The following is a 72,089-nucleotide window of genomic DNA, read 5'->3' as shown; positions in this document are numbered from 1 at the left end:
CTCTGTGAATCTATTTTTAGGTACAGATACTCTAATTTGCTTGAGAGGATGAAATATAAAATCTATGGCAGGCTTCAGAAATTAAGAAAAATAGTGGGAATATTCATGAAGTACCAATAGAAAGAAATAAATATCACTTTTACTATTTAATTCTGTAAAACATGTCAGAAACAAAGGAATTCTGAAGGAAGAATAAAAAAGAAGTGATAAAGACAGGCAGTGGAGAGGGTTGTGATAATATAGATAATATTGAGAGTGGTAGTTGGTAAGGATAGTGTAGTGTTTTGTTGGGAATTAATATAGCAATTGTAGAATAAAGTGCTAACAGAGTCATTTATGGGATGGTAGTAAAAAGAATTTAGTAGGAGGTGACTCAACCCTAGAATCTCTATTGGTACATATGAGCTTAGAACCCATCATGTTTCAAAATTAAAGCCTTATAAATATTATATTCAATCACTTCTGTAAACTAATTGCTATTGCCTTTGGACTATATCTTAGAATCTTGTTATAGGGGTTGGTGCAAATGAAGGTGTCAAATTGCTGTATACAGTATGATATAAATTAATGATATAGAAGATGATCTGTACAATGTCTAGTTGAAGATTTGTTGTTTTATGGAAAGACTTAGCATTGCTCCACGTTTGAAATTGAGTTCCTCCCAGAAATTCTTGTTTCTCCAATAAGTAATGTGAAAAAGTATCAGTGCCACTTTGATAATGTATGAAGTGCCTGTTTCCATTCTTCAAATGGCACATAAAAATAAAAGTAAACAATGAATTATTTCTGACATGTTTGACTTAATTTTTGACACTTGGATTCAAATTACCAAAGGAAAAATATTTTAAACAAGTACTTAGCCTCCTTGTAGGGGAAATGGAAATATATTTGACTGCCATTGATGCTCTATTTCTTTGTACTATGTTCAACATAAACAAAAATCCAAAGTCACTCTGTTGTAAATACATATGGACATAAACCTCTAAAGCCCTTTATCTTCCCAATGTGTTTTTTTAAAGGACAATAGTTAACATTTACTCTTGCGTATATGAGTTGTAACTGGGCTCTTTTTTTTCACTTAACTTTTAGAAAGAGTTTGTAATATAGATATTAAAATAATGCTAACATTACTTTTGAGGAGGCAGATTTAAAATAGCTTATCAAGATCATAGACTCAGGATTTGCTTTCTGTTCTATCTAAAAGTAAGATCCATATTCCTCCTTTGCACTCTTAATTAGTTTAAAAATAATGATGCACAGATGTAAAACTGGGAAAATTTTATAGTGTATACCTCAAACTCATTTGAACTATATCTCTATCTCATTTTTGTTTGTTAATGAGTTAATTAAGCATTTACTATGATCCTGCTTACCTTTTTATATAGTTAGGTTAATTTTGGATTCTTATGATTTATTCTGAGGTCATAGTCAACATATTTAACAATCATATAGGTGTACAAACAAATCTTTCAGAATGGAAGCCAGCTTCACACAGTCATTAAGGGTCTGTCATTATTTACAGGGTGAATGTGAGCCATGAATTTATGTTCTATTCATGGCTGTTAGACAATGGAGAGGCCAACGCATGGTGACTTATATTTCAAGAATGTCTGCATCCAGGTAAACCTTTTTTTCCCCCTCAATGTTAGTGAGTGTCTACTTTTTTTCACAAAAAGTATGAAGTGCTTGTAAGAAAAATTAATTAAATGAGATCAGTGAATGTGGCCCTTGATGGCAAGACTTTTCCACTTGAGGTCAGTGTTCCCATACATAATCTTGTTTTTCCTATCTCTCCTGAAATGATCTTACTTTTTAATTATAGTGTGTACTTTTCACAATGTAGAAGGCAGGTAGACGTAACTCTAGATTATATTGTGAAAGGAGGAAGAGAGTCTTAACATTTATGTAAATTTTGTGTATGCTTGCATCTTTGAATTGACTTTAAACATCACATTCCCTGTTTTCTTTATACCAGCAGGCATCATGAAGCTGATTTATTTTCTTAAGATTCTGCAAACCAGCCTTGTCTCCATCCTCACATGTTACTCCGATTACACTAAGACTCCAAGGAGGTTGCACATATTTGGTGATTGACAATAAGATGAAGTGGTATTACCAGTTAGAGAAACATGTGACAAAGAAGGAATAAGGAGATTGGAGATGCCAGAGAAATAAGCAAAGGGGAAATTGCAGAAGAGGGAACAGGTTAATAGAGGACAACACATATAACAAAATAGGCAATTGTGTTGTAGCAAAAAAAAGGCACTACATTTGTTGCATGGGGTCCAAGTGTGGTTCTTTGTTTCTTTTTAGTCATGTGTCTTTGAGTAAGTAACTTACCACTGATTCTCCATTCCATCATCAGTAGAATGGAGATGACACTGAACTCACAAGGTTTTTATAAGGGTTGGATGAAATAACATGTAGGAAATATCAAACAGAGTTCTTAGTGCATAGTAACAACAAATTCTAGTTGAATGATATGGTCTCAGACACCCTCACTGGATTATTTCTTCCTAGTGTTAGATTTTATATGATTTCCAAGTGCAAACTTAATCACAAAACATAACCAGTGCTTTTGACTTTTGGGTTTTTTTTTTTGGTCCCTGGTAAATGAAAACACTTAAGTTTTCTCTTCTACATGTTGTCAAAATAATTGACTAAATGCTTGAATACATTGTAGACATTCCCAATTTCTTTTCTTTTCAGGTTTCTTTTTATTTTGTTTTCTTTTTTTGTGTAAGTAAATGTCCTACTCCTTTATGAATAACAAGTTGTCTCTCTCTTTTGATGGAACTTATCATCTGGTTTTGTTACTCTGCTAAAAGCAGATGTTAAGGAGTATCCCAAATTCTAATGCCTTTTAAAAAAGATAAAATAAAATTCACTGGGCCTGAAATGCTCTTATGATATGTGTTTCCAAAGAGGTTAACATCAGTTTAAATTTATTAATTATATTCATGTTAAGAGAATCTGGAGACAAACTACTGCTTTTGACCTTCAAGTTAAACTGCTATGCCTTATTGATTGTGCAAAAATTGAATTAATTTGAAAGGCTCTTAGGTTGGTCTTTGAATTTTCTGATGGTTTCTGATTCTATAATTTAGGGCACAGCGGTTCTCAAAACTGGCTAGCTATCAGAATCACCTTAGTAGTTTCTTAAACTATTTTGCTAAAGATATGTTCCTGGTGATTTTTATCCATTGGGCTTAGGGGGAAACTCAGGCATATATATTTTTAATAAGTGATTTTTATACAGTTAGACTGGGATTAGCAATCAATAATGGATTTAAAAATCAAAGGGAGGGCCAAGGGAATAAAAATCAGGATAACAAGCCATTTTTTTTTCACTTATAAATAACAGAAATTTATTTCTCATAGTTCTGGAGGCAGGAAGTCCAAGACTAGGGTACCAACATGAGGCCTTCTTCCATGTGAGGACACTCTTCCACATTTCCATCTTCTGGTTTTATTTTCACATGGCTGAAGGGAAAACCAATGAATTTTATTACCACAAATTTTTGTGTGCACTGGACCCTCGGGTACATTTATTGGACAGGAAAAAATAGTAGGTTTAAGATGACAAAATAAACCTGACAAGGCTACAGATATATTCACAGCAATCCAAATCTCTTCCTATTTTATGAGAGTCATGTTCTACCAACTCTAAAGCAAAAATAAATAGATCTAGAACACTTTTCTAATCCTAACTACTCATACAATAAATTTACTTTTATTCCTTGATGTGCTTATGAGGCAAATACTTTACACTCTTGAAAGTTAAGAAAACTTGGGTTAATAAGATTGAAGAGTAAAGTGGTGATGGTCCCTTGTCCTCTCAGAAATATTGGATAATATTCTCAATAAAACTAGGAGACACAGGGCTTCCCTGATGGCACAGTGGTTGAGAGTCCGCCTGCCGATGCAGGGGACGCGGGTTCGTGCCCCGGTCCGGGAGGATCCCATATGCCGTGGAGCAGCTGGGCCCGTGAGCCATGGCAGCTAAGCCTGCGCGTCCGGAGCCTGTGCTCCGTAACGGGAGAGACCACAACAGTGAGAGGCCCACATACCGCAAAAAAAAAAAAAAAAAAAAAAAAACGAAAAACCAAAAAATAAAAAAACTAGGAGACACCAGAAGAAATGCCTACAGTTGTGGCTTTCAACAAGCCTTGCACAGTTCTCTGTTATAAATGACTTATCCTGTGAGCTAAAATTAACAGCCCCTTCTTTGGAACAAAAGATACAAGCAGTGTAAGCTGGCCCTGGAACATTTTTCTGAATACCATTGGCTAACAGAATAGCAGGGGAGGAAGTGCTGAATGAGGACATGCAGACATGCCATATCTGTGTGGGAAGTGGTCTGTAGTTGAGGCAAGGTGAAGGAGAAAAATTGTCTTCCATTGGCTGGGAAGAAGTAGAGGCTAAAATAGATCACACACATAATATACAACCCTGTGCCTCAAGGAGCTTCACTCAGAACTAGGGAAAATTATTCAGAACTTGGTATCTTTTTCCTTCCCCAACATAATATTCCTGAAAATATCTTGATGGCAAGTATCTCACCTCAGTCATAGATTAGAAAACGTTGGGAAGGATATCATCCCAGGATCTATAAGGATACTATATAAGTTAAAAATGAAAAACATTCCACTGAGGGATCACTGAGACTGTACTTATTTTCTGCAGAGATATATTGGACCTGGAAGAAGTATTGGCCAAAAGAGGACTCTGTTTCTTGCCTTTAAAGCATATGACTGATTTCTGGGAACTTTTCTAAGACTGCCATAGAAAATTTCAATGTCTCCATAACCATACTTGACAGCAGTAAAAGCAGAAGCAGAAATAGAAGAAATATGACCTCTATCTAATTTCTGTCTTCAAGCAATGATATCCAAGTGCATTTGGCTGGCTGAATCTAAATTTCACCCAAGACCCAAGGTGAAACTGAAGCTAGAAAATGTAATTTTGAAAACACTAATTATAAATAAATAATTAAAGCATAATGTTCAGCTAAATGAATTACCATATAAAGTAAACTTTATTTATCACCCAGAAACTTTATTTTTCGAATATATGAAAATATGCTTGTTCTTACATTGAGAGAAATACAAGTTATGACTATAACGCTATGGCATTTTTGCATAACATTGCCAAAAAAGTCTTAATAACCTTCTATTATTGGCAAAAATATGGCTAAACAGGTGATCAAAATTACAGGCAGGAGTGTAAAATAGTACAAGTCATAAGGGAAATGTTGCAATATCTATTAAAACTAAATATGCACATATTCATTGACACAGAATTTCACTTCTAGGAATTTATACTACATATATACAAATATCTATAATTATATTCATTTTGGTACTGTCTCAATAACAAAAAATTGAAACAAAATATTAAATAATCTCAAAAGTCTGGATAAAGATGTTTTTATAGCACATTGTTAAAATGGAATAGCCATTAAAAAGAATGAGTCAGACCTATGTGTAATGATATGGAGTCATCTCCAAAATATATTAAGTACAAAAATCAAGGTGCAAACTGTGCTCCAATTAAGGTGCATATGCAACACACATACAAGTGTACATGCATGGAACATATATACAGTTCTATATATAAGGAATACTTTCTCTAAAAGAACATTCATGAAACTAGAAGGGCAATTGTCTTCAGGATAGAAATATGGTGGGTGGAGAAGAAAGTTGGGACAGAGATTTTATCATATACTTTTTCACACTATTTGAATTTTGATTCATGAACATCTATAACCTATTCAAAATTGATTTTTTAAATGTTACTTAAAAATTAAAATTTTTGTTTACTATATACTTATTTAAAGTTCTGAACATTTTTTAAAAAGTCTAGTTTATTGAGGTAAAATATACATACAGTATAAAATCTACATTTTCTGGATTTTCAATGATTTTTGACAAATAGAGATGTATAAGTATCATCATAATCAAAATTCAAAAACTATTTCTAATACCCATATACTTCTTTCAAGAAAAAATAAATTTCTATGTATATTCACAAGATGGTGAGAGAAGGGCAATCACTAATTATAAGTCATTAAGCATTCAATCATTGTGAATACTCTATTAGTTTCATTTTTGTGGGTGCAAAGATGATTATTAGTGTGTTTTAAACTTTCTGAGTTATTCTCTATACTAGCCTGGTATGAAGGCAAGTAACAAATTGGGAGATGGTTAAAAGATATTAATGCATAGGAAGTCCCAAATGTTATGCTTTAATATACTAATACTTCTACAAATATTAACCTTATTCCAAAAAGAAGTAAGTTTCAGATAATGAAAGAAACCTGGTCATGGGAAGTGAAATGACTGTTAATTGCATTTCAAGTAGTTTAGCTAAATTTTCAGTAATATTATACATCTTTTCGGAGTTGTCTCTGTTTTACCCCATTAGCTCAAGTATACATAATTAGTTTTTGCATTAGTGTACATTAGTCACTTCTTCCCCTCCCCCACCCCCACCTCCCAGAGTCTCACTCTATTTCTCTTTCCTGCACATGCTTTATTCCAGTCCCTGGTTATGGCCTGAAATGTAAACTATTTTTTTCAGGGCTAGAGTACTAGTCATGGAATCTGTGTTCCTAACTCAGAAGTATGACTACGGATTTAAGGATAACACAGGAATTCTATGAGAAATCTTCCTTGCTCCTCCAATTCTCTTCTCCTCAGCTCAATTGGCTGCAAGACTATGGAAAAATTAGTTAAATTTTGTCCTGGTAAGAAATCCCTTGTAAGTTATGGGCTAGTTGTAATATACAGACATTATCCCCTCCTTTTAATTGTTGCAACAGACAAATGTACTTTTCCCTCCTTCCCTTAAAACTTAAAGTAAAATGGAAACTGATCAAGAAGGACCCTGAAGTATCTAATATTTTAAAGGAATTTTTCTGTGGCATCCCTAATGTTTGATAGATTTAAATCTTTTCGTTCCTCAAAATTATTTCTTCTAGTGGACCTCCTGGGTTTTCTTCTGTGTTGACCTTCTTAATTATTTTGGCTTCTGCCATCAACTTGAAAGAATTTATTAAACATTAAACAATGACATTTTGTGAGGCATTTAGGAGGGGTGGGGAAGGAGAAGGTTGATTTCTCTTCCTATCATTTCATATAAGATGCATATGGAAATCCTTCCTTAGGAAGAACTAAATGAATTTTAGTCTTTGGATCATTACTTTCATTTCTTTTTCAGTTTTGTGGGTAATATAAAAACACAGGTGTATTTTATTTTTTAAATTATTTTTTTAAATTAATTTTTATTGTAGTATAGTTGCTTTGCAATGTTGTGTTAGTTTCTACTGTAAGCAAAGTGAATCAGCTATACACATGGTTATTTTAAATTAAATAGCATTGCTATCATCGGAGTGTTTTCATAATTCTCTATGCAGGCTTTGAATACCCTTGAAGGTAAGTTTTGACATCTCTTCAGATATCAAAATGATGATCAATGATTTAAAAGCACACTAAGGATCATGGATATGAGAAAACTTTGATGAGTCTTACTGCATATCAGTATCTTAAATTTTAAAAGTGCTGTTTGAGGTCATATAGTACAATTTTCTCACTTTATAGATGAGTCAATTGGACCCAGAAATATGCAACAAACTAGAGAGTGGAGCCAATAATAAAACTAAGTTTCCATATTCCCAGTCTAAGTAAGTTTCTTTCCACAGTATCATATTCCTAAATCCAACTAATAGTCATGAAAATGAGATATTTAGAATGTGTTGAAAATATTTTTATTTTTTCAAAGTACATTATGTAGCTCTTTATAGTTTTCACTCAAAATGTTGCTGAAAGTTAGGAAAGGTCAGTTGTATTTTTGATTTCTGCTGAAATAGCAATCAGACATAAACAAGCTCCTGAAGATCACTACAGAATTTTCCTATGTATGTCTAGGTATGTCCTTTCATTTATATAATCACTTTCTCATCTACAGTCCCAGTCATTCTACATTGATAATGAGAAATAACCTTTCCTAAAGTTGTTTTTTTCCCTCCAAAAAGATCTTCATGAAGATTTATTCAAGACAACTTGTACTACACATCAAGGTAAGTAAAACATGTCTTTCAGTGTACTAATGCTTTTGAGGAAGTTGAGAGGTTGTTGGTAAAATGTAACAGGGGCACTGTTTTACTCTGAATTGCAGTGCTTATTCAAATATTCTGGAAATGGAGAGAGAACCAAGGCTTTTCATAATTCTTTACTAATAACAGGTGATAATGGTGATGCTCTGACTACTAAAATATTAAATGAACAATATAGAATTCATCATTATTTCAATTTTTAAACACCTGTCTCTTCTTCAGACCAGTGTGAAATAACAATCAGTAAAGTAACAGAAAATAGAATCAGTCCTTAGGACAAAAGTTGATGAAAATAATTGATTAGAAATGTGATTAAAAATGTTGTTTCTATTTTCTAAGTTTTGCTTTCACAAATGAGCTGGAATACCTCTAAATAAAACAACACCTACAACTTTACTTAAATGCAGGTATAAATATCTCCAGGGGAAAATAGGGAAGAGAACTATATGCTAGGTATTCTACAAGGCAATTTATGTGTGTGACTTTATTTAAGCTCCAAAGCAAGAAAAAAGTCTCAGAGGAGTCACTTAACCTACCCAAAGTCACATGGAAAAGCAAAAACAAAGAGAGAAATAGAATCTGATACCCAATTAGCCTGACTTCAATGTTTCAATTGATGAGGAATATATACACACACATATATATGTATGAAACATATATATTATTACACTATCATATATATTACAATATTACATATATATACACCTTGTTGTTTGCCTGTAAATATATATATATGCCTTGTTTTTTTTAAGTAGTTGTTAAAGGAACTCTCAGACACAACTTTTTTAGCATAGATAATAGGGAGATTGCACCAATTATAATCCTTTCCTCCTTCCCCTTTTTCCATTTCTTCCTTTTTCTCCTTTTATTCCTCGTTATCTTTATTTATTTGAGTGGCATGCAACAAGTGTTATATTTTCAAAACAGTTTTTTAAATGTTTTCCTAAGAAATCTTTTATTCTTCCAATTATCATTATCACTATTGACATCACATCATCAACTTTTATAAATGTTCTATTATTAATTTTCTCTCTTAGGTGTTATGATTTATACATGATCTTATGCTTATTTCACAGTAACTCAGTTATTAAAGTCAAGTTTTCAAAATTCTTATTTGTGTTGACTTTAATTTCACAATTAAATAAATCAATGAAATACGTAATTAAAAAGAAACTAACTGAGCTCTGAACACCCCTGGCTTTTTGAGGTGTTGAGACTACACTGGTAAATAAACATATTCTCTTTCTTCTAGGAACTTATATTCCAGTTAACAGTAATGATACCTTACATTAATACAGTCCTTTACAGCTAATGAAAATACTTTAACATGTATTATCTCCTAATGAGATAATTTACAAAGATATACTAAATTTGCTGGGATATGTTTTATGCAGGAGGAATTTAGAAGCAAGATTTTATTAGTTAGAGTCAGTTTCATATTTGAAAAATAAGCCTACTGATGAGGTTGGATTTTATAGTAGAGAGTAGAAAATAAATTTTTTCCAGACCTTTTATGACTATGCCTTTACAGGTTTTTTTTTTTTTTTAATTTGGCTGGAGAAATTGGGTTATAATTTGTGAGTTATTGGAGGAAGATTGCAAGAGAAGGATAAAACAAGTATCAGGAAGAATGAGGTTTGGGGAAGATGATTGAGGAAAGCAGAATCAGGAGAGCAATTGACAATACAGTGGTGAATATAGATAAGTTCACACACACACACACACACACACACACAGAATTTGGGATTAGAATGGGTGTTTTGCTGCTTTGGCAGAAAATAAGAATTTTCTTGAAGCTTGTAAAAATATCAGTGCTGAAGATCCACTCATAGATAGTTTGAATTTATTGTTGTTGGGTGAACCCCAGGTATTGGTATGTTTTAAAAAATCCTTAGGTAGTTCTAATGGGTAACTAGGGTTGAACACCACTCCCTTAGCATTGGCTCTCACATTTTTGTGTGCATCAGAATTACTGGAGGGCTTATTAAACCCGGTGTTTCTGGCTTGTTACATTTGGGTTGGTGCCTGTTATGAACTGAATGTTTGTGTCCCCTTGAAATTCATCTGTTGAAGCCCTCACTCCCAATGTGACTGCATTTGGTGGTAGGCTCTGTGAGGAGGTGATAAAACCCTAATCCAGCAAGCCTGCTGACATTAAAATAAGGGGAAGAGACACCAGAGATTACTCTCTGGACTGTGTGAGAACACAGCAAGAAGATGGCAGTCTGGAAGTCAGGAAGAGAAACTTCCAGAGACTGAATTTGCTGGCACCTTTATCTTGGACTTTCTAGCCCCCAGAACTGTGAGGAAATAAATTACTGTAGTTTAAACCAACAAGTTTATGGGAGTTTTGTTATGGCATCCCTAGAAACTAATACAAGGTCCAAGAATTGGCATGCCTAAGAAATTCCAAGGTGTTGATGATGCTGCTGGCTTTGGGATCACATTTTTAAAATGCCTATTAAAGAAATAAAATCTGTCTTAGTAGCCATGAGTCATTATTAATTGATTGTCTTAATGCAAAAACAACATTGTCCACAGTAGTGTTCCACAGTTCCACAGTACTGTTCTTATCCTCATGGTTTTGGAGTGAATTTCTATATCTCCCTGAAGACATAGGTTTAAGCAAATCATCTTGATGATAGTTATTCTGTTTTATCTTTAACAGACTTTATCTGTTAAAGATATGAGTTAACAGACTTTATCATAACTAAAAACCCCACAGAGAAATGTGCTCATTTATAGTACCTGGTCTACATGTAACTTAGTCCTTTTGTTTTATCCCTAAATAGTGTTGTATTTGTTCATTTATTTATTTATTCAATCCTGCAATGATGTGGGATCAGTATATCGTAGATTTCTGGGGTCCGCTTGTTTAGTTTGTTTTAGATAAATATAAAAAATACTACCCAACTATGGTAAGCGTTTCTTATTTATAAAAGATACTTAGCTACAATTTTAAATAATAAAATTAGTAAATTCATACATTGAATAAAAAACAGCATATTTTCAAATCATATGACACTTCAAGGAGATTAGTGGAAAACAAACAAACAAACAAAAAACTTATTGTATACTTCTGAGGGTATTCACTATCATAAAATGGCAACATTGAACACCCTGAAATAGCAATCCAAACTTCCAAAAATTCTATACAGTTTTCAAAAGCAGGTACTCATAAAGGGGTACACAATGTAGTTACATAAGAAAGGAAAATAAATTCTATCCTGAGAAGATAAAATCTTGAGAATGTTTACATACGCAAAGTGGATGAAAAATTTAATCAAACATTTTGGTGTCTTATCCCACAGCATTGGTATTAATGAAAAATGTGGGGTCTTCTGAGAACTGAGTTAGCTGATTCTGTGGCTTTATCAGTCTGATAAATGATTGGTAATTTATTTCACAGTTCTCCTTGAACTTAATTCATGGTGGCAGGTAAAATTCTCCTTTGTAAAATGGTCACCTAGGGAATTCACTTTAGAAGGAGAGAGAACAGAAAACTCCTTAGAGAAGCAAAGAAAAATGAATCTGGGGATGGTATTGAAGACTTTGAAAAATGGATAAATTTTTGGTTCAAGAACATTGAAAATGTTATTCATGGACTCTGAAAAATTTGGGTTTGTACATGGAGATTACTGGCTGCCAACACATTGTTTCCACCTACCACAAAATAGCTTTATCTGTTTAAGAGTAAACACTAGAGTGTCCTCATTTTACAGACAGACTGCCCAAGAGGAGATTAACTACTTTATACACATGGTAATTACAGTTATTTTCTCTTTCCTAACAAATAAGCAAGTGTTTGCTTTGTTATTTATTTCTTATCAGAAAGTCACCTGGAAAAATTCAGAAACAATTCTGGAAGGAAATAAGAGAACTAATGTGTAGAATAACCCAATCTCTGGAATTTGTGGACTGAAGAAAATAATAAATATGATTCTTAGCTTTAAATGAATTGTGGAAAGTGGTAAGTACATGTATTTCAGATTTATAATCAAGAAAATGTGCCCAGAACTTTATTGGTACCCAAGCTTCTTTTTGATTTGATATGAGTAATAATACCACAATTGATTATAAATCTCAACTTTAAAAAATTGTTCAGTGAAGATTTTTTTGTCACGCAGATGGATCAGTATGATACTGGCACAAAAAAAGGTTTAAACACTGCCAATTATCTTAATTGATAAAGCAGGTAAGAGACTACAATTTTAAAAAGGAACATCTTTCTTATTTCTCCTATATTATGGATTTAGCAGTTATTTGGACATATCTTCTAAATTGTATTATGGTTTCCTTTTCAAAAAAAATTACTAATCTATGTTTCTCAGGACAGTACACTACTAAAAAGGAAGGAGAATTTAAGCACATAGACCAATATTGACTATACCACATGGAGAAATCTGTTAGGAACAAAATGAGATTGTTTCCAGTTTGAATTTGTGTTTCTGCTAGAATTTTTTTGACTCTGGACAGCAAACAATGATTAAACAAGCAGTATAACCTCAAAATAAGCTATTGGGCAATGATTCTTATGCAGAATATAAACTTTACTAAAACTATGAGGGCCAGAATCGTTGCTGATAGACAATTTGAAAACTGAGGTTGTTATAAGGCACTGGTTTTTAAAGGTTTTATTTTTATCCCATCTTCACTTTTTTTTTTTTCATCTTCACTTTTTAAAAAATCATTTATTCTAGTGACATGAAATCATACTTGGTGGATCAAGATTGAAGACCTACTGATATATTGACAGAAAAATAAGTGTTATCCTCCAAAGTGATGATTATTTTACTACTTTAAACTATAAATAGCCACTATAGATAACTTATCATCCTATCTATTAAAATTAAGAAACAGTGGCTCAGACCAACTCTTCTAAAACAAACCAACTTTTGGGGAAGCTGAATTCTAATATATATATATATATATATATCTCCTATCAACTAAGTTAGTTACTAAGATCAATGTTTCCTGTAAAATTTGCCAGGAGTGCAACATCTGTCAAAATACCAATGGCATTTCTTCACTGTGCTAGAACAAATAATCCTAAAATTTTTATGAAAATTCAAAAGACCCCAAATAGACAAAACAATCTTGAGAAAGAAGAACAAAGCTGGAGGTATTGCACTCCTTGGCTTCAAACTATATTACAAAGCTACAATAATTAAAGCAGTATGATACTGGCACAAAAACAGATACATAGATCAATGAATCAGAATTGAGAGTTTAGAAATGAACCCACACTTATATGATCAATTAATCTACCACAAAGGAAGCAAGAATATACAATGGAGAAAAGACAGTCTCTTCAATAAGTTGTGTTTGGAAAGTGGGACAGTCACTTGCTAAAGAATCAAAATAGACTACTTTCTCACACCACATACAAAAATAAATTCAAAATTGATTAGAGGTTTAAATGTAAGACCTGAAACCAAAAAACTCCTAGAAGAAAACATAGGCAGTACACTCTATGACATCATCAGTCTTAGCAATAAATTTTTGGATACATCTCCCCAGGCAAGGGAAACAAAAGCAGAAAATAAACAAATGAGACTATATCAAATGAAAAGGCTTTTGCCAGAGAAGGAAACTATCAACAAAACAAAAAGACTGCCTACTGAATGGGAGAAGATATTTGCAAACAATATACCTGATAAGGGGTTAATATCCAAAATATACAAAGAACTCATACAACTCAACATCAAAAACACAATAAACTCAATTAAAAAATGAGCAGAGGACTCGAATAGACATTTTTTTCAATAAGATATACAAATGGCCAACAAGTATATGAAACAGTGCTCAACATCACTAATCATCAGGGAAATCAAATCAACACCACAATGAGATATCACCTCACACGTTTCAGAATGACTATCTTCACAAAAAGCAAGAAATAATAAATGTTGTTTAGGATGTGGATAAAAGGGAACTCTTGTGCACTCTTGGTTGGAACTCTTGTACACTGTTCCATGGTGTAGCCACCATGGAAAACAGTATGGAGATTACTCAAGAAATTAAATAAAGAACTATCATATGATCTAGCAATTCTACTTCTGGGTATTTATCTGAAGAAAATGAAAACACTAATTGGAAAAGATATATGCACTCCTATGTTCACTGCAGTATTATCTACCATAATCAGACTATGGAAGCAACCTAAGTGCCCATGAACAGATGGGTGTGGTATATATATAAAATGATATACATATAAACCATAGAAAATAATTAAACCTTGCCATTTGTGAGAACATGGATGGGCCTAGAGTGTATTACGCTAAGTGAAATAAGTCAGGTGGAGAAAATAAATACTCTAAGATTTCACTGATAAGTGGAATTTAAAAAACAAAAGAAATGAATAAACATAACAAAACAGAAACAGATTCAGAGATCCAGAGGACAAACAAGTGGTTGCCAGAAAGGAGGGAGTTGGGGGAGGATAGAAATAAGTGATGGAAATTAAGAGGTTAAAAAAATTTGACCAGGAGTTTGCATTGCAAAACAACTATATATTTTCTGTATGTAATATTGAGATATTTTTATAGTGTGAAACAATTAAAGCCATGGCATTTTGATGCAGACACTTCAATGTGATTTTCCACATACAAACATTTTTACTATGACCAAGAGCAAGCCATTCCATTTTGGGCATTGTACAAGGGGAAAAAAAAGAATACTGTTTAAGCAAGAGTCAAAGACTGAGGAAGACCCTAGGAATACAGTTATTATTTAATTTTCTTACTTATTTTATTAATTTGATCAATTTATTGATTTTTATTTAATTTTCATTGTGAAGCAGGCTATGTGTGGAAATTATAGGAATACCTGGTCTCTCTTGGGAATCAAGGAAATGTTTATTGAGGAACTAATGCTCATTATGAGCTCACAAGAATTAGGAGGACTTTTAACTGGGTCAAGGGTAGGCAAGAGCTTTCCAAATATGGAACAGAATGTGTGAGGATCTTAAGGCAGGAAGAATAATAAATTATTTAATGGATTGAAATAAAACATTGAGGCAAGAGCAGGGACAAATGAGTCTCATGAAGAGGGCAGGCCTGGATGATATAGAGGTGTGAATCTACATTGAGAATTTTGGTCTCTGTCCTAGAAATGACGGGCACCCACTGACCACTTTAGTAGGGTAGTTAGATGATTTGACTTGTGCTTTCAGTGGAGGAAGAATAGAGTATATTAATGAATTTGGAAAAGTTAATTGGAACACCTTAACAATCATTCAGATCAGAGACTAAAGGAGACGTAATGGTGTTGGCAAAGGAATCAAAGAAGTGACATATTTGGGCAGTAACCATCTACAGAAATTGGGTATCAGGGTATATGAGAAAGGCAGAATTCTTGGAGGATTGCTAGGTTTCTTTCAAGAGCTATTATGTGAATAAGAAAGTAATATACTCTCCTATAGAACTAGTACTTTTTATAAATAAATTTATTTTTTAAATTTTTATTTATTTTTGGCTGTGTTGGGTCTTTGTTGCTGTGTGTGGGCTTCCTCTAGTTGTGGCGAGCGGGGGCTACTCTTCATTGTGGTGTATGGGCTTCTCACAGCAGTGGCTTTTCTTGTTGCAGAGCATGAGCTCTGGGCGCACGGGCTTCAGTAGTTGTGGCTCACGGGCTCTAGAGCACAGACTCAGTAGTTGTGGCGCACGGGCTTAGTTGCTCCACGGCATGGGGGATCTTCCCGGACGAGGGCTTGAACCCATGTACCCTGCACTGGCAGGCGGATTCTTAACCACTGTGCCACCAGGGAAGCCCCTAGAACTAGTATTTTTTTTAAGGTAGAATCTGTGGTGGGCTTGGGGGTTGAGGGAAGAAATTATGAACTCAGTTTATACCTGAATTTGAAATCCCTGTGAAATATCCAAGTGAAATTGTTAAGCAGGCAGTTGAATGTGTGGGGCTGAAATCAAGAAGAAAGATTTAAACTGGAGCTATACTGATATCTATTATTATAAGGCATTCACCAAATACCAAATATTTTTCTAAAACGTTACATGTATTAATTATTTAATCATTACAACAACACTATGAGGAAATTATTATTATTACCTGTACTTTGCAGAAGAGGAAACTGAGGCATGGAGAGCTGGATCAACTTGCTCACCATTATAGCAGCAGTAAGTAGATATGGAGAACGGGGTTAACAGCAGGCCTGCAATCTATTCCCTCCTTTTACTAGGGAACACAAGAAAAAAAGAAAGGTAACCTGATCAAATTTCATTGTAAATATGCTAATGATAGACTTCCTGGCAAGCACACTAGTAGTGTTTACTAACTGGAGAGTCCTTATGTATGTAATGCTTTTAGGGGATTTACCTGGTCTTCCTAGGTAAATGGTCTTCCTGGGACGGATTAAGATAAACAAACCTGATATCTATGGTTCTGTGAGCATGGCTCCATGGAAAATGTCCCATAAGCTATGTCACTACTAGACTATAAAATAAGGATTTTTTGTCATTCTTATTTGAGTAACTAAAACACACATGCACATCACTTAGATTTCTCAGAGATTTTATATGTGTGTATATATGGCTCATATGTCCTAATGTGATGAGAAAGGATGTGAGAGCTTGCCATGGCAGTCTAAATTTATCCTTGCTTGTTTTACTCCTTGTGAATACTTGTATACTTGAACCTAGCACCTAGGACTATCTTTTTTTAAAACACCAAAAGTTGAAAATTAGGTCAAGGAGTATGAGCTGACCAAGGAATCTGAACAGTAGTTATCAAAGAAATATAAGAAAACAACAGCAAAATGTGATGCCACAGGAACCAGAACATAAAACCAATATTTTAACCAATCCCTTAGCCTCATCCCATTGTTGAAACTCTCTCCTGACCCTGGCATAGTCTTGAAGATGATGTTGGGTTACAGATGGTTAGGGACAAAGAATAGTGTGGGTTAGGAATAAGTGTGAGGATGAATTTCATGGAAGTGGGTAGGGATCAAGGAGGAGGATTGGTCAAAGTTGGGTTAAGGGAGGACGTAGTAGTTTGACACTGCCCAAGGCAAATTATGTATAAGCAGAAGATATGTGTACTACAGCAACTTAATTCAGAAAAGCTCTTCAATCATTTTAAGTATAATGTTTGCTCATTTTCTAGCAATTCCTGATATCCTGAGTGATTTGCCTATCACATTCACTAATTACTTTATAAACATTATGATGGTCATACTTATTTACTTTCCAGTAATAATTTCAGAATACGAATGGATTTTATTTCACTTTCTGTTTGAAAATCTAGATGGCATATTACTCTCCTTTTTGTAAGCTTCCTAATTGTGGTAATTTTGTTTGATTGAATCTATATTAGGCACTGAAGTAGAAAGGAGAAAAAAATGTGGGTTCATAAAAAGATCCATTAAACCCAACTGTCAACTCTATAGTCAATTCTCAAATATTTTTCTGTTGTTTCAGTAAAATAGAGTGCTATAAATAAACTTAAAAATAATGGTTTTAGGATAAATATCTAAGGTCACATAACCCAATCAAATATAGACAGCATATTTTTCTGGTTTATAAATTTAACACAGACTCATAAAAATTTCTAAAATGACATGGAAATGAAGAGGGCTTCCCTGGTGGCGCAGTGGTTGGGAGTCCGCCGGCCGATGCAGGGGACCTGGGCTCGTGCCCCGGTCCGGGAAGATCCCACATGCCGCGTAGCGGCTGGGCCCGTGAGCCATGGCCACTGGGCCTGCGCGTCCGGAGCCTGTGCTCTGCAACGGGAGAGACCACAGCAGTGAGAGGCCTGAGTACCGCAAAAAAAAAAAAAAAGGAGACATTGTAATGGGTGAGGGTCAGAGGTATATTTTGTGCATATTATCAGGTAATTAAGAAAAAATGGAGCCATTTTGATGTAATTATGCCAATATATTATATTAAAATATAATTTTTTCTTAAAAATGACTATATTAAAACTGTTAAATCAAAATATCTATCCCCATAAAGATCTACGACAAACTCCTATAACATGTAATAGTAAGTATTAAAGAAGGTTCTTAAGCCACACTTTTCCTATTGGGATATTCTGAGAAATAAGGGGTCTAAGTTCAAATTATTTTGAAAAATACTACATACTACCACTGTCTTGCAAGTCTTCAGTGTGCACTAATTAAGGTTATGAAAAACATTTTTTGAAGTCTACTTAAATTAATTTACACTTGTGTTTCCAAAACTACTTTGAGCACAGGACTCTGAATATGGGTATTGGTAAAATGTTACCGATATTTTTTTAATTTATTATTATTATTTTTTTTGTTTTACTTATTTTTACTGAAGTATAGTTGATTTACAATGTTGTGTTAATTACTGCTGCAAGCAAAATGATTCACTTATACATATATATACATTCTTTTTCCATTATGGCTTATCATAATATATTGAATATAGTTCTCTGGGCTATACAGTAGGACCTTGTTACTTATCCATTTTTTATATAAAAGCTTACATTTGTTAACCCCAACCTCCTCCCACTCCATCCCTCCCCTAACACCCTCTCCCTTGGCAACTGCCAGTCTGTTCTCTATGTTCATGATTCTGTTTCTGTTCCATAGACAGTTTCATTTGTGTTATATTTTAGATTCCACATATAAGTGATATCATATGGTATTTGTCTTTCTCTTTCTGACTTACTTCACTTAGTATGATAATCTCTAGTTGTGTCCATGTTGCTGTTCTCTCTTATGGCTGAGAAGTATTCCATTGTATATATGTACCACATCTTTATCTGTCCATTTGTCCATCTGTCAATGGACATTTAAGTTCTTTCCATGTCTTTGTTATTGTGAATAGTGCTGCTATGAACATAGGGGTGCTCATACCTTTTTGAATTATAGTTTTGTCCAGATATATGCCCAGGAGTGGGATTGCTGGATCGTATGGTAATTCTATTTTTAGTTTTCTGAGGAACATCCCTACTATTTTCCACAGTGGCTGCGCCAATTTACATTCCCACCAACAGTGTAGGAGGGCTCCCTTTTCTCACACCCTCTCCAGCATTTATTATTTGTAGACTTTTAATAATGTTACTGATATTTGTTCATATTTATTTATCATTTGTTTCATCCAAAGCATTATGCTGGCTGAGTTCCAACTCAGGTCTGACTGGATTAACAGCTTTATTTCTTAATCCTTATGCTGTACTAATCTCTAATATTCTATAGAAATTTTTATTAATTCTAACAAAGTTTTGGGAGCTTAGCAGTTAATTTTCTAAAAAGAATCATGAATCTCTCCTTCATACCTTTTTTTAATCCATCTTATTGAGATGGAATTGCTACAGTTTTGTTTTGGTTTATTTCCCAAAGCACACAGCTGCTTCCGTAATTGGCACTATAGTCAATCTACACTCCATATCCTTGCCAGAACATATGATTTCAAATTACCCACTGCCAATGCCATTGTTTTAGTGTTAGGTACATTTTCTCTTTGCAGTGAGGGATGTTATTAAAGGCAACTATACAAAACTTACTATTGTATTTGTGGTGAAATTGCTGACATCCCTCATTTCAAGCAATGATTTATAGCCATTGATGTACACAGTACCTGAGGAACCTTTGAAGAAAAAGGAAAGAGGTCTTTGATCAGGATTGGTGTCTGCCCATAAGCAATCATATTTTGTGGAATTATGATAGGGGTGCAGAAGACAATAGAAACCATAATGCAGGAGAAATACAGGTCCCCTGAATAAATGTAGGAAGGAAGGAGTCAGTCAACACTTCAGTGTTTCAGGGGCTTCACCTGCTGATGGAATCTGCCATAATCCAGCTACCTGATAGAAAAACATTGAATAAAACACCATTGACAATTGCAATTAGGCTAGTGAATGCACTTCACCTTTGTGTAGCCCATAATAGAACCCTGCCATACCTCCCACTGACTCTGAGCAACTACTAGAACAGCTTTCTAAATGAAAATATGGAGGCTTAGAAATGCTTGAGGAAAAAAATCTTTGCAGAGACAGAAATTCCAATGGGATCAGAAGACCTGGAGCTACCAAGATAAATTAACATAAATTTGATTGCATTGTATGCCTGAGTTGGTGAACAATGAGACATCCCAGTCACATAAAAATGTATTTTCACTTTGTTCAATTTAGCACACAGTGTTCTCTTAAAGCAAATTCGGGGGGAAACTTTCTCTAGGTCTACTTACAATAAAGTTTTCATTTTTCTAGGACAAATACCTAAAAATCTTGTGGTGATTGAATGTTTAACTTCATAGTAAACTGACAAAATTGGTAGTGATATTGTGATTTATAATAAAAAGTATATATTTAGTCTTTGACTCTTTTATGGCACAGAGCTCCTAAAGCCCTTGGAATTTCCTAACTGATAAGGGCAAAAAATATATTTTTTGTTATGATAATGACGTAAACTTTGGAAAGCCTCTAAGGAGGTGGGGGACCTGGTTGCCAGGACAGCCAATCTTGTGATTAGAGGGTTGGAACTTCCAGTTTCACACCCTGATTTCCAGGGAGTGGGAGGAGATACAGATTGAGTTTAACCACTACTGGCCAATTATCGGTCAATCATGCCTTTGTAATGAAGCCTCCAAAAACCCAAAAGGAGGGAATTCAGAGAATTTCCAGGTTGGTGAAATTATGGAGGTGTTGGGAGAGTGGTGCTCCTGGAGAGAGCACGGAAGCTCTGCAGTATTTCCCCATTCCTTGCCCAATGTATCTCTTCCATCTGGCTATTCCTGAGTTATATATATATATTTTTTAATGTAAATTGATTTATTTGTTTTTTCTTCTAGTTTTATTGAGATATAACTGACAAACAACGCTGTATAAGTTTCAGGGGTACAGCATAATGCTTTGATGTATATATCATTTAAAGATTACTATATAATTTTAGTGAACATCCATAATCTCACATAGATTAAAAATAAAAGGAAAAATTCCCTGTGATGAGAACTACTAGATTTACTCTCTTAACAAATTCCATGTATAACACACCAGTGTTAATTATATTTATCATGCTGTACATTACATCCCTAGTGCTTATTTATCTGATAACTAGTAGTTTGTATCAAAAGTTTGTACTAAATATACCATCTTCATCAAACTCCCACACCCCAACTCCCCACTTCTGGTTACCATGAACTTGATCTCTTTTTTTATGAGTTTGTTTTAGTTTGTTTTTGAAGTATAATTGACTGACAACACCATGTTAGTTCCTGTTGCATAACACAGTGATTACATAGCTCTATACTTTGCAATATGATCACTATGATAAGTCTAGTTATGATCTGTCACTATACAAAGATATTACATTAGAATTGACAATGTTTTCTACTCTATACATTTCATCCAGATGACTCATTCATTTTGTAACTGTAAATTTGTACCTCTTAATTTTCCTTACATATTTCTCTCCTTCCCCAGCCCCATCACATCTGACAACCACTTGTTTGTCCTCTGGATATATGACTCTGTTTTGTTATGTTTATTCATTCCTTTGGTTTTATAGATTCCACAAATAAGTGAAATCATATAGTATTTGTCTTTCTCTGATTTATTTCACTCAGCATAATACAGTATATGCCCATCCATGTTTTGACAAGTGGCAAGATTTCATTCTTTTTATGCCTAAGTAATATTTTATTATATACATATCTATATCACTATATATACATATATATGTATATATATGTATATATATGTATATATGTATATGTATATGTGTGTGTATATATATATATATATATATATATCACGTCTTCTTTATCCATTCATCACTTAGGTTGCTTCCATATCCTGGCTATTGTAAATAATGCTGAAATGAATATAAGACCGCATATATCTTTTCCAATTAGTTTTTCTCACTTTCTTCAAATAAATACCCAGAAGTAGAATTGCTGGATCATATTTTTAATTTATTTTTATTTTTTTTGAGTAATCTCCATACAGTTTTCCAATAGTAGCTGCATGGTTTTACGTCCCCATCAAGAGTACACGAAAGTTCCCTTTTCTCCACATCCTCAACATTTATTATTTCTTGCTTTTTGTGAAGACAGCCATTCCGAAATGTATGAGGTGATATCTCATTGTGGTTTTGATTTGATTTCCCTGATAATTAGTGATGTTGAGTCTCGTTTCGTATACTTGTTGCCCACGTGTATGTTTTCTTCAAAAAAAAATCTATTCAGGTCCTCTGCTCATTTTTTAATTGAGTTTATTGTGTTTTTGATGTTGAGTTGTATGAGTTCTTTGTATATTTTGGATATTAACCCCTTATTAGATATATTGTTTGCAAATATCATCTCCCATTCAGTAGGCAGCCTTTTTGTTTTGTTGATAGTTTCCTTCTCTGGCAAAAGCCTTTTAGTTTGATGCAGTCCCATTTGTTAATTTTTCGCTTTTGTTTCCCTTGCCTGGGGAGACATATCCAAAAATTTATTGCTAAGACTGATGATGTCATAGAGTGTACTGCCTATGCTTTCTTTTAGGAGTTTTTTGGTTTCAGGTCTTACATTTAAATATCGAATCCATTTTGAATTTATTTTTGTATGTGGTGTGAGAAATTAGTCTATTTTGATTCTTTTACATGTGACTGTCCAGCTTTCTCAACACCATTTATTGAAGAGGCTGTCTTTCCCCCCATTGTATATCCTTGCTTCCTTTGTGTTAGATTATATAACCATATAAATGTGGGATGATTTCTGGGTTCTCAGTTCTGTTCCATTGATCTATGTGTCTGTTTTTGTGCTGGTACTGCATTGTTTGATTATTGTAGCTTTGTAGTATAGTTTGATATCAGGAAGAGTGACACCTCCAGCTTTGTTCTTTCTCAAGATTATTTTGGTTAATTGGGTTTGTGTATGTGTGTGTTTCCATACAAATATTAAGATTCTTTGCTCTAGTTCTATGAAAAATGCCATTGGTATTTTGATAGAGATTGCATTGAATCTGTAGATTGCCTTGGGTAGTATGGTCCTTTTAACAATGTTAATTCTTCTAATTCCTGATTATGGTATATTTTTCCATTTGTTTGTGTCATCTTCAATTTCTTTCAACGGTGCCTTATAGATTCCTGAGTACAGGTCTTTTATCTCCTTAGTTACATTTATTCCTGTTATGTTAGTCTTTGCATCTTACAAGGAATGCAGTTGTAAATGGGATTGTTTTATTAATTTCTCTTTAGTTGTTAGTGTATAGAAATGCAACTTTCTTTATATATTTTGTATCCTACAACTTTACTGAATGTATTGATAATTTCTAATAGTTTTTTGGTGACATCTTTAAGGCATATTGATGTAATTGGGGTGTTAATATCCCTTACTATTACTGTGCTATGGTCCATGTTATTCTTTATGTTTTTCCATATTTGCTTTCTGTATTTAGGGGTTCCTATGTTGGGTACATATATATTACAACGGTTATATATTCTTGTTAGATTGATTCCTCTAACATTATGTACTGTCCATTTTTGTCTCTTGTTACAGTTTTTGTTTTAAAGTCTATTTTGCCTGGTATAAATATTGTTACCCAGCTTTATTTTCCTTTTCATTTGCATGGAATAAGTTTTTCCACTGCATCACTTTCAGTCTCTGTGTGTCTTTAGATCTGATGTGAGTCTCTTGTAGGTAGCATATACTTTTAACTCTTGACTAGGGGTTAAGGACACTGACACCCTGTATAGTCAAAAATCAATGTACAAATTTATTATTGGCCCCTCCATCCCACAGTTTCATATCTGTGGATTTTAAGAATTGCAAATCATACAGTATTGCAGTGTTGTTTTTTTTTGAAAAAACTCTGCATATACATTAATCCATGCAGCCATGTTGTTCAAGGGTCAACTGTATACAGGCCCTGTTTTTTTATCCATTCAACCACTCATGTCTTTTGATTAGATTATTTAATCCATTTACATTTAAAGTTATTATCTATTCATATGTACTTATTGCCATTTTGTTCATATTTTCCGGTTGTTTTTTTAAGTTCTTTTTGTTCCTTCTTCCTTTGCTCTCTTCCCTTGTGATTGGATGGTTACCTTAGTATTATGTTTGAATTCCTTTCTGTTTGTTGTGTGTGCATTTATTATAGGTTTTTGGTATTTTGATATTTTATATATATATATATATATATATAATTATTTAGGTTGATGATTGCTTAAGTAGAATACATTCTAATAATACATTTTAACAATCCTGCATCCCCTACAATCCTACAATGTTTCATCATTTTTTTTGAGGTAGGTAATATCTTACATCTTGTTTTGTGTGTCTCTTAACTACTTAATGTGGATATAGATGATTTTTCTACTTTTGTATTTTAACCTCCTACTAGCTTTATAAGTGGTTGTTCAACCGCCTTTACTATATTTTTTGCTTTTTCCTATGAGATTTTTCCTTTTGTAATTTTTTTATATTTCTAGTTATTTTCTTTTCTTTTCTGCTTAGAGAAGTCCCTTTAACATTTCATGTAAAGCCAGTAGAATGATTTCTTTTAGCTCTTGTTTGTCTATAAATCTCTTTCTCTCTTTCTAATCTGAATGATAACTTTATCAGGTACAGGATTCTTGGTTGTATGTTTTGTCCTTTCATCATTTTGAGTAAATTGTGGTCTGCAATGTTCCCCCTGAAAAGTCAGCTGACAGTCATATGGGAGTTCTCTTGTATGTAACTAGTTTGTTTATTTTGGTGTGTATGTGTTTTAAAATTCTCTGTTTATCTTTAATTCTGCCATATTAATTACAACATGTCTTGGTGTGGACCTCTTTTGGTTGATCTTGTTTGGGACTCTGTGCTTCCTGGACCTGAATGTTGGTTTCCTTTCCCAGGTTAAGGAAGTTTTCAGCTATTATTTCTTCAAACAAGTTCTCTGTCCTTTTCTCTCTCTTCTTCTTCTGGGGCCCTATAATGCAATGGTAGTGCACCTGATGTTGTCCTGGATGTCTCTTAAACTATCTTCATTTTTATTTTATTTTTATTTATTTTTGCTTGTGTCAGGTCTTAGTTGTGGTATGTGGGCTCTTTGTTGTGTGTGTGTGGGGGGGCTCTGTAGTTTGTGATACACAGCTCTAGTTGAGGTGCACAAGCTCAGTAGTTGTGGCACATGGGCTTAGTTGCCCTGTGACATGTGGGATCTTAGTTCTCTGACCAGGGATCAAACCAGTGTCCCATGCATTGTAAGGCAGATTCTTTACCACTGGATCACCAGGGAAGTCCCTGTCTTCATTTTTTTAATTTCTTTTTTTTTTCCTATTCAGCTTGCGTTATTTCCACTACTCTGTCTTCCAGTTTGCTGATACATTCGTCTGAGTTATCTAATCCCTGTTGATTGCTTCTAGAGTATTTTTAATTTTTGTTATTGCATCCTCAGTTCTCTCTGCTACTTTTTATGTTTTCTAACTCTTTGTTAAGCTTTTCACTGTGTTTGTCCATTCTTATGCCAAGTTTGTTGAGCATCTTTATGATCATTACCTTGAGCTTTTTATCAAGTGGATTGTTTGTCTCTACTTTGCTTAGGTTTTTGTTTTTTTGTTTGTTTGTTTGTTTTTCCCCCCTGAGGCTTTGCCCTGTTTCTCTGTTTATAATGTATTCCTCTGTCTCCTAATTTTGCCCAATTCTTTGTTTCTATATATTAGGTAGGTCAGTTATGTTTCCTGATCTTATAGAAATAACCTTATGTAGGAGATGTCCAATGGGGCCCAGCCACATGTTCCATTCTGGTTGCCAGAGGTATACGTTCTAGGGGTCCCCCCTATGTGTGCTGTGTCATCCCTTTTGTTGTAGTGGGTCTAACTATTATGAGTACACTAGTAGGACAGGCTTGCTGCATGGCCCATGTGTCCTCAGTTCTGGTTCTGGCCTGCTGTTGAGCAGATGAGCCTCTGGTTTTAATAGGCTAGAGGTAGAACTCCAAAATGGGATTTATATTCACCAGTGTCCTCTCAGTAGCATGACCTCTCAGAGGGGTGACCGTGAGTATCTCTGTTTCTAGGGGGAGTCCAGTTGCCTCCTGCCTTTCTGGGAGGTTCTTCAAGATCAACAAGTGATTCTGACTCAGGCTCCTTTCAGATTACTTCTTTTTCCCTGGGTCTTGAAACATGTGAGTTTTGTGTGTGTGTGCTCTTGAAGATCAGAATTTTGTTTTTCACAACTCTATAGCTCTCCCATACACAAGCTTTGTTAGCCTTCAAAGTCAGATGCCCTGGGGACTTCTCATCCCAATGTGGGACACCTGGGCTGGGGAGCTCAATGTAGGGCTCATGCTCCTAACTCTCTGTGGAGAACCTCTGCAATTGTGATTATTCTCCCATTTTGGTTTGCCTTTTTTTGGGTGTGGGTCTTTACTATACCTTGCCTCCACCCCTCATGTTATTTCTTCTTTATATCTTTAATTGTGGAAAATATTTTCTGTTTATCATCATGTTGTTTACAAATATAGTTGCTCTATAAATAGTTTAAATTTTGCTGTGCTCCTGGGAGGAGGCAAACTCAGGGTCTTCCTACTCTGTCTTCTTGGCCACATCTCTGCTCCTGATACTTTTTTTTGCAAAGCAGAAGTTTTAATTTTGATAAAGTCAAGTTTATCAATTATTTATTTTATTGATTGTGCCCTTGATGTTGCATCTAAAAAGTTTTTTACACACTTAAGGCCATCTAGATTTTCTCCTGTATTATCTTCTAAGTGTTTTACAATTTTGCAATTTACATTTAGGACCATGATTCTTTTTTTTTTTTTTTTTTGTGGTACACGGGCCCCTCACTGCTGTGTCCTGCTGCAGAGCACAGGCTCTGGACACACAGGCCCAGCGGCCATGGCTCATGGGCCCAGCTGCTCCACGGCACATGGGATCCTCCCAGACTGGGTCACGAACCCATACCCCCTGCATCGGCAGGCAGACCTCCAACCACTGTGCCACCAGGGAAGCCCAACCATGATTCATTTCGAGTTAATTTTTATGAGTGTGTAAGTTCTGTGTCTAGTTTCTTTCTTTTTTTTAATTTTTTTATGTGGATGTTCAGTTTTTCCAGCACCATCTGTTGAAGAGACTATCTTTTCTCCATTGTATTGTCTTTGCTCCTTTGTCAAAGATTATTTCACTATATTTACATGGGTATATTTCTGGGCTCTCTACTCTTGTTTTATCAACTGATTTGTCTGTTTTTTTTTTTTTTTTTTTTTACCAATAGTACACTGTCTTTATTACTTTAGCTTTATAGTAAGTCTTGATATCAAGTAGCATCAGTCCTCCAACTTTGTTCTTCTCTGTCAATATTGTGTTGGCCCATATATTTCAATTTAGTTTACTTGTTTTCTTTCTGTTCAGTTTTGAGAGTTTTAAAATATTTTTGATACAAGTCTTTTCCCAGATATGTGATTTGCAAATATTTTCCTCTGGTACAATTTATCATATATAGTTTTTCTTTTCTTTTCCAGTCATGCTTTTGGTGTCATATTTGGTGTCATATTTAAAAATTTAAGAATGTCATATTTTTGTCTAGCTTAAGGTCCTAAAGATGTTTTTTTTTTCCTATAAATGTGCCTAAAAGTGCAAAACTAGCCCTGTGAGGATGAAATCACTTAGGTGATTTCTCTGACTGTATATCTTGTAGATAAAAGGAGATGAAAGATGGCACCTCTGAATATAATTAGGTTAATATATCCTGGTTTACTTTTTTTCTGAATGTGTTTAAGTCATTAAAGAAAAAAATTAAATAAGGATATTCAATTCTATTCATGCAATGAGACTGGAAATTAATTTATTTTTTACATGGACAAAATATTATATACATATAGTGTAGAGTTGTACTCATGAATTTATAAATATTTGAGTACCCATTATGTGACAGGTATTGTGGAGGACATTAGTGATTAAAGTAAAAAGAAAAAAAATCCTTCCCTGCATGGAAAACCTTTTAGTGAAAAATAATATATAATATATGATCTACATCATATATCATATAGGTCATAATGTGATATATGATTCAAATCATATACCTTATGAATATATATATATGTATTTAATTACTTATTCAAAGGAAAGTAAAATAACAATTTATTGTTCCACTTGATGAGTCTATACCCTTAAGTCCTCTTGAGATGAGAGCTGTGAATCAGTTATTTCTTCTATAAATCTCAGTTTCCACATGATTCTGCTGATGCAAGCATCTCCTGAAATAACATAAGTCCAAGATTAAAAGCCATATTTTCCCTGTGTAATGGTTCTTTAATGCCAGGTAAGGACTTTGGTTGGTCAACTTTCTTAGGATTTTTCACTGATATACTTTCATTATACAGTTGACCCTTGAAAAATGTGAGGGTTAGGGGTGCTGATTCCCCATGCAGTAAAATATTAGCGTATAACTTTTTCTGTATCTGTATCTGTGGTTCCATATCCACCAACCATGGATCATGTAGTACTGTAATACATATATAGTGGAAAGAAATCCAAGTATAAGTGGACTTGTGCAGTTCAAACAAATGTTGTTCAAGGGTCACTGTATTCAATTTTTTACATACTTACAGTCCAATTCTAATGTATTCTGTAACTCTATGACTTCAAATTGTATATAGAGTAAAATATTACTATTTTAATAAGGATGATAGGCACACATTACTAAACTATATTTATTATTTTAATATAAACACTACTTTATCACTTTTCATATTATCAAAGTAATTAAACAACCTGATTTTCATTCCAGAAAGGATTTGTGCCTGTGGACACAAATACCTATCACAGAATAGAATACAAATTGGAAAGCATTCAAGGCAGTAGAAAATAGTGATGGAATTGGAAAATAATTGTGGGGAAAATAAAGACAAACAGGTATTTAATAGAATATCTTTTACATTTGTGAAATGCTTAGAATCATTTAGAGCTTTCTAGTACCCAAATCAAGTAGGAAAACTATTAGTTATATAACACAATGCCTAAGAAAAATATAATATTTTTCAGTGGGGTGCAAAACAAATCTGAGACACATTTTTCTCTTGTGTATTTGCATACAAGGGTACTAAGAACACTGGTATAAATATGCTCACCTAGGTAAATGCAAGACTTCAGGTATGGTAACAGAGGTTTTCCTTGTGGAAATCTTATACAAATTATTATTTGTAATTGGAGTAACACACTGATAGCCAAGTTTTAGCTTTCTAGAAGTAGTTATGCTAGTAAATATATGTTATAAAACTTTTTTTTCTTTTTAAGAAGTTAACTGTTGCTGTAACACAAAAAAATTACAATATCATTTGTTTTAAACTATCTTAGATTGTACAGGTGTAAATTTGATCTTTGTATATTTCTGAGTTGGCCCACAATCCAAAGTATGTTCCTTTACTTAGCTTTTTCTGCGTAAGTACAAGAGCACAGACCTATACAGAGAGAGATGTGGAAAGAAAATATTCCCAGCAACAACTATGTTAGAGAGGACTACATAGCTTGAGAAGCCAAGACTTAAGAATAGACACTTAGTATATTTTTTCACTTTCCACTGTTGCTGTTCCCACAAATTTAGTCCATCTTTGTACTATACAGTTATTAAGTCATTTGTTATGCATGATAAATCTATTGTCTTCTAAAGGAGAAGAACCGTGCTTATAGATTGATTCTATGAACATTATCCTACAAGTATTAGAGTCAATCCTCATTCTTCCTAGATTCCATATATGTGAATTGACCTACTTGCTAAAATTTATTTGTTACCCTTAAAGCAATACTTGTACCATTTTCACAGTCATTTGAGGATATAGGAAGAGTGTTGAAAATTTGAGTCACCCAACAGGCATGTTTCCCCCTGATGTCAAATAAGGTAATGCTCTGCCTCCTTGTTTCAACTCTCATATTATAAACAAGTTTCCTCTCTGTGGTCTATTTAGTGCAATATTTTTCTTTTAGTATTTTTCTTCTGTTTAAAATGGCTTTCAAGCATGGTGCTGAAGTGCTGTGTAATGCTTCTAAGCATAAGAAGGATATGATGTGTCTGATGGAGAAAATACATGTGTTAGACAGGCTTCATTCAGGCATGAGTTATAGTACTATTGATCATGAGTTCAATGTATGAATCAACAATATATATTAAATAACATGTCTTTAAACAGAAGCACACACTGAAGAAAAATGTATATATTGGTAATTTAATAAAAAAATATTGTGACCAGAGGCCACAGAAAAACCAAAATCAGTATTTCCCCTAGGAGTAATGGTTCAGTATTTTCTAATTCAGTATTTGCAGCAACTTTATAATACATAACACTCACGAATAACAAGGATGAGCTGTATATTATACCCAAATGTATAATTTTCTAAGATAAAAAGTGTTCTACAATTAATCATCTTTGGTAGTGATTCTATTGATACAATTGTTTGATTTAGTTGATTGATTCTGGTTGTGCAAAGCTTAATTTAAATTTTTATCCAGGTATCTAAGCAATACATCCAACTAGGAACATGAATATTCATATACCTATAAGAATGATATAGTAAATGAGTAGGAACCTATGAGGCCCTCCCAGAACAGATGCCCCCATGTCCTCTGCATCCCTCTTGTTTGTAGAAAAACTATATTTCTAGGACTTCCCTGAGTTCCAAATAATAAATTTAATCAGAAGTGAGAAAATCCAGAAACAGGAGTCAACCAAGACAAAATAATAATAGTTTAACCATTAAACAAATTTATAGACATTTTGTTCCTTCTCAAGAGCTATAGGTAATATTCTGAGCCATATATTTGGGGCTGTTTTGCAGATACTGAAACCCCCACCAGGTGGAAGATGTTAATTCTATATTGACCACAAGCACATAGACCCCAAACAAGTTGGAACCAGAAGGTGGATGATGTTGATTTCTGGTTACCTCAGCACCAATCAATCACAAGAATGCTCATGAACTGATCACAAAACTCACAACCCTCTCCCTCACACAGTCTTTAAAAAACCTTTCCCTGAAAGCCATTGGGAAGTTAAGGTTTTTTGAGCATTAGCTGCCTGCATTCCTTGTTTGGCACCTGCAGTAAATTCTGCAATTTCCTTCAGCACAACCCAGTGCCAGTAGATTGGCTCTACTGTGCACAGGTGACTGGACCCAAGTTTGGTTCTGTAACAATATTCCCAAACTGGAAAGTTATAGTTAAACAATTGAATAATTTCTGACAAAAGAAAGGCAGATACTAACTTGCTATTATTATTACTTCTTCCTTTTTCATAAAAACACAAGATTTTTTTAATTGAAATTTTGTATAATGGTCATTTAAAAGTTCTTACCCTTTTTTACCTTTAAACTCCATTCAATCCCACACAATTTGACATTTAATATATGTCATTCTTTGTATTAGGTTCTATGATACATAAAAAAGTTATGATTAGTACCTTCTTAGGACTCCTAATAATGTGAGTGTTTGGGGCCAGTAATAATTACATTTAGAAAAATAATTAAAACAAAGAAAGTAGTTATATACCATGCTTGGGAGGATCAAAGAAGAATTCACAGAGAGCAGATTCTTGAGCTAATCTTAAGGGATTCTGTCAGTCAGGTTTAAAGAGTATAGCTGAATATATGCAAAGATAAATGAGTATGAGATATTAAAGTCACTTTGCATAACTCAACATGGTTGGAATAGGGGGACCTGCAATGTCTACCCCAAAGAAAAGAAGAATGATTGTGTTTGCTTCAGCCTGCTTCTGTGATAATCTATTGACAACTGCTTGGCAGGTGACATTTTTATAGATAAATTTATTTGTGGAAACACCTTATATTGTAACCTGATTTTTCAGCAGAATAATGAGGGGGCCCTTGGTTCTTATGAAGGAATGAAGGATGGTATGTAAATATTATGCTGCCAGCAATGAGCAAACCACCAAGCAATTTCCAACTGGGTAATATCAGAGAAGAAAATTAGAGGATATGAATAGGAAGATTAGAGATGGCAAAGAGAAGAGAGGGGGAAATATCCACTGTGCCAAACAGTAGCAAAACTGTCATGAAATGATAAAAGAAAGAAATTTAACATTTAGTTAAAGTTATTTTGTTAATACAAACTTTAGTGATTAGCTGATTTGTGGTTAGAATTAGTATCCTTTTATAAAAATTGAAGAAATAAGGACATCTAAGTAAACTAAACGTAAGATCAGTGAACTTCCACTTGTGGGGAGATGAGCTTCATGAGAATGAATATTCAGGTAGGGCTTTCAGATACTGAGGCATAGAAAAGATTATTTTTTCAAATGAACACTGTCATTTGGATCCCAATATGTATTCTACTCCTCTCTCATTAGGAGAGATCTTAAGAAGAATGTGGTCTTAAGACTTGACCCAATACCAAGGCAAGTCCTCTGATTATTCTAAGCCAGTTAATTCAATTTCTTTATTTCCTTTACTTTTGTTAGTGTTTGTTTTAGGAATTCAGGTTTAAATTAATCAGCATAAATTCAATTCCTGGTGAAAGTTATTGGACTAAGGAATACTGAGACTATGAGAGAAACTAAGGGCAGAGCCATAAGATTTGCAAAGAGGACTTCCCTGGTGGTCCAGTTGTTAAAACTCTGTGCTTCCAATGCAGGGGGTGCAGGCTCAATCCCTGGTTGGGGAACTAAGACCCAACATGCTGCATGGTGTGGCCAAAAAAAAAAAAAAAAAAAGATTTCCAGATAAATCTGGAAGAGTTTTGCTCAAATCATGCCTGAAGTCCATTCCACTCTGTTCTTGTATGCATATAAGATAATTAAATTTTATTATTTAAGCTAATCCACTTAGGTTTCTACTACCTATAGCTGAAAGTACCCTAACTAACAGAAATAACTCTAAGTCTGTCCTGGCAGCATAATAAGTGTGATCTGACGAGTAAATATCCTCTTTTATTAGCTCCTTTTCTTAAACAAAAAGATGTCATGTAGGGGGTAATCAGCATTATTTTCTGCCTGGCTTCTTACAGGTAAAATGATAGGAGTAGTGAGGATTCCACATTAAAGATTCAATCAACTCTAAATTGGGCCATCTAAAACAGAACTCTGAACAATATATTCTTAAATAGAAAAAGTGTGAGATGAAGGGCTTCCCTGGTGGTGCAGTGGTTGAGTCCGCCTGCCGATGCAGGGGACACAGGTTCGTGCCCCAGTCCAGGAGGGTCCCACATGCTGCGGAGCAGCTGGGCCCGTGAGCCGTGGCCGCTGAGCCTGCGCGTCCGGAGCCTGTGCTCCGCAACGGGAGAGGCCACAACAGTGAGAGGCCCGCATACAGAAAAAAAAAAAAAAAAAAGAAAAAGTGTGAGATGTTAACCAACTTCCTAAAATACACCACAAATAGCTTTGTGAGAATACTACAAGTATTTTGTTGGTGTTCAGGAAAGGAATAAAATAATAATGGAGAAACCCTATAGGTTACTATAACAAAATTAAGGGGAAGGGCATTTCTCTATCACTTTAAATAATTGCAAAAAATTGAGGCATTTTAAGTTAGTGTTAATGAGTAAGGATGCCAGCAGATAGTTCATCTTTTCCTAAGTTCATAGCATGCATGATTATCCATTGAAAATTATCTTTGATAAATGAGTCTGAAATGATACGGATAACCCACAATAAATGGTCACCTTTAATTATGTTCAGATGGATTCTTTGCCTGATAGATTTCTGTCACATTAATAAATATTGCAGACTAAATAATTTACATTTCTAAAAAAAATCCTTAGGTGTTGCTGATGATGATGGTGGCCTTAGTATCACATTTGGAGAACCACTACTCTAAGAGGCAGTACAAGGCAATGAACATGGAATACTATGGGGAGAGAAGTTGTTGATGCCACCAACCTGTTCTTCCTAATATTTAGAGTTCATGGGAAACTATTAGATAGAATGTTTCTAACCAACACTTGTGGCAGTGAAGGGCAGTAGAAATATTATCACAGAAGGTAGAGAGAGTATGACACTAAATCAGAAAGAGAGAAGAGTTCTTCCAGTTGGTGAGAATACAGATGTTGAAACCACTCAATACAGCCCTTTAGGCTGAGTTTTAACCTGGGAAGGAACTAGAGAGTTGCTTGTAAAAGCCATGAAAATTGTAGCTCAAGTGTATTGCAGTATGTAGGCCTACTGATTAATTGTAACAAAAACAATTGTTTTTAAGAAACTTCAACTGGAAACAGTTCTTTGCTTCAAGAACATATGCATTATCTTAAGGGATAGCTTTTCTTGGGCATATATCATCTCACTTAGCTGCACTGCATGCTTCTAGTTAGATATTAGCTGCCAACAAATTCCTGAGCTATCTCATATTCTGGGCAAGAATTTGGCTATCGATGTTGCTGTTTCATTGTTTGCAGAGAATCAGTGAAGTCGCCAGACTATGTGGAGCTCAGTATTCTCCACATGGCAACTTTACCAATCATTTGTTACTCCATGTTCATTGCCTTGTACTGCCTCTTAGAGTAGTGGTTCTCCAAATGTGATACTAAGGCCACCATCATCATCAGCAACACCTAAGGATTTTTTTTAGAAATGTAAATTATTTAGTCCCATTTGGCCAAAAACAGAAACTCTGGGTGTGAAGTCCAATAATCTGTGTTTTAACAAGCCTTCTAGTAGACTATAAAGTTTGAAAACCTCTGTCTTAGAATGCTGTTTGTTATTTATCCTTAACTTTTTGTCTATGTTTATATTTTCCTCCAACTCTTCTTGCAAGCTTTATTAGGTATTCATCTGGAATCTATTCTCTGGAAGTCCAGTAAAAGCAAGCAAATTCAAATTCAATATTTCTCATGTGTGAATGAAAGGGAATAAGCCATATTTTGTTTTAAGTGCTACACCAGAAACTTTTAATTAAAAATCTTGACATATGTCAATTTAAATTATTTTTACCCAAGGAACAGACAAATTTGGTGGGAGCCATCTACTTACAATTTGTAATTATGAGCCAACTACATAACCACTGACCCATAAATGCAAGAAATGAATAGTCAATAATAATCCTAAACCTTTCTCCTTTGTTCTCACCCATGTTCTGTCAAGTTCTCATTTTGTCCTGTTTATTAGCTCTAGCCCACTCTCTTTACTAATCACTCTTGACTAGTCTTGGCATTTGAAACTGGTCTCTCTGACACTTGATCTCCTTCACATATTAGATTCTAGTTGTGTCTGTTTTCCTCATTTTGAGGGACTTCTGGTGGGAAAACCTGAATACCAGTTGGGAAGTGTGTGGCTGTAAGAAACATAATACCCCACACAATGTTATCAACAATAAATACATCTATTTTTTTTCAACAACTTTATTAGAGTATAATTACTCTACAGTGGTGCCTTAGCTTCTGCTGGATAACAAAGTGAATGAGCCATAAGTATAAACGTATCCCCGTATCCCCTCCCTCTTGCGTCTCCCTCCCACACTCCCTATTCCACCCCTCTAGGTGGTGTCAAAGCACTGAGATGATCTCCCTGTGCTATGTAGCTGCTTCCCACCAGCCATCCATTCTACATTTGGTAGTGTATATTTGCAAAAGCCACTCTCTCACCTCGTCCAAACCCACCCCTCCCCTTCCCCATGTCCACAAGTCCACTCTCCACATCTGCATCTTTATTCCTGTCCTGCCCCTAGGTTCTTCAGAACTTTTTTTTTTTTTTAGATTTCATATATATGTGTTAGCATACAGTATTTGTTTTTCCCTTTCTGACTTACTTCACTCTGTATGACAGATGCTAGGTCCATCCACCCCACTACAAATAACTCAATTTCATTTCTTTTTATGGTTAAGTAATATTCTATTGTATGTATGTGCCACATCTTCTATATCCATTCAACTGTTGATGGACACTTAGGTTGCTTCCATGTCCTGGCTATTGTAAATAGTGTTGCAATGAACATTGTGGAACATGACTCTTTTTGAATGATGGTTTTCTCAAGGAATATACCCAGTAGTGGGATTGCTGGTTCGTATGGTAGTTCCATTTTTAGTTTTTTAAGGAAACTCCATACTGTTCTCCATAGAGGCTGTATCAATTTATATTCTCACCAACAGTGCAAGAGTGTTCCCTTTTCTCCACACCCTCTCCAGCATTTATTGTTTATAGATATTTGATGATGGCCATTCTGACAGGTGTGAGGTGGCACCTCATTGTACTTTTGATTTGCATATCTCTAATTATTAGTGATGCTGAGAATCCTTTCATGTGTTTGTTGGTAATCTGTATATCTTCTTTGGAGATATGTCTATTTAGGTCTTCTGCCCATTTTTGGATTGGGTTGATTGTTTTTTTGATATTGAGCTGTATGAGCTGCTTGTATATTTTGGAGATTAATCCTTTGTCAGTTGCTTTGTTTGCAAATATTTTCTCCCATTCTGAGAGTTATCTTTTCGTCTTGTCTATGGTTTCCTTTGCTGTGCAAAAGCTTTTAAGTTTCATTAGGTCTCATTTGTTTATTTTTGTTTTTATTTCCATTTCTCTAGGAGGTGGGTGAAAAAGGATCTTGCTATGATTTATGTAATGCAGTGTTCTGCCTATGTTTTCCACTAAGTGTTTTATAGTGTCTGGACTTACATTTAGTTCCTTAATCCATTTTGAGTTTATTTCTGTGTATGGTGTTTGGGAGTGTTCTAATTTCGTTCTTTTACATGTAGCTGTCCAGTTTTCCCAGCACCATTTATTGAAGAGGCTCTCTTTTCTCCATTGTATATTCTTGCCTCCTTTATCAAAGATAAGGTGACCATATGTGCATGGGTTTATCTTTGGGCTTTCTATCCTGTTCCATTGATCTATATTTCTGTTCTTGTTCCAGTACCATACTGTCTTGATAACTGTAGCTTTGTAGTAGGGTTGGATGTCAGGGAGCCTGATTCCTCTAGCTCTGTTTTTCTTTCTCAAGATTGCTTTGGCTATTCGGGGTTTTTTGTGTTTCCAAACAAACTGTGAAATTTTTTGTTCTAGTTCTGTGAAAAATGACATTGGTAGTTTGATAGGCATTGCATTGAATCTGTAGATTGCTTTGGGTAGTATATTCATTTTCACAATGTTGATTCTTCCCATCCAAGAACATGGTATATATCTCCATCTGTTTGTATCATATTTAATAACTTTCATCAGTGTCTGATAGTTTTCTGCATACAGGGTTTTTGTCTCCTTAGGTAGCTTTATGCCTAGGTACTTTATTATTTATGTTGCAGTGGTAAATGGGAGTATTTCCTTAATTTCTCTTTCAGATTTTTCATCATGAGTGTATAGGAATGCAAGAGATTTCTGTGCATTAGTTTTGTTTCATGCTAGTTTACCAAATTCATTGATTAGCTCTAATAGTTTTCTGGTAGCATCTTTAGGATACTGAATGTATAGTATCATGCCATCTGCAAACAGTGACAGTTTTACTTCTTTTCTGATTTGTATTACATTTATTTCGTTTTCTTCTCTGATTGCTGTGGCTAAAACTTCCAAAACTATGTTAAATAATAGTGGTGAGAGTGGGCAACCTTGTCTTGCTCCTGATCTTACTGGAAATGGTTTCAGTTTTTCACCATTGAGAATGATGTTGGCTGTGTATTTGTCATATATGGTCTATATTATGTAGAGGTAAGTTCCCTCTATGCCTACTTTCTGGTGGGTTTTTATCAAAAATGGCTGTTGAATTTTGTCAAAAGCTTTTTCTGCATCTATTGAGATGATCATATGGTTTTTGTCCTTCATTTTCTTAATATGGTGTATCACATTGATTGATTTGTGTATATTGAAGAATCCTTGCATTACTGGGATATACCTCACTTGATCATGCTGTATGATCCTTTTAATGTGCTGTTGGATTCTGTTTGCTAGTACTTTGTTGAGGATTTTTGCATTTAGGTTCATCAGTTATATTGGCCTGTAGTTTTCTTTCTTTGTGACATCTTTGTATGGTTTTGGTATCAGGGTGATGGTGGCCTTGTAGCATGAGTTTGGGAGTGCTCCTCCCTCTGCTGTTTTTTGGAAGATTTGAGAAGGATAGGTATTAGCTGTTCTCTAAATTTTTGATAGAATTCACCTGTGAAGTCATCTGTTCCTGGCATTTTGTTTGTTGGAAGATTTTTAATCACTGTTTCAATTTCAGTGCTTGTGAGTGAGCTGTTTATATTTTCTATTTCTCCCTGGTTCAGTCTCAGAAGGTTGTGCATTTCTAATAATTTGTCCATTTCTTCCAGGTTGTCCATTTTATTGACATATAGTTGCTTGTAGTAATCTCTCATGATCCTTTGTATTTCTGCAGTGTCAGTTGTTACTTCTCCTTTTTCATTTCTTATTCTATTTATTTTAGTCTTCTCCCTTTTTTTATGAGTCTGGCTAATGGTTTTTCAGTTTTGTTTATCTTCTCAAAGAACCAGCTTTTAGTTTTATTGATTTTTGCTATTGTTTCCTTCATTTCTTTTTCATTTATTTCTGATCTGATCTTTATGATCTTTCCTTCTGCTAACTTTGGGGTTTTTTTTCCTTCTTTTTCTAATTGCTTTAGGTGTAAGGTTAGGTTGTTTATTTGAGATTTTTCTTGTTTTTTGAGGTAGGATTGTATTGTTATAAACTTTCCTGTTAGAACTGCTCTTGCTGTATCCCATAGGTTTTGTGTCTTCCTGTTTTCATTGTCATTTGTTTCTAGTATTTTTTTATTTCCTCTTTGATTTCTTCTGTAATTTCTTGGTTATTTAATAGTGTATTGTTTACCCTCCATGTGTTTGTATTTTTTAGAGGTTTTTCCCTGTATTTGATTTCCAGTCTTATAGCCTTGGGGTCAGAAAAGATACTTGATATGATTTCAATTTTCTTAAATTTACCAAGGCTTGAATGTGACCCAAGATATGATCTATCCTGGGGAATGATGCATGAGCCCTTGAGAAGAAAGTGTATTCTGTTGTTTTTGGATGGAGTGCCCTATAAATAACAATTAAGTCCATCTTGTTTAATGGGTCATTTAAAGCTTGTGTTTCCTTATTTATTTTCATTTTGGATGATCTGTCCATTGGTGAAAGTCAGGTGTTAAAGTCCCCTACTATGATTGTTTTACTGTTGATTTCCCCTTTTATGGCTGTTAGCATTTGCCTTATGTATTGAGGTGCTCCTATGTTGGGTGCATAAATATTTACAATTGTTATATCTTCTTCTTGGATTGATCCCTTGATCATTATGTAGTGTCCTTCTTTGTGTCTTGTAATAGTTTTTATTTTAAAGTGTATTTTGTCTGATACGAGAATTGCTACTCCAGCTTTTTTTGATTTCCATTTACATGGAATATCTTTTTCCTTCCCCTCACTTTCAGTCTGTATGTGTTCCTAGGTCTGAAGTGGGTCTCTTGTAGACAGCATATATATGGGTCTTGTTTTTGTATCCATTCAGCCAGTCTATGTCTTTTGGTTGGAGCACTTAATCCATTTACATTTAAGGTAATTATCTATATGTATGTTCGTATGACAATTTTCTTAATTGTTTTGGGTTTGTTATTGTGGGTCTTTTCCTTGTGTTTCCTGCCAAAAGAAGTTCCTTTAGCATTTGTTGTAAAGCTGGTTTGTGGTGCTGAATTCTCTTAGCTTTTGCTTGTTTGTAAAGGTTTTAATTTCTCCAGCAAATTTGAATGAGATCCTTGCTGGGTAGAGTAATCTTGGTTGTAGATTTTTCTCCTTCATCACTTTAAATATGTCCTGCCAGTCCCTTCTATCTTGCAGAGTTTCTGCTGAAAGTTTAGTTGTTAACCTTATGGGGATTCCCTTGTATGTTATTCCTTCCTTTTCCCTTTCTGCTTTTAATATTTTTTCTTTGTATTTAATTTTTTTTTTATTTTATTATTTTTTTTGCAGTACACAGGCCTCTCACTGTTGTGACCTTGCCCATGTGCTGAGCCTGCACGTCTGGAGCCGGAGCACAGGCTCCAGACGTGCAGGCTCAGTGACCATGACTCACAGGCCCAGCTGCTCCACGGCATGTGGAATCTTCCCAGACTGGGGCACAAACCCGTGTCCCCTGCATTGGCACGCGGACTCTCAACCACTGTTCCACCAGGGAAGCCCTTTAATTTTTGATAATTTGATTAACATGTGTCTTGTCATGTTTCCCTTTGGATTTATCCTCTCTGGGACTCTCTGTGCTTCCTAGGCTTTACTGACTATTTCCTTTCCTATATTAGGGAAGTTTTCAACTATAATCTCTTCAAATATGTTTGTAGTCCATTTCTTTTATTATTCTTCTTCTGGAACACCTATAATTTGAATGTTGGGCATTTAATATTGTCCCAGTGGTCTCTGAGACTGTCCTCAATTCTTTTCTTTCTTTTTTTCTTTATTTTGCTCTGCAATAGTTATTTCCCCTATTTTATCTTCCAGGTCACTTATCCATTCTTCTGCCTAGTTGTTCTGCTATTGATTCCTTCTAGAGAATTTTTAATTTCATTTATTGTGTTGTTCATCACTGTTTGTTTGCTCTTTAGTTCTTCTAGATCCTTGCTAAACATTTCTTGTATTTTCTCCATTCTATTTCCAAGATTTTGGATCATCTTTACTATTACTCTGAATTCCTTTTCAGGTAGGCTGCCTATTTGTTCTGCATATGTTTGGTCTGGTCGGTTTTTACCTTGCTCCTCTATCTACTGAGTTTTTCTCTGTCTTCCAATTTTGCTTAACTTAATGTTTTTGGAGTCTCCTTTTAACAGGCTGCAGGTTCATAGTTCCCATTGTTTTTTATGTCTGCCCTCAGTGAGTAAGGTTGGCTCAGTGGATTGTGTAAGCTTCCTAGTGGAGGGGACTGGTGCCTGTGTTCTGGTCGATGAGTCTGGATCTTGTCTTTCTGGTGGGCAGGATCGCATCTGCTGGTGTGTTTTGGGGTGTTTGTAATCTTAGTATCATTTTAGGCCACCTCTCTGCTAATGGGTAGGATGTGTTCCTTTCTCGCTAGTTGTTTGGCATGGGGTGTCCAGCATTGCAGCTTACTGGTCATTGAATGGAGCTGTGTCTTAGTGTTGAGACAGAGGTCTCTGGGAGAGCTCTCGCCGATTGATGTTATATGGGGCTGGGAGGTTTCTGGTGGACCAATGTCCTGAATTTGGCTCTCTCACCTCAGAGGCTCAGTCCTGGTAGCTGGCTGGAGTACCAAAACCCTGTCAGCCACACGGCTGGAGAAGATGGGCTATAAGTTGGTTGTCAGCCACTGCCCTTTTGAGGCTCTGTCTCAGCTGTCTCCAAAGGTTACCCAGATACATTGGGTTATTCCACCATTCTTCAGACCTTGCACATTCCAGTCTGGGATTTGTAGATGTCCTCCTCATACTCTTCACTGAAATGCCTTGCATTCATGGTGGTGAGAGATACGCTAATAGTGCTGGTTGTCGTCAGGTCAGAGACTGGGACAGTCTGAACCTTCATGTGGCCAAGTCAGGAGCAGCTGGCCAATGGTCCCAAAGTGATAAAATGTCAGATTCCATGAAGGCTTTCCATGGCACCTGAGCAGTAGTCCCAAGCAGCCACTCTGCTCAGCTGCAGCTCTCTATCGGGGAACTTGGTGGGACCTTCAAAAGGGGATTTCTGCTAGCCCTATAGCATGACTTGCCCACCCAGGCAAGGAGCTGAGGATAGCATCTCCTGGCCCCATCTCACCAGAGGAGCGAACAACTGGAAGCTGCGTGGCCAACAGTGTGGTAGCTGAGAGGTCAATACATCTATTTTTATAACGTAAGTATTATCCCAAAGGCAGGAAGTCAGAATCTAGACAGTTTCAGGAGATTTGTTGAACAGCTCAACAGTGACAGGACACTGTATTTAATCTCTTGTCTTCCCTCACAATAACTAAATGACTGTGTCAACCCAAACAACATTAATGGGCAATATTCCAAGTATTAAGAAATAAGGTGGACAGAAAAGGGGGCTTCCTCACATGCATCTGTCAAGACCTTTTATGACAAAGAAAATAAATTCCAGAAGTTTCTAAGGAAACATCATCTTATGTCACCTTAGTCAGAACAGAGTTACATAATCAACCCTGGCTCAAGGGAACCTGGAAAATAAGTGATAGTGTTGTTGTCTTTGTCTTCACTTTTTCTTGTATAATGGAAGGTTCATGTGGTAAAAGGGGTTTAAATGATGTTTATATCCTGCCTTATTTAGACCTTCAGCAACCCAGAAAGCCTGTGGAAGTCTTTAACAGGGGTTGGGGAGAGAATGACATTTCAGTGGAAAAGAAGAAGGAAAAATGGAAGGGGATACATGTCAAGGAAGCAAGTTAATCTTGCTCCATACTGTTCTCCACAGTGGCTGCACCAATTCCCAAAAACAGTGAAGAAATGTTCCTTTTTCTCCACACCCACTCCAGCATTTATTATTTGTAGATTTTTCAATAATGGCATTCTGACCAGAGTGAGGTGATACCTCATTGTAGTATTGATTTACAGTTCTCTAATAATTAGTGATGTTAAACTTCTTTTCATGTGCCTGTTGCTTACCTGTATGTCTTCTTTGGAGTGCTGTCTGTTTAGGTCTTCTGCCCATGTTTTTATTGGGTTATCTATTTTTTTTGATATTGAGCTGTAGGATCTGTGTGTATATTTTGGAAATTAAAACACTTGTTGTATTGTTTGCAAATATTTTCTCTTACTCTGTAGGTCGTCTTTTTTTTTTTTTTTTTTTTTTTACTTTTTCTTTCTAACATTCATTGTTGGTATAAAGAAATGCAACAGATTTCTGTATGTTAATCTTGTATCCTGCTACTTTGCTGAATTTATCAGTTCTAGTAGTTTTTGTGTGGAGTCTTTAGAGTTTTCTATATATAGTAGCATGCCATCTGCATATAATGGCAATTTTACCTCTTCCCTTTCAATTTGGATATTTTTTCTTTCTTTTCCTGGCCTGATTGCTGTGGCTAGGACTTCCAATATTATGTTGAATAGAAGCAGTGAGAGTGGGCATCCTTGTTCCAGATTTTAGTGGGAAAGCTTTCTGCTTTTCACCCTTGAGTATTTTGTTGGCTATGGGTTTGTTATAAATAGCTTCTATCATGTTGAGATATATTCTGACTATACTCTGGTGATAGTTTTTTCTGTTTTTTTTTTTGTGGTATGCGGGCCTCTCACTGTTGTGGCTTCTTCTGTTGCGGAGCACAGGCTCCAGATGTGCAGGGTCAGGGACCATGGCTCATGGGCCCAGCCACTCTGCGGCATGTGGGATCTTCCCGGACCGGGGCATGAACCCATGTCCCCTGCATCGGCAGGTGGACTCTCAACCACCACGCCACCAGGGAAGCCCAGTGATAGCTTTTTATCATGAATGGATGTTGAATTTTATCAAATGATTCTTCAGCATCTATTGACATGATCATGTGTTTTTTGTCTTTTATTTTGTTGATATGGTATATCACACTGATTGATTTGCGTATGTTGAACCATCCTTGTGTTTCTGGGATGAATCCAACTTCATCCCAGATTTTGTATGGTTGCGTTTTCACTGTAATTTGACTAAAGGTGTTTTTAAATTTCCTCTTTGATTTCATTGTTGATCCATTGTTTTTTTTAGTAGTATGTAGTTTAGTCTCCATGTAATCATTTTTTTTCATTTCTATTTCTGTGGTTGATTTCTATTTTCATGTCATTGTGGCAGAAAAGCTGCTTGAAATAATTCCTATGCTCTTTAATTTGTTGAGGCTTTTTTTTGTGTTCTCATATGTGGTCTATCCTAGAGAATGTTCTATGTGCACTTGAGAAGAATGTGTATTCTGTTTTTTGGAGGTTGTAATGTCCAGAAAATATCAATTAAGTCTAAGTTTTCTATTGTGTCATTTAAGGTCTCTCTTGCCTTATTGATTTTCTGTCTGGAAGGTCTGTTCATTGATGTCAGTGGGGTGATAATGTCTCTTAATATTATTGTATTCCTGTTAATTTCTCCCTTTATGTCTGTTAGTATTTGCTTTATGTATTTAGGTGCTCCTATATTGGGTGCATATATGTTAATGAGTGTAATATTCTTCTACTTATCCTTTTATAATTATATAGTGTCCTTTTTTATCTTTCTTTATCGCCTTCATTTTAAAGTCTATATTGTCTGATATGAGTATTTTTACCCTGCTTTCTTGTCATTTCTATTTGCATGGAATATCTTTTTCCCTCCCCTCACTTTCAATCTATGTGTGTTCTTCACCCTAAAGTGGGTCTCTTATAGGCAGCATATTGTAGGCTTTTGTTTATTATCCAATTTTCTACTCTGTGTCTTTTGATTGGAGCATTTAGTCCATTGACATTTAAGGTAATTATTGATAGGTGTGTATTTATTGCCATTTTAAACCTTGTTTTCCAGTTGATTTTGTATTTCTTCTTTGTTTCTTTCTTTTTTTTCCTTTGTGGTTTTCTTTTCTATAACAAATGAATTATATTTCTTTTAAGCTATCTTCTTTTTGTTTTTTTGTAAATCTATTGTATGTTTTTGATTTGTGGTTACCATTTTGTCAAGTAGGTTAACCCATTACTATATCTACTTCCTTTAGACTTGTAGTCATATAAGATCAAATACATTCTAAAAAAACATACATTTTCTTACTCTTGTCTCCCACATTTTATAAGTTTGATGTCCTTTTTACATCTTAATGTTTATCAGTTTGCTCCTCATTGTAGTTATAATCACTTTCACAGAATTTTTTTTGGTTGATTTTTTTTTTAAATCTATGTACTGACTTCTTTAAGTCATCTATAACCCATTTACATATTTGCTTTTCCTATTGTGTTTCTCTCTTTCCTATAGATTCTTGTTTTTTTTTTTTTCTATTTAGAGAAGACCTTTCAGTATTTCTTTTAAGATAGGTTTAGCATTGTTGTATTCTTTTAGTTTTTGCTTGTCTCAGAAATTTTTTATCTCTCTTTCTATTCTAAATGTTATTCTTGCTGGGTAGAATGTCCTAGGTTTCAGGATTTTCCCCTTTCAGGACTTTGAATATATCTTGTCACTCCCTTCTGGCCTGCAGCATTTCTGTAGAGAAATCAGTTGATAGCCTTATGGGGGACCCCTTGTTACTAGCTCTGTTTTTCTCTTGCTGCCTTTAAAATCCTCTCTTTAACTTTTGCCATTTTAATTATAATGTGTCTTTGTTCGGGTCTGTTTGGGTTCATCTTGTTTGGACCCTTTGTGTTCTTGTATCTGGACATATGTTTCCATCTTTAGCTTTGGGAAGTTTTTAGCTATAATTTCCTCAAACACATTTTTGACCCCCTCCTCTTCTTTTGGAATTATGCATACATTGGCACACTTTATATTATCCCATAGTTCTAATATAGTGCTTGTATTATTATTTTTTATTTGTCTTTCTGTATGCTGTTCTGATTGGGTGATTTCTATCATTCTGTCTTTCAGATCACTTATTCATTCTTCTGCATTATTTAGTTTGCTATTTATTGCCTTCATCTTGGTATCCACCTCAGCAATTGAGTTTTCTAATTTTGTTTGGTCCCTCTTTTTAGTTTCTAATTCCTTGTTACAGTGATCTGCATTTTTATTGATAGCCTTTCTTATTTCTTTGAGTATTTTTATTACCTCCTTTTTGAATTCCAGGTCTAGTAGACTGGAGAGGTCTTTTCTGTTGTTTGTTTTTTCAGGGGAATTCTCTTGCTCTTTTAATTGAGAACAATTTTTCTGCTTATTCATTTTACTTAAAATTTTGTGACTATGAGTTTAGGAGAATGAGTTATCTACTGTGGTCTCAAAGAGTTGTTTTTATGTGGAAGCTTCCCTGTGTAATCTGTGTGAGTCTAATGCAAGGCCTGTTTTTGGTATGGATGCTTGTCACGTCTTTTCTCAGTTTGTGCTTGTTGTTATCCCCTTGATAGGGGGTGTGATTTGTGCCTTGGTGACCAGAGCCTGATTTTGGACAGGGTCTCCTCTTTGCTCTGTGGTTGTAACAACCCTGTCAAAGGCAGGTTCTCCTTCCCAATTGTTTGAGTAAAGCCCTTAGATCCAGTTTTAAGATACAGCATGAGGTAGGCAGGACTGGAACATTCCTGCTGGGAAAGGTGACACTGAGTATTCCTCTGAAGGAGCTGTCCACTGGGGGGAAGTAAACTCTGTGATGTCATGTGTCACCCATTGTGTGTACTCACAAAGAACACTGTTGTTGGCACTGCCCTCAGTCCTGCCTCTGTTGTAGGAATACAGGCAATCAGCCAGGCATTGTGCTTAAAAAGCCACCAGTGTAAATCTGCTGGTGCAAATCCACCAGCACCCACTGTAGTATGCACCTGGGCCCTCTGTGAGAGCACTGGAAATAGCCCAGACCCCAGCCCCACCTCTGCATGCACACACCTGCAAAGCCCACTGCTGCTGATGCCAGACTTGTCCCAGCTACAGGAGCACCAGTAATCTGTTCAGATGTCCTTCAGGCTCTGCACTCACAAAGCTGCCTGTAAATCTGCAGAATTCCTGCAGTCACCTGGAATTGGCTCAGATTTCAGCCCTGCCTCTACATGTAGGAAACCTATCAGCACTTGTGCACTCCAGAGCTCCTGGAAGCAGAGCTGTGCCTGCTCTGAACATGCTGAGAATGAGGCTGCTATAGAAGAGTCATGTCCCCTTTCATGCAAATGTGGACAATGGGGTACTATGGTGGACCCAGACTCCATCAGGCACACAACCCCTGTTGCAGCCCAATTACATTCCAGGCCCTTCAGGTTGTCTCCATGCAGCCAAGTTGAGTCCTCTCTCAAGGTCTGTCCACTGAAGCCTGAGCTGCAGCACCTACAAACCATGAACACCATCAGGTGTATGTCTTTGGTTGAGACGTGCAGCAAGAAGGCCAGGACCATCTGAGTTGGCCTCTCTCTGTCCTGCCTGACACAAGCCAGTTTCTTCACTCTCCTCTGATCCCCTGAAACCCCTTATCTGTCCCAGTTGTTCCCAAGGTGAGGGAATCTTTCTTCTTTCACAGTTCCCTCCCAGGGGTTCATGTCCTGTCCTGATTCTGTGAGAATTGTTCTATATATATATATATGTATTTTGATTATTTGTGGGAAGAGGTGAGTTTCATGTTCGTGTATTCCATCATCTTGATCTCCACTCTCCCCATTCCGTTTTATTTTCGGTGATTTTGACAATCTGCAAGTCAGATATTATTCCCACTTTATAAATGATTGAGCAACATTTAAGAGAGGTTCTATAACATACCTTAGGCTTGATAGAGATGAGTCTAGACCTTTTGAATCTGAGCCTGGGAGACTCTCTATTATCAATTTTGTTTAAAACAAAATTAAATTTATTAATTTAAAAACAAACCAAACTTTGTTCTGCTCAGTTGTAAAGCATCCCAAAACTGTCAGTGGAAATAAGGATATTTGTTTTTGTGAGTTACTTTGCAAGCATCTCCTTTTTGTGTCCCAGGAAAATGGCATCCACCATCCACTTAGCTCATTTATCACAATATCCTAGACTTTTTGAGTGGTGAGGAGATGGAGAGGCTTAAAACTTAGAATCTCACAATACCAACTTTCAGAGACACATTTTGAAAAGAGGAGTAATTTTAATATTCTTTGAAAATGAATTAAGCATTACTCAAGCAAGAGGTGAGAATATATATGAGTATGCATATTAGAATTTATGTGAAAAAAATGATAATGATGTATTAATTACCTTCTACATTGTAAGCACTATGGTTAAGAACAGAACTGGCATTAGAATTCAGGATAGTCTGACTCCAAAGTACATACTCTAAACCCCTATGCTATATTAGCATATGCATGTGCTAAATGTATGTTTATATGTATGGATATATGTATATCTCTATATTAATTAGAGTTCTTTCAATTGCAGTTGAAAGAAACCCAACTCCAGTTAGCTGAGGAAAAAAGATAATTGACTGCTAAATGAAACAGGAAAATCCAGTAATATATTGACCTCAAGAATCACAGTGTTTAGAAGCACAGTATTTAAAAGCAGTGGATTTTGCACCATTGTATTCTTTATCTCTTGGTTATGCTTACCCCTGTGTCTTGGCCTCATTCCCTCTTTAATAGTTCCACTTGATTAATTTTCCTATATCTTAGATCAGTCATTGTTACCAGGGAAATGGCATATTAATTGTTACCAGGGAAATGGTATATTAATATTGAGCATGGTACATTATATCATGTACCATAAGGGTCCAGGGCCTGATCACCATAACTGACTATACTGACTATACTAAGAAAACTGTCGAGAATGTACAGAGTTCCCCAAAGGAATGCTGGAAATGAAATAAATACTGCATCTGCACTATATACCACCATTTGGCCATAAAAATATAGACATCCTCTTCCTTTTCACATAATTTAAAAATACATATGCTTACTGTGAAGTTAATCCAAATGTACTCAGCTCTTCCCTAAAGTGGACAATTCAAAGTCATATTTTTTCTCTAGTCCCATGTTTAGAATCTCTGAATCTAGGGTAAATTTCTCTTGGTCAGATTCAACTGTAGATCATCATATTATTCAACCTATGGCCAAATCATAAATCTAACTTTCTCTAACATATTCGAAGTGCATTAAGTCAAGACAAATACAATGCAGACTCCCTTACAGAAAATGGAAGACATAAAACAATCACACAGCGATTGTTAGTCTATTTAGTCTGCCTTACCATTAGAGTAAGTTCCTTGGTCAGCCAATCTGGCAGTCAAAGATCCCACATGCTAGAAGGAACTCCCATATTTCTTGTTGGTCATCATCATGGTTGACAGGAAGTATATGAGGATTACTTTTTGTGTAGCTTCACTGCTTTCTGATGTCATGGTTATATAGTTTGGAAATTGTCATAGACTGCTGAACAGTCCTGGGATTTCTGTCACAAAAGGAGCCACTCACAACTCCAGTAAACACCAGTTAGATTGCTTAATGAGAATACTATGCGCTAGTAACAAAGAGTAAAAACATTGTTAGTCTTTTTTTTATCTGGAGCCCACATTAAGGATATCTATCTTAACAATAGGTCTTAGTGTTCAACCTGGTCTTCTGCCCAGCCTCCTGTTGAAACCCTTTTATGTTAGTCTCTGCCTTCAGGAAAATTTAATAGACTGGAATAGAATAACAAATGGACTCTGATTTCCAATAGAGTCTGCTTCCTAATGAATGGCATTAAAATAGGGGTGATTGATACTTTTCTTTTTCAGTGTATAGCATATTTGAGAAAGTCGTGGTTCATTCAGTCTTCTAAATTTTTCATGACTTTTCCTGGGTCTCAATTTTATATCTCACTATGTTTTGTCCTGTTTTGCTTGTACCAAATTAAAGAAAGGGAAGAACAGCAGTAGACTCTATTTCACAAAGAACTGGTTTCTCTGAACCTGAGTAGAAGGGGAAAATTTGGCAGAAGATTTTCTCTGTTTTAGAACTTTTCAAGATTGTAGAAAGTTACCAACGTACTACCAATATTTTTCTACTATCTTGAAATTACAACCTTGGTAGAAATATGTATGAAGTTCCTTTATGTTGACAAATGACAGAAACCCAAATCAACTTGCTTCAGGAGATGAGGCAACTTATTGACTTATGTAACTGAGATACCATTGTGTCTTAAAAATGGCTGGATTCAAGGGGCTCAATAAACGTCATTGGGGGCATTTATCAATTTTCCAATTTCTCTTTGTACCTCTCTATTTAAATTTCTCCTGTATGTTGGGCTTTTGCTCTCTGACTGTAGATAGAATTCCTCCATGTGTCTGGGGAAGATAGACACTTGGTTGTGTAATTTCATATATATGAAACTTAACAATTGAAGGGAGATTAATAGTCTTTGTTCCTACATTTGATAGATTGTTAGCAATCAGCTGATTGACTGATTGAGTTATAGTCTCACCTCTTGGACCAATCACTGTAATTCAGGAGATAGGACACTAATATTGATCAGGTTGGAATCACCCTGCTTTGGCAGAAATTACTATTTTCAACAAACGCTTTTTCCTTTGGTGAGGGATGCAGAGCTAAATTATATATTCAAGCTTCCCTTCCATTTATGTGTGGACAAGTGATTGAGTTTTGGTCAATGGAAGCAAAGTCCCTCTCTTCCAATCCTCATTCACATAAACTTACCAAACACTACTCTACTCTCTTTTTTATCCACCAGCTGACTAGAGACAATTTTGAGAAACTAGAAAGAAGCCTTAATTCCTGAATTAAGTGGCCCAGTAGGCCACTCACCAACCATGAATATCTGTATTGGATTTTACATAAGTTTGATTCAGAAGTTTGTACACTGTAGCAGTTATCAATGTTTATTGTAATATAACTTTCTGTCTCATGTAATTGATTGTCAGCTTCTTAAAAACTTCATGAATTTGGGGAGAGGTGGTTTTCCAAGGACAAAATGATAGGCAGACTTTCAAAAAGTATATATAATTCTACCAAATGCTTTGTATGTTTATAAATCATATATATATATATGTGTGTGTGTGTGTGTGTATCCATATATACATATATATGTATATCCATACATCTACATAGACATTCACAGTGTGTATATGTGAGTATGTGTGTGTGTGTGCATGCATGTGGTGGGGTGTAGACATGTAGACATATAGATGTGTCTCCCGGATTCCTCTTCAAGGAAGAATTTGTAGCCCAGTCATGAGCAATGCATCAGCAGTCTCCAGTTGTCCTGGGTTTACTTCAGTTGCAGAGATTCGCTCCACCCAAAATCATGCCCTACCAGGAGCAGGCCAGAACCAGTAACCGAGCAAGGTGGGGGTATAAAGTCTCAGTCATTTTGACCAGATACAGGACATTATTATACTCCAAGGCTCCTTGCTGAATTGGCAGGGTCTGAATGGCAATTCTTTTATCTCTGATTGTTCCCACTGACCCTCCTTTCTCTTCAAAGTTATTGATTCCTAATAAATATCTAGAATGTTATACTCTAGTGTGTGTGTATTTTTAGTTACATTCTGTACCTATGTGTACATATATATATATTCTAAAGCAAGTTCATCTAGATAAAACTTCTGCTTCCATCATTTACTAGGTGAAGATAGTAACAACTTATTTCATATGGCTGTATTGAGATTGAAATGGTTTAATTCATGAAAAATCAGAATAGTCGCTGGTACATAGTAAGTACCCCACAAATGTCAGTGATTTACAATTTAGCTGTATATGTGTATGTGTCTGTTCAGGAAGATTTCAGGAACATATGCCTCTTGATTTACACAGAGCACTTCCCAGAATACAGTACTTATTTCTAAAAGCTGCCTGTTTTCCATGCTTCAAGCAGATTACTGACAAAACTGCCTCATTTTCATATACAGTAGACTGTCTATGATTATTTTTCACAAATATAACCATAACAACTCCAAACACAGTATTTAGCTTGAACGAGCTACTCTTTTTGATGCGGTCTTTGCTGAAAATTATTTCTAAAAACGTCCTGTAGAAGGAACTTCCACGTGTTCACACCAGCTTCTCTTCCAGCATGTAATGAAGCAGCTTCCATTACCATTCTGACATCCTTAAACCTGGGTTCACTATAAAAAGTAGGTACTGATTGAGTTTGCTTTTGCCTTCTTTTTGCCTCCATTTCTCTGTTTGAAGAGTTTCCTTTATATTCTTGAAATGTATGCAAAAATGAAGGTCTAGCAAAATGAGGGTCTGACTTTCAAAGGTCTTTTCTATTTTATCATGTTCCTTTTTCAGCCAAAGTCAGTTGTTCATTTTCCTGGTATTTTCAATGACCTGTGTACTGTGAGCCATTTTTTTTTAACCTTAAAAGAGAGAATAATATACCTTTCATTATACTTCTCTGTCCTCCACTTCCAAAACTCAAGGAAGACTTCTATAAGGCATGTGGTTGTAGGAACCAAGCATTTCAAAAGCTCTCAGAAGAGAATGGTCATAGCATCAGGAGAGGAACCTCATTTTAAACTTTCTGTCCTTTTTGTTAATCAGCATTTGCACCTGGAAATTATTTCCAGTACGGGTCCTTTACTTCAGGTAATTGTAACTACCTTTAGAGCACAAAACAGTAAACTAGATTCTATATTTCCCTAAAATGGTATGCTGTGAAGGAGAAAACCCCAAATCCCCCATCTTTTTCCCCTCAACCAACATAGATGTCTATTAAATTATTTTAACTTACTACTCATGGAAGATTCTGTTTTGTAGAGGAATAACTACCCTTTACAAATTTTTAGGATTTAAAAAACATATTGTGCTAAATTACATTACAATTTTTCAATGATTTTATTCTTTCATATAGAATCAATAATTAGGTTTGCTGGTTGTAATATATAGCCGATATACTATAAGTTCTGTGAGATACTTGAGAGCAGAGTTTATATTATATTCATCTTCACTTTCCTAGCATTTAGCATGGAATTCAGAATAGGTCATTGTTGTTGTCCTGAATAAGATTAATTTGGAATATTAAAATTGTCTTGATTGTGGTTATATCATCAAATGTACCTATATGGAAGTTGGTATTTCTGATAAGCTAATTAAAAGGTAACTTTTTAGGGTTAACTTGAATATCAGAGAGGTAGTCTTATCTTCTACAGTATACATTACACAAATACATAAAAAAAAGGAGCCATCTACAAAAGGAAGAATAAGGATCTTCACTGTTACTATATGCTGTTATTACTACTTGAAATAAGTAACACTAGAATGTAATGGTCTTTTTAGTATATAAACAAGTTATAAGCAGGTGTAGTCACCTTTTTAATAGTTTGTTTTATGAGATTTCTTGTACTAGTAAAATTGTGACTAAAAAAATCATTTAAAATGACAGTAAAAATGCTTATAGAAAATGTAAAAATATGCATATAGCTTCTACTGAATAATTCATATTGCATAATGTCTCCAGATCAAGTAACATTTCAACTGTGTATATTAGAAATTGACTTGAACGACTCTTTCACCTATATAATTGACCAACATCCCTTGTGTATATAAATATGGTATTTCCAGAAAACTGCTGTTTTGATGTATATAGGTGAATAGTTTGGGCCAATTACATTATTCAAATGTTAAAGTTATTTTGCTATGGGATAAGTTACCATACTTAGTTCAAAGAGTTTTGAAAAAAATGTTGTCACCTTCTGATGATTTTTTTCTTTATATTAAATCAATGGAAATAGATCACCCAAGACACCCATAGAACAAGGAAAAACAATTAATTTAATTTTTTGTGCACCATTTTATCTGAAGTTCATAAAATTTTTTGTGCACCACTTTATCTGAAGTTCATAAAATAATGCTCTTATGTAAAGTTTTTACATGTGGTAAAATGACTCAAATTCCATGAATTTAAATTGCACCTCTAAATCAGAGAATTCTGAAGATAACAATGCCTTTAACCTTTCTTGAATTTCAGGAAGTAGTTTGTTTATTTCCTCATTTTTTTTTTCATTCTATAAATATTACTGGTGCCAGACACTTCCAAGTCACAGGGCTGCTGTTAATGATAGCTGTAATATAAATCAGATACACATATTTTCCTCTAGGCGCCAATATAGAGAAAGGGGACAGATTTTAAAAATACCTATTTTAACCAGATATGATGTTTTGTTTTTTCACATATATTGCTTATTCATTGTATTCTCACAGCACTGTGATGAGGAAACGTGTTCTTATTTGACAGGTGAACAAACTGAATAACTCATATGAGTTTGTACGTTTGGTAGACATGGAGCCAGAACTAACTCCTAAAACTCTTTCTTTTTCCCTTGTGTGCTATATTGTGTTGCTTACAGTTAAAGGAGAGATAAGAAGTAAACATAATATATAAAATACAAAATGTTAACTGCCAGAAGAGGAATACTGATAAATAAATGTGAAAGTTTTACAGTTTTACATTTCACCCTTTGGAGGACAGGAAAGGGACTTGACTTATAGCTTAGCATTTATCATTAGTTTTAGCCCCCACTAGTCCAAACACAAGCTGAGTTCATTGGAATGGTGTGGTATTTTTAGAGTTGAAAACATTAGGAATAGCCAGATAATTATGGTATGATTTTTGAGATTAAACAACCAGGTTAATAATGGGCATTTCTATATCCTTTTTTTAAAATCACTTTTAAAATTAGCATTCTACTTCCTTTCCTTTGAATAAGTCTTCTAAAAGTCATTTTAAAACCATTACATCCCATGAAGTATTTATAGTTGCTGGCCTCCTTTTTCCAGGATGATGACAACCTTACAATTGTAGGTCATAACCTCTCACATAATCCTATAGCTTTAAGATACTTAAAGAAGATATACATTTCCACTTTTATGGTACAAACTAATCTTTACACAGTGGAAATCTCCAAAAGACTCACAGGTAATCAACATTTTTCTCTACAGTGAGTCAGCAATTGGACTTCTAAAAGAATTTGAAAAGACTATTCATATCCACCACTGTAACTGTTCCAAACATGTCTATATTTCTCATTTTCTATTTTTTCCCTAAACACAGAAAATTTATTCACTAAATATTTACTGTGAAGTCTACTCTAGGTCAGTCTTATGCAATATGTGGATACTAGAGATCCAAGTGCCAAGAATGTTGGATAAATAAGGACAAAAGAGGGAGGATATGGCTCTGGGTCCTGACCAGTTCCATGAAAAAAGGTGTATGTTTACCAAATCTGATGAGAACAGAGATTTGTCTCTGGCTCAGTTAAGACCAAAGTAACATATTGTCATTACAGTCAAAAAGTGGTCTGCAGCTTTGAAGGCCCATTGGAGGCTATACCCCCATGAGGCTGGTGATCTATGAGAACAGGAACTTCAGTGGTTTAGACAATGTCTGGGGGATATGGTGGAGAAATAATACAAACCTGGTAGGAAAGTGGCAACAACAAGCAAATTCATATTGTTCAAAAACATTAGTGAATAACCTTTGGTATTCTCAGACATGTCAGGGAGAGATAGGGGATTTGTCAGAGATTAAAATCCTGTGTGAGCAGGGAGAATATATATTCAATGTTAAAATGAGTTTGTTTACATGGTAATGAAGACCTGAGCCAAAGATTGGTCCTGATTTTTTACTATACATTTTTTTGTTTTCTTGTAAAGTGTTCATGTTGCCCACTGCATTGTAAACTACATGAGGGGCAAGAAACTTATTTTAGACACTAATTTTCTGGCACAGAGTACAAGTTCCTCAAATGTTTGCTAAGCATCATGGTAACAGGTCCCAAATTTGAGGCGTTCTCAAATGTTGCAGGCAATGAATGGTATAATAACAATGATAATACTACAATTCTGTGAACACAGAGTATGTGCCAGAAAATTTGTTTTGGGTGTTTACAAATGTTAATTAATTCAATCCTGATAACTAGCTTGGAAATTAGATACTTTGGTTTTAAATTCTGTTCCTGATATCTATTTGCTAATGACTTTTGGAAAGTTGCTTAATTTTTTTTGTGCTCTGTATCATCATATATTAAAAAGAAAAGGGAGGAATAATACATATGTTGTAGGGTGATTGTGATGAGTATGTGTCCTTCAAATAGTAGAGAGCAATGACAATGCTCATTTCCATCCTTCTTTTCCTTCTCTTGTGTTACCTTGGCCTCAGAGCATAGTGCCTCTTTATATAAAGGACCATCCAAATGGTGTTTACTTAGAAATAACATGTATTATCTTCCCTTTCTTTCTTTCTTTCAAGTTTGTTTTCTTAAATGAAAGAGCTTTTAAGTTTTTGGTCAGAATGATTGTGCTTCACTCTTGCTCCAGATTGTTTTACGTGTGATTCCTCATTTTCCATCTCCACAGAGCTCAGTATGTTGGAGGCATCAAGGGTCATTGGGGAGAGTCATCCATCATTTTGACAACTTTTATGAGTTTACTGCTTGTGACGGTGATTATAGGAAAAGCTGCTTAAAAGCAATAACTGCCAGAGACACTTGATATTCATGGTACTGAATGAAAAAATATCTCCAAGTTTGGGTTAACAGAAAAAAAAAAATCAAAGAATAAGATGAAGAGATACTAAAATGCAAATGTGCCTCTAAAAGGCAGATCCCAATTAAGAAATACAGAAATATTGATTTCAGGAATAAATGAAACTAATTATATCCTATCCCAAAGGTGGAGATTCAGGATTGTGCCTCTTCCATGATGTCAAATTATCCACATAACAATACGTCCTTGAGACCACTGTCTTAATATTTTGTCCATAAGACATCAATCATCTGGGATTTGGCTAGTTCAAAATACAGATTGTCATCACAAAATGAAATTAATGTCTTCTTGAGAGGTGTTATTATTGCTAAAATAAATGTAATCCTTCCATGATCATATCAAAAGTGTGTTCCACTGTTAAAAAAAATGTAACCCATTTGTGAATGTGGCCCAATTATATTCAATAATAATAACTAATATTAATTGAGCATTTAGGATGTTTTACACCTCATGCTAGGCATTTAACCACATCTTCCCAGGTAATAAGAACTGTAGTCAGCACTACTGGGGTAATTAATCAACAATATCACAATGTTCTTCTCAAGCTCAGAATCAAATGAGATATAGTATGCAGGACTAGGGCAGATGGAAAACAAACTCTCATTTTTAATACTGATAAAAATTATTGAATAATGGTACTTTAGATTTGTAGCCAGAAGAAATAGTGAATGCTTCACTTCATTGTAAGCAACCTTCTCTGCCAGGTACTGGATGAGCTGGACAACACAAACACTCTCCCCAAAGTAGCAATGCTTTCCCCATTATGTTTACAACATAACAGACAGCAGACTAGATCGTGTGTTTCCTGGAGAAAAGATGACTCTGAAGAGAAAAGAAGGAACTGAACTGGGCAGACATTTACTTCTTCAAATTTTCTAATGAGATAGACTCTCCTCTGTGAGGAAGAATAATCGAAGAGGCAGAGAGTAGCTGCATGTGTTTCTCCTGTGATTTCCTTCCTCCCTCCCCCCATTGAAAGTAAAGATCATGTTTCCTTCCCTCAGTGGAATTATGAGAAGAGAGAAATAGATAGCTACATTCCCAAAAAACACCATACTATTTACACAATTAATAACTGAGAAAACAAGCTTAAAATGTTAAATGACTTTCTTAGTTTCACAAAACAAGTAAAAGGCAGAAAACAGACTTATACCAAGTTTTTCAGCCCCCAAAGCTTTAACTATGAATGCCTGCAAATAATAAATCATTTAGCATCACAAATTTATAGAACACAGAGAAATTTGTGGTTTATATAATCTGTAACATGCAAATAATATTTAGATGATTAGAATAAGTACCACTGTGCAATTAATACTAAATTCTATTTTTTTTTTTTTTTTGCCACACTGTACGGCATGCGGGATCTTAGTTTCATGACCTGGGATGGAACTCCTGCTCCTGCATTGGGAATGGGGTGTCTTAACCACTGGACTGCTAAGGAAGTCCCTAAATTCTATTCAAGCTTTAATTTTTAACTTATTTTTTTTCCAAAGAGAATAAGGTACTCAGGAAGATCAAGTGGAGATGGTTTTCCAAGCAGGCAGGAAATAACTGATAAGTCACAGGAGCATGAATAATTATGCTATGCTCCAAGAATCACAGATAATTCCATGAGGATGGGTCTAAGGGATGCTTGCATGTAGGATTATGGCAGAAGCTTATGACTGGAAAGCTGGCAGAGGATCAAACTAAGATGCAGTTTGCAATATGTGCTAAGAATTTTGGAATTCCTCCTGAAGTTATCAGGAGTCCTCGAGATTTGAAAGAGTATCATATTGTATGCTTCAGAGTTTAGAAATATCACTCTGACAGGTATATAGAGGGAGCATCACAGTGGAATGTGATTGAGGATAAGGAGACCATTTTGGAGACTGTTAAATAGTCCAAGAAAAGAAAGAGGATAAAGTCCTGTTTTAGAGAAGTAGAAATAATTACATAAAGAAATTGATAGATTCATAATCTCAGTGAATATTCAAAGAATATACAATTATACTCAGTGAACAATTCAATGCTGGGGGCAGATGAAGGGGGGGACTTGTTCCTACTAACTGAAATATGATGATGACTACTTATTGAAAGGGGGAAATAGACAATTTGAGGTGGAGGATGACAATAATTTCTGTTTGATCATATTGTGTTTGATAGTCCACTGAGTCCCTCCAAGTGGAGATGTCCAGTAGAAAACTGAACATAAAGTCCTGAACTCAGAAATCTCTTTTTAAGTAATACATTTGTAAGTCATTTGATTAAAGAGGTAGAATTACAGGCAGATGGGATCAGTCAGAACATGTATACAAAATGAGAAGAAAAATGATCAAATAATACCTATTTAGGGATATTAACATTTAAGAGGTAGGAGATGGAAGAAGAGAATATGATTGAGGAATTAGGAACAGGCAATTAAATTTGAGATCACATATCTTAGTGAAAATGAAGGAAAGAAGTTATGAGAGGAATTGAAAAATTTCCAGTGGATTTGATGATTAAGAAGCCTCATTGTTAACCTTTATTTGTGAACTTTTCAGGGTTAAAACAATATTGTGAATGGATGAGTCAATGAGAGGTTAGAAAATCCAAAGAATGAGTGTGTTTTGATGTTCCAAGAAGCTGAGCTTTAGAATGAAAGACAATCATAAAGAAGTAGCCTCTAAAATAGGAGGAAGAATTGGTACAGATAAAATATTTTTATGTGTGTGGTTTGGACATTGAGAGATTTTCTGTTGACTCTTATTTTATTTGAAGTTAAAGCCAGGATATCCTGAAACAGTGGATGAAGTTCATGGTATTAGAACCTTGAGGAGGACAGAAAAATAAAAAAAAATCAACTCTTGTCAAGAAAGGCAAGAGACACAGAAAGGTTATGGGAGAGCATTAAGACAAGGAAATATAAATGTGACTTTCAATGAGAAAAAAGGAATTAATAAGATTGAAAAGAATTTGAATGATAAAAGAAACCCCTCCCAAAACCCTGGGTACATTCCTATATCATAGAAAGCATTTATCACACTTTTTAGAAATTACATTTTATATTAATCTTTTTTTTAACATCTTTATTGGAGTATAATTGCTTTACAATGGTGTGTTAGTTTCTGCTTCACAACAAAATGAATCAGTTATATATATACATATGTTCCCATATCTCTTCCCGCTTGCATCTCCCTCCCCCCTACCTTCCCTATCCCACCCCTCCAGGCGGTCACAAAACACCAAGCTGATTTCCCTGTGCTATGTGGTGGCTTCCCATTAGCTATCTACCTCATGTTTGTTAGTGTATATATGTCCATGCCTCTCTCTAGCTTTGTCACATCTCACCCTTCCTCCTCCCCATATCCTCAAGTCCATTCTCAAGTAGGTCTGTGTCTTTATTCCTGCCTTACCCCTAGGTTCTTCATGACATTTTTTTTTCTTAAATTCCATATATATGTGTTAGCATACAGTATTTGTCTTTCTTTCTGACTTACTTCACTCTGTATCACAGACTCTAGGTCTATCCACCTCATTACAAATAGCTCAATTTTGTTTCTTTTTATGGCTGAGTAATATTCCATTGTATATATGTGCTACATATTCTTTATCCATTCATCCGTTGACAGACACTTAGGTTGCTTCCATGTACTGGCTATTGTAAATATAGCTGCAATGAAGATTTTTGTACATGACTCTTTTTGAATTTTGGTTTTCTCAGGGTATGTGCCCAGTAGTGGGATTGCTGGGTCATATGGTAGTTCTATTTGTAGTTTTTTAAGGAACCTCCATACTGTTCTCCATAGTGGCTGAACCAATTCACATTCCCACCAGCAGTGCAAGAGTGTTCCCTTTTCTCCACACCCTCTCCAGCATTTATTGTTTCTAGATTTTTTGATGATGGCCATTCTGACTGGTGTGAGATGATATCTCATTGTAGTTTTGATTTGCATTTCTCTAATGATTAATGATCTTGAGCATTCTTTCATGTGCTTGTTGGCAGTCTGTATATCTTCTTTGGAGAAATATCTGTTTAGGTCTTCTGCCCATTTTTGGATTGGGTTGTTTGATTTTTTTTTATTGAGCTGCATGAGCTGCTTGTAAATTTTTGAAATTAATCCTTTGTCAGTTGCTCCATTTGCAAATATATTCTCCCATTCTGATGGTTGTCTTTGGTCTTGTTTATTGTTTCCTTTGCTGTGTAAAAGCTTTGAAGTTTCATTACGTTCCATTTGTTTTTTTTTTTTTTTATTTCCATTTCTCTAGGAGGTGGGTCAAAAAGGATCTTGCTGTGATTTATGTCATAGAGTGTTCTGCCTATGTTTTCCTCTAAGCGTTTGATAGTTTCTGGCCTTACATTTAGGTCTTTAATCCATTTTGAGCTTATTTTTGTGTATGGTGTTAGGGAGTGATCTAGTTTCATACTTTTACATGTACCTGTCCAGTTTTCCCAGCACCTCTTATTGAAGAGGCTGTCCTTTCTCCACTGTACATTCCTGCCTCCTTTATCAAAGATAAGGTGACCATATGTGCATGGGTATATCTCTGGTCTTTCTATCCTGTTCCATTGATCTATCTTTCTGTTTTTGTGCCACTACCATATTGTCTTGATTACTGTAGCTTTGTAGTATAGTCTGAAGTCTGGGAGCCTGATTCCTCCAGCTCTGTTTTTCATTCTCAAGATTGCTTTGGCTATTTGGAGTCTTCTGTGTTTCCATACAACTTGTGAAATTTTTTGTTCTAGTTCTGGGAAAAATGTCAGTGGTAGTTTGATAGGGATTGCATTGAATCTGTAGATTGCTTTGGGTAGTAGATTCATTTTCACAATGTTGATTCTTCCCATCCAAGAACATGGTATATCTCTCCATCTATTTGTATCATCTTTAATTTCTTTCATCAGTGTCTTATAATTTTCTGCAGGACTTTTGTTTCTTTAGGTAGGTTTACCCCTAGATATTTTATTCTTTTTGTTGCAATGGTAAATGGGAGGGTTTTCTTGAGTACACTTTCAGATTTTTCATCATTAGTGTATAGAAATGCCAGAGATTTCTGTGCATTAATTTTGTATCCTGTTACTTTACCAAATTCATTGATTAGTTCTAGTAGTTTTCTGGTAGCATCTTTAGGATTCTCTATGTATAGTATCATGTCATCTGCAAATAGTGACAGCTTTACTTCTTCTTTTCTGATTTGGATTCCTTTTATTTCCTTTTCTTCTCCAATTGCTGTGGCTAAAACTTCCAACACTATGTTGAATAATAGTGGTGAGGGTAGGCAACCTTGTCTTTTTCCTGATCTTAGTGGAAATGCTTTCTGTTTTTCACCATTGAGGATGATGTTTGCTGTGGGCTTGTCATATATGGCCTTTATTATGTTGAGGAAAGTTCCCTCTATGCCTACTTTCTGCAGGGTTTTTGTCATAAATGGGTGTTGAATTTCATCAAAAGTTTTTTCTGCATCTATTGAGAAGATCATATGTTTTTTTCTCCTTCAATTTGTTAATATGGTGTATCACATTGATTGATTTGCATATATTGAAGAATCCTTGCATTCCTGGAATAAACCACACTTGATCATGGTGTATGATACTTTTAATGTGCTGTTGAATTCTGTTTGCTAGTATTTTGTTGAGGATTTTTGCATCTATGTTCATCGGTGATTTGGTCTGTAGTTTTCTTTCTTTGTGGCATCCTTGTCTGGTTTTGGTATCAGGGTGATGGTGGCCTTGTAGAATGAGTTTGGGAGTGTTCCTCCTTCTGCTATATTTTGGAAGAGTTTGAGAAGGATAGGTGTTAGCTCTTCTCTAAATGTTTGACAGCATTCGCCTGTGAAGCCATCTGGTCCTGGGTTTTTGTTTGTTGGAAGATTTTTAATCACAGTTTCAATTTCAGTGTTTGTGATTGGTCTGTTCATATTTTCTATTTCTTCCTGATTCAGTCTTGGCAGTTTGTGCCTTTCTAAGCATTTGTCCATTTCTTCCAGGTTGTCCACTTTATTGGCATAGAGTAGCTTGTAGTAATCTCTCATGATCCTTTGCTTTTCTCCACTGTCAGTTGTTACTTCTCCTTTTCCACTTCTAATTCTATTGATTTGAGTCTTCTTCCCTTTTTTTCTTGATGAGTCTGGTGAATGGTTTATCAATTTTCTTTATCTTCTCAAAGAACCAACTTTTAGTTTTATTGATCTTTGCTATCGTTTCCTTCATTTCTTTTTCATTTATTTCTGATCTGATTTTTATGATTTCTTTCCTTCTGCTAACTTTGGGGTTTTTTTTTGTTCTTCTTTCTCTAATTGCTTTAGGTGCAAGGTTAGGTTGTTTATTCGAGATCTTTCCTGTTTCTTAAGGTAGGAGTGTATTGCTATAAACTTCTCTCTTAGAAGTGCTTTTGCTGCATCCCATAGGTTTTGGGTCGTCGTGTCTCCATTGTCATTTGTTTCTAGGTATTTTTTGTTTTCCTCTTTGATTAATTCAGTGATCACTTGGTTATTAAGTTGTGTATTGTTTAGCCACCATGTGTTTGTATTTTTTACAGATCTTTTCCTGTAATTGATATCTAGTCTCATAGCATTGTGGTGTGAAAAGATACTTGATACAATTTCAATTTTCTTAAATTTACCAAGGCTTGATTTGTGAACCAAGATATGATCTATCCTAGAGAATATTCCATGAGCACTAGAGAAAAATATGTATTCTGTTGTTTTTGGATGGAATGTCCTATAAATATCAATTAAGTCCATCTTGTTTAATGTATCATTTAAAGCTTGTGTTTCCTTATTTATTTTCATTTTGGATGATCTGTCCATTGGTGAAAGTGGGGTGTTAAAGTCCCCTAATATGAATGTGTTACTGTCAATTTCCCCTTTTATGGCTGTTAGTATCTGCCTTAGGTATTGAGATGCTCCTATGTTGGCCGCATAAATATTTACAATTGTTATATCTTCTTCTTGGATCGATCCCTTGATCATTATGTAGTGTCCTTCTTTGTCTCTTTTAATAGTCTTTTTTTTAAAGTCTATTTTGTCTGATATGAGAATTGCTACTCCAGCTTTCTTTTGGTTTCCATTTGCATGGAATATCTTCTTCCATCCCCTTACTTTCAGTCTGTATGTGTCTCTAGGTCTGAAGTGGGTCTCTTGTAGACAGCAAATATATGGGTCTTGTTTTTGTATCTATTCAGCCAATCTGTGTCTTTTGGTGGGAGCATTTAGTCCATTTACATTTAAGATAATTATCAATATGTATGTTCCTATTTCCATTTTCTTAATTGTTTTGGGTTCGTTATTGTAGGTCTTTTCCTTCTCTTGTGTTTCTTGCCTAGAGAAGTTCCTTTAGCAGTTGTTGTAAAGCTGGTTTGGTGGTGCTGAACTCTCTCATCTTTTGCTTGTCTGTAAAGGTTTTAATTTCTCCATCAAATCTGAGTGAGATCCTTACTGGGTAGAGTAATCTTGGTTGCAGGTTTTTCTCCTTCATCATTTTCAGTATGTCCTGCCACTCCCTTCTGGCTCTCAGAGTTTCTGCTGAAAGATCAGCTGTTAACCTTATGGGGATTCCCTTGTGTGTTATTTGTTGTTTTTCCCTTGCTGCTTTTAATATGTTTTATTTGTATTTAATTTTTGACAGTTTGATTAATATGTGTCTTGGCATATTTCTCTTTGGATTTATCCTGTATGGGACACTCTGTGCTTCCTGGACTTGATTAACTATTTCCTTTCCCATATTAGGGAAGTTTTCAACTATAATCTCTTCAAATATTTTCTGTCCCTTTTTTTTTCTCTTCTTCTTCTGGAACCCCTATAATTCAAACGTTGGTGCATTTAATGTTGTCCCAGTGGTCTCTGAAACTGTCCTCAGTTTTTTTCATTCTTTTCTCTTTATTCTGCTCTGCAGTAGTTATTTCCACTCTTTTATCTTCCAGGTCACTTATCCATTCTTCTGCCTCAGTTATTCTGCTATTGATCCCATCTAGAGTATTTTTCATTTCATTTATTATGTTGTTGATCATTGTTTGTTTCATCTTTAGTTCTTCTAGGTCCTTGTTAAATGTTTCTTGCATTTTGTCTATTCTATTTCCAAGATTTTGCATCATCTTTACTATCATTATTCTGAGTTCTTTTTCAGGTAGACTGCCTATTTCCTCTTCATTTGTTAGGTCTGGTCGGTTTTTATCTTGCTTCTTATTCTGCTGCGTGTTTTTCTGTCTTCTCATTTTGCTTATCTTACTGTGTTTGGGGTCTTCTTTTTGCAGGCTGCAAGTTCGTAGTTTCTATTGTTTTTGGTGTCTGTCCCCAGTGGCTAAGATTGGTTCAGTGGGTTGTGTAGGCTTCCTGGTGGAGGGGACTAGTGCCTGTGTTCTGGTGGATGAGGCTGGATCTTGTGTTTCTAGTGGGCAGGTCCACGTCTGGTGGTGTGTTTTGGGGTGTCTGTTGACTTATTATGATTTTGGGCAGCCTCTCTGCTAATGGGTGGAGTTGTGTTCCTGTCTTCCTAGTTGTTTGGCATAGGATGTCCAGCACTGTAGCTTGATGGTCCTTGGGTGAAGCTGGGTGCTGGTGTTGAGATGGAGATCTCTGGGAGATTTTCTCCATTTGATATTATGTGCAGCTGGGAGGTCTCTTGTGGACCCGTGTCCTGAAGTTGGCTCTCCCACCTCAGAGGCACACACTAACTCCTGGCTGCAGCACCAAGAGCCTTTCATCCACACAGCTCAGAAGAAAAGGGAGAAAAAGTGGAAAGAAAGAGTTATTAGAAGTAGAAAGAAAGAAAGGATGAAAGAAAGAAAGAAAGAAAGGAGGGAGGGAGGGAGGGACGGAGGAGTGATGGAAGGAGAGAAGGAAGAAAAAAAAGAAAGAAGATAAAGTAAAATAAAATAAAGTAAGATAAAATATAATAAAGTTATCAAAATAAAAACATAATTATTAAGAGAAAAAAAAACACAAAAAACATAAAAACGGATGGAGAGTACCCTGGGACAAATGGTGGAAGCAAAGCTATACAGACAAAATCTCACACAGAAGCATATACATACACACTCACAAAAAGAGGAAAAGGGGAAAAAATCATAAATCTTGCTCTCAATTTGGGATGATTCATTGCCTAAAGGAGAGAAGAAACAAAAGAAAGAATGGAGATAAAGTAAAATAAAATAAAGTTATTAAAATAAAAAGTAATTATTAACAAAAAAATTAAAAAAAAAACAAAAACAAAAAACGGACGGATAGAACCCTCGGACAAATGGTGGAAGCAAAGCTATACAGACAAAATCTCACCCAGAAGCATACACATACACACTCACAAAAAAGGAAAAGGGTAAAAATTAATGACTCTTGCTCTCAAAGTCCACCTCCTTAATTTGGGATGATTCATTGTCTATTCATGTATTCCACAGATGCAGGGTACATCAAGTTGATTGTGGAGATTTAATCTGCTGCTTCTGAGGCTGCTGGGAGAGATTTCCCTTTCTCTTCTTTGTTCTCACAGCTCCCAGGGGCTCAGCTTTGGATTTGGCCCCGCCTGTGTGTGTAGGTCACCTGAGGGTGTCTGTTCTTTGCTCAGACAGGACGGGGTTAAAGGAGCCGCTGATTCGGGGGCTCTGGCTCACTCAGGCCAGGGGTAGGGAGGATCACGGAGTGCAGGGTGAGCCTGCGGCAGCAGAGGCCAGCGTGACATTGCACCAGCCTGAGGCGCACCATGTGTTCTCCTGGGGAAGTTGTCCATGGATCCTGGGACCCTGGCAGTGGCGGGCTGCACAGGCTCCCCGGAAGGGGGGTGTGGATAGTGACCTGTGCTCGCACACAGGCTTCTTGGTGGTGGCAGCAGCAGCCTTAGCGTCTCATGTCAGTCTCGGGTCCGGGCTTTTAGCCGTGGCTCATGCCCATCTCTGGAGCTCCTTTAAGCAATGCTCTTAATCCCCTCTCCTCGCACACCAGTAAACAAAGAGGGAAGAAAAAGTTTCTAGCCTCTTCGGCAGGTCCAGACTTTTCCCCGGACTCCCTCCCGGCCAGCCATGGTGCACTAACCCCCTGCAGGCTGTGTTCACACCGCCAACCCCAGTCCTCTCCCTGCACTCTGATCGAAGCCCGAGCCTCAGCTCCCAGCCCTGCCCACTCCGGCTGGGGAGCAGACAAGCCTCTCGGGCTGGTGAGTGCCAGTAGGCACCGATCCTCTGTGCGGGAATCTCTCCACTTTGCCCTCCGCACCCCTGTTGCTGTGCTCTCCTCTGTGGCTCCGAAGCTCCCCCCCTCTGCCACCTGCAGTCTGTGCCCGCGAAAGGGCTTCCTAGTGTGTGGAAACCTTTCCTCCTTCACAGCTCCCTCCCACTGGTGCAGGTCCCGTCCCTATCCTTTTGTCTCTGTTTATTCTTTTTTTTTTTTGCCCTACCCAGGTACGTGGGGGGTTTCTTGCCTTTTGGGAGGTCTGAGGTCTTCTGCCAGCATTCAGTAGGTGTTCTGTAGTAGTTGTTCCACGTGTAGATGTATTTCTGGTGTATCTGTGGGAAGGAAGGTGATCTCTGCGTCTTACTCTTCCGCCATCTTCCCGGAAGTCTCCCGCCATCTTCCCCAGGTACGTGGGGGGTTTCTTGCCTTTTGGGAGGTCTGAGGTCTTCTGCCAGCATTCAGTAGGTGTTCTGTAGTAGTTGTTCCACGTGTAGATGTATTTCTGGTGTATCTGTGGGAAGGAAGGTGATCTCTGCGTCTTACTCTTCCGCCATCTTCCCGGAAGTCTCTATATTACTCTTTTACAGATGATAAACTAACTTGAGAACAAGGGTTAAGTACTTTATTTTTGCGTCCTTTAAGCACAGAGATTTTCCACTTAATAGATGCTATGGCAAAGACTTTTGGTTACTTAAACAATGGCTTTGTTGTTTAATTTATGGAATCTCAAATCTGTTCATTAAGCAATATACCCAAGGCTAGGAGATAAATCATGAATTTTCTATACCCATCATGGTAATCCCATAGATTTTTCATGGTGATTTCCATTAGCAGGGTTCAGAAAACTTTTTCTCTAAAGGACCAGAGAGTAAATAATTTTGGGCTTTGAAGACCATACAGTCTCTATCACAACTACTCAACTCTGCTATTGTAGTTGGAAAACAGCCATAGATTACACATAAATGAATAAGTATGTCTGTATTCCAATGATACTTTATCTGAAAAAAACAGGTGGGAACAGATTTGACCTAAGCACTAAAGTTTACTGACTGGTGGTATAGAGTTTGTATATGACACACTTTTGACCAATGACATATAAGCTGAAATCTGTTTGAGGGTCTTCTAGAAAGATATTTTTCTTGGTTAAAAAAAAGAGAGAGAGAGAGCTCACCATAGAAAGACTTTTTTCTCCTTCATGCTTTGGACAAGGAACAAGGGCAGACCTTCTGTGAACATGAGGTAATAAGTCTGAGGATAAAAGCCAATGTATTGAGAACAAAACAATGGGAGAGAAGAATGAAAATATCTTAAATACTTGATATATCATTGTGTCATTGAATTAACTTGGAACTGCCAACAACTGTTTTTATTTTAGATACAATCATTGACTGTCTTCATTGAATAAATGACTGATTCTCAGGTGTTTAGTTACTTATAGTCAAAGCACCCTAACCAATCAGAAGCTCAATATGTGTTTCAGGAACATTAAAACATTAAGATCGTAAAATGCAAAGAAAGGTTAAATATGGGATGTTTTAGTTATAGAAAACAATAAGACAAAATCTAGAATTTTCAGGCAATAAAATAGTATAAGTAATAGTATAGTATAATAGTATAAGTATCAAATAGTATAAGTAATAAATGATGCATACGGATATTAAAATATATAAGCAAAAATTTAAAAAGATCATGAGTAATGTTAACTTCTATAAATTGTTAGAATATAAAGCAGAGAGCATCACTGCACACAGATTAAAACAAATATAAGACAAAGTGTTTTAAGTTGAACTATAAGAGAATTCTCCTGGTGGAAACTGGAAAGTTTTTTGATTGTGTAATGATGGAAGTATGCCTCATTTTTCATCTCTCCCACCTCCAAAGAAAAAAAGACTTAAAATTCATTAATTGACACTTGCATCTGTGTAAACCTCTTTTGCTCTGAATTGAAGTTTCTCAGCTATCTTTTAAAAATGATTTTTAGGTTTGGCATAAAATTTGCATTTTTGAAGTGTACTTTGTGGAAAGGGGGAAAGTGAATGTCTACATGCTGCAGAGGAGAAAAAAAGCCCCACACCCACTGCTGTAACTCAAACAATGGGACATAATTTGAGTTAAAATCTGAGATTTGGCTGAAACTAGGTAATTATTTAATTATATCTTTTAACCCCCAAAGGTAGAAATTAACTGCTCTTTTTTTGCTGGGTCTTATTTTATAATTTCTGAATTCAGCCCCATCTTAGAGCACAACTAAAATATACAATAGATTAAACTCTTTCATAAAATTCTTTAGGATAAAATATCTAAGTATATTAGTTAGAAGAAGAACAAGAGAAGGAAGAGAATAACTATCTATTTCAGCCATCTTTCTTTGTGCTACCCTCTACCAGGTTTCATGCAGAGCAGATTTTCTTCAAAACTCTTCTCTTTGCTCTGTGACACTTTCCTTAATCACCTATTCCAAGCCCTCCCCTACTCCAATATCACTTTGTACAAATCTTTAGTTTTTTCACAATGACATAGAATCTTGTTTTGTTCTTGTTGCTTATTCTTTCCCCATATATGATGAGATTTTGGAGGCAGTAATTGTGCTTTCGTCATGACTATATGAATAGCATGTAGTACAGTGTCTGTCATATAGCAGGTGCTGGGTAACTGTGTAAAATGGATTGAACATCTGAGTGAATGCCAGAAGCCATCAGGCTCAGAAGCATTCCCTATTGCAAAGGAGCTCCCTTTCATTCCTGTGGGATCTTCTATCTCCTCTTACATTTGGATATTGTGGATTGCTGTAACATTTTGGGAAACACAAGTTCCCAAAATAAAAGGAGTCACAAAACACAATCTAAACTCTAGATTCCCTTCTTTCCCTCTAGGAAGTCAAAGTACCATTGGGAGTCTTCCACCCACTTCTCATGCCTTCATTCTTGGGTGTCCATTGCCGATTATGACCCCAAAGATCTACAGAATATATTTGCACTTTGTTGATAAGAAGTTCTAAGTGTAAGGAAGTACATTGGACTGAGAATCAGGAAGCATCTGGATTGTGCTGTAACTTTTGTATATATCGTTTCATGAGATCTTCACAACAACCTTCCACACACATGTGGAAATGTAATCCCACATATTCACCTTTCTCTTATTTTCTCATTTGTGAAATTTTATTCTGTGACTGGTCAGGTTGTTTGCTTTCAGTATGCTATCTAAAATTCTTATCACTTCAGAATTAGTAAATTGATCCTGGTGAGGTCACAGTACATGAATTGTAAGGCATATATATGGCAGATGATTTGAATTGGTCCTGTTTGTTTACAAAGCCAATGCTTATGTTACTGACTCAGAGTTCTAGTCTGCATTCTGCTGTCAATCACTCAATTATCTAAGTCTGAACATGTGAAAGAACTTCTCTTCCTGTTCTTCTATAAAAAGAAGGAAGATGATTAGATGATTTTGAAGGCACTGCTTCTCAAATTTTACAGGAATAGAGATCACCTTGGTATCTTGTTAAAATGTAATTCTTATTCACTAGGTTTGGGGTAGGACCTGAGTTTCTGTGTTTCTTGAAGGTTCCTAGGTGATATCAAAACACATGGTCTATAGACCATACTTCCAGTATAAAGGTGGCTTTTTCTAAGAATTCTTCATTCTACGGACAAAACTGTTTTCTACCAGTGATCCTCCAGGTCATATTAGATATACTCTTATTCTAAAAAAAACAAAAACAAAAACAAATAGCAAAAAGAGAAAAAAAAAACTGAAGAAGAGGGAAGTCAATCAGAAACATCCCAGTGTGATTGTTGTATTGATGAACAGTTTTGCATCTGTAAGAGCAACTGCTATCCAGGCAATGTGCTTTCATGTTTCACAGCTCCCTGAATAAAATTCCAAATACCATCTGTCTGAGCCACCACTGGGGATGGCTTTCCATCTGTACTTAGTATTTCCCTGCTTTGCAATAATCACCTGGCTACCAAGAAGCTCCACAATCTTTAAAGAATGAAACACAAAACTTCTCTTCCAAGGATTGATGATAACAGGCAATTGAGCTAATGCTACACAACACAACATGGTATGAATATAGCTTTCTAATTCAGATCTGGATTCATTTGGTTTTGGAGTAATTGCTGACACCTTTGACACATAATGACAGTCACTTTTGCACATTTGCTGGAAAAAGTAAGTTTCATACACTTTTCACCATTAAAACAATCATATCAGCAATACTTCAAACAACATTGCAAAGGAGAAAGGGAAAAGTGGTGTATAAAAGGGAGTTGAAAGGAAGAAAATGTTGATATCACAAACTGCTGTGTCAAGTTCTCTGTTACAACCAAATCAGAGTGGTCATTGAGGTCAAGTTTGTAATTAAACACAAACCACTTTAAAAACTATGATTTGAAGTTAAATTAGCTTATGTTATTAAGATGTTTGCTTTAATTTAATATTTTAAATGTTGCATTAGATGTTAATATATCAATGTTTCATGGAAATAACAACATATAAGAAAATGTTGTTGCTGAAGCTACAAGACGTCTTATCAGATTTTTTTCTTTCCTACATATATTCTTGGTATACATTTGATAAGTCATGGAATTGCTTCTTCCTTCATAATTACCAGTGACCTCACTGGTCTTGAAAGTCATCATGTTTGTAAGTGTGGTATTTTTCAAAAGATCAGCAATTTTAAAATGCTGCTATCCAAATTCATCTTTCTACTTTGATCATGTTTTTCTTACACAAGAGAAAATACTAATGGATGTGTTTTTGTTTCTTTCTCATATGAAAGACCAAGTAAATTATTATAGTTTGCATGGAAATTGTGGGCTAAAGGAACTTTTCTTAGTTGCTGGTTTTTCAGTGTTGGAACATAAGAAAGAAGGAAAGGACTCAATGGACATTCTTTTCTCTCCTACATCTTTAGTCATCCAAGGTAGTACTTACCTCAGATGGAAGTCAGAGTCAGTATGTTATGTGTGAAGTGGAAGGCTGGTAGTTGAGTAATAATGTGTGCCAATTGCTAACATATCATTGACATGCACTAAAAAAAGTTCCAACAGAATTGAAAACCCACTAATATTAAAATTTCGATGAGGTCTTTTTTACTATTCTTTCATGAATTGCCTACCTGGCTTTGACTTGTTTGTTTAGAGAGCTTTCTTTTCCTCTGCTGTAAGAAAGTACTATAGCCAAGAGACAGTTATGTGGGATACACAACTTTTCTTTTCAAATGTACTATATGAAAGACATATCTCCCTTGACTGACCCTTCAAGTGGATCTTTTGAAATGTAATAAGGAGATAAAGACCTCCTTGAGTATTGTATTTTTCCCCAGTTTTATTGAGATAGCCATCACTTGTCTTAGGGAACAACAAAGGATATAATGGATACAGAGAATCATTTGAAAAAATGCCTCAAGTTAGAAGACAAATGTGCCAGAAGCTAAGAATTTCAGGAAGTTTTAAGAAATAGCTTTATGCTTTTCCAACTTGGATGAATAAAACAATAAATGGATAGGTTTAAAAAAAAACAAACAAATAAAATGAGTAGCAAAATTTTCTTTTTCTCTTGGATTTATAAATCTTAAATTTAACAAAATGCAGACTCACAGCAATGCCTTTCAATATTTCACTTAAGATAATTGTAATATAAGTACAAAGATAGTTGAAGAAATCACATTCAAAGCTCTATTCTAAAGTGTTTTGGCATCATGCCTAATATTTTACTATTCTTGTATATGTTGAAAAATGTTAACCATATGAGTATACATGCTAGATTTTACTACAATAGTTAATCACAGTGTATAAAATATTAAACACATACCAGTTAAATGAAATCTGTACCAAAATTTCAAGAAACTCCTGAAGCATGGTACTAGAATTTAAGAGATCCATGGAAAACAGCCACCTATAGAAGGCTTAGCTGTAGTTTTTACATTATTCCAAAGGTTTCTGTCCCTTGCTCCAACAAATGGGAGCAACAAAGAATTTGTGTTGTACAGATTGGGCATAAAGACATATAGAT

Source organism: Grampus griseus (genome assembly GCF_964374135.1).
Source record: "Grampus griseus genome assembly, chromosome: 20".
In the NCBI taxonomy this organism is placed as follows: Eukaryota; Metazoa; Chordata; class Mammalia; order Artiodactyla; family Delphinidae; genus Grampus; species Grampus griseus.
Note: the sequence above shows the minus strand (reverse complement) of the source record.